The 60,386-nt window shown below is 45.7% G+C and overlaps 5 protein-coding genes across 8 annotated transcripts; 2 read left to right on the top strand and 3 right to left on the bottom strand.

Moving 5' to 3' along the window:
• The first annotated feature begins 2,738 nt into the window (after positions 1–2,738).
• On the top strand, positions 2,739–8,257 carry TOR2A (torsin family 2 member A). Its single transcript, XM_023494266.2, has 5 exons — positions 2,739–3,246; positions 5,067–5,332; positions 6,345–6,520; positions 7,193–7,320; positions 7,628–8,257. Exons 1-5 carry the CDS (start codon positions 3,093–3,095, stop codon positions 7,876–7,878), a joined length of 975 nt encoding a protein of 324 aa, XP_023350034.2. The 5' UTR covers positions 2,739–3,092; the 3' UTR covers positions 7,879–8,257.
• Positions 8,258–8,362: 105 nt separating this feature from the next.
• Positions 8,363–24,794, bottom strand: TTC16 (tetratricopeptide repeat domain 16). Of its 2 annotated transcripts, none has more exons than XM_031954683.1 (14): positions 24,574–24,794; positions 23,159–23,311; positions 22,684–22,774; positions 22,115–22,258; positions 21,593–21,693; positions 21,338–21,464; positions 19,519–19,733; positions 16,513–16,763; positions 14,828–14,969; positions 12,024–12,189; positions 11,401–11,537; positions 11,009–11,117; positions 9,938–10,262; positions 8,363–8,980 (listed from the first exon to the last, which is right to left on the bottom strand). In XM_031954683.1, exons 1-14 carry the CDS (start codon positions 24,726–24,728, stop codon positions 8,904–8,906), a joined length of 2,193 nt encoding a protein of 730 aa, XP_031810543.1. In that variant the 5' UTR covers positions 24,729–24,794; the 3' UTR covers positions 8,363–8,903. The 2 variants fall into 2 exon arrangements, with proteins under 2 accessions (XP_031810543.1, XP_031810542.1); XM_031954682.1 differs by lacking the exon at positions 24,574–24,794 and adding an exon at positions 23,524–23,723.
• A 76-nt stretch (positions 24,795–24,870) lies between these two features.
• Positions 24,871–31,146, top strand: PTRH1 (peptidyl-tRNA hydrolase 1 homolog). Of its 3 annotated transcripts, none has more exons than XR_002769072.2 (6): positions 24,871–25,046; positions 27,092–27,311; positions 27,541–27,640; positions 27,947–27,992; positions 28,583–28,826; positions 29,110–31,146. XR_002769072.2 is itself a non-coding variant. In XM_003757366.4 (5 exons), the coding sequence occupies exons 1-5, from the start codon at positions 24,957–24,959 to the stop codon at positions 28,772–28,774; spliced, it is 648 nt and encodes a 215-aa protein (XP_003757414.2). In that variant the 5' UTR covers positions 24,871–24,956; the 3' UTR covers positions 28,775–31,146. The 3 variants fall into 3 exon arrangements, 1 of the variants encoding a protein (XP_003757414.2); XR_002769071.2 differs by having other exon boundaries at positions 28,583–28,907; XM_003757366.4 differs by having other exon boundaries at positions 28,583–31,146.
• On the bottom strand, positions 29,008–38,064 carry LOC100918849 (cilia- and flagella-associated protein 157-like). Its single transcript, XM_031954684.1, has 9 exons — positions 37,686–38,064; positions 36,491–36,762; positions 33,118–33,271; positions 32,459–32,726; positions 31,928–32,058; positions 31,339–31,489; positions 29,920–30,101; positions 29,351–29,501; positions 29,008–29,203 (listed from the first exon to the last, which is right to left on the bottom strand). The coding sequence occupies exons 1-9, from the start codon at positions 37,829–37,831 to the stop codon at positions 29,027–29,029; spliced, it is 1,632 nt and encodes a 543-aa protein (XP_031810544.1). The 5' UTR covers positions 37,832–38,064; the 3' UTR covers positions 29,008–29,026.
• A 5,582-nt stretch (positions 38,065–43,646) lies between these two features.
• LOC100918595 (cilia- and flagella-associated protein 157-like) lies at positions 43,647–53,965 on the bottom strand. Its single transcript, XM_023494264.2, has 9 exons — positions 53,001–53,965; positions 51,714–51,985; positions 50,200–50,353; positions 49,453–49,720; positions 47,686–47,816; positions 46,480–46,630; positions 45,570–45,757; positions 45,281–45,449; positions 43,647–44,688 (listed from the first exon to the last, which is right to left on the bottom strand). Exons 1-9 carry the CDS (start codon positions 53,144–53,146, stop codon positions 44,599–44,601), a joined length of 1,569 nt encoding a protein of 522 aa, XP_023350032.1. The 5' UTR covers positions 53,147–53,965; the 3' UTR covers positions 43,647–44,598.
• Positions 53,966–60,386: the final 6,421 nt, after the last annotated feature.

Below are 60,386 nucleotides of genomic sequence, written 5' to 3'. Positions count from 1 at the left end.
AGTCACACAGGAATTAAGTAGTAGGATTCAAAACCAGGTTTTCTGCCCCTGAACTCAGTGCTTCTTTTTTTTTTTTTTTTTTTTTTTTTTTTTTTTAAGACACCATGGCTTGTTTTCTCTTTATTAGTTACTTCACACTTTCCAACTGAAATTTTATTCTGGTCAAGCAACAGCTTAGATCATTTTTCTGGTCCTCTCAGGGCAATATATGCTCTGCCTCATTATACTAAGTCCTGAGGACCTTGAGAAGGAAGAAGATGACTGACTGCTCAGGACTCAGTCACCAATGGGACTGAGAAACACCCATGGGACCTATTGGCAGGCCCATGACCTAAGCAAAGGACAAGGAAAAATGAAGAAAAAGAAGTGGACAGAAGGCATTTTGGAGATCACCTAAGTACAATCCACTCATCTTACAGATAAGGAAATTAATCAACAAACAAGAAACATGGAAGCATTAAATGTCAGGACTGTGGTAAGGGCTGGGAATTCAGACAAAAAAGTAATATGGTCTCTGATCTCAAGATGCTTACATTCTAATGGGAAGACAACATCAATTTATGTAGGTATATATGAGACAAAGCAAATATGAGGTAACTTGGATAGGAAGGTACTAGCAGAGACATAAAGTAAGGTTTTCAACAGAAGCTGCTTCAAAGGAAAGTAGGAATTCCAAGAAGTTCAGGTGAGAAGAGCATTTCAGGCATGGGGAATGGGCAGTGTCAAGCCACAGAGATGTGCTCCTCACACACAAGGCAACATTGCCTAAGTAGGTCAGCATGGCTGGAGTATGGAAGGTGGTAAAGAACGAAAGGACCATCTTGGGAAGAGCTTGGAATGCCCAAGAAAGGAGTTGACATTAGATTCTAAAGCTAATAGGGAGGTGCTGGAATTGAGTGAGTTGGGATTGTCAAAGGAGGGAACAGAAAAATCACTTTGGTGGATGTGTGAAAGATGAAGTGGAGTTGGAGAGAGACTGGGGACAAGGAAACCAAACAGGAAGATCTCACGATAGTCGACTACGCGGAAAGTGATAAGGGCCTGAAGAGTGCAGCAGGCTTGTGAGTAGGAAGAATGGTATACATGCAATAGATGTGGAGATAGAAACAAGATCAGATACTGGTAAGGGAGAGTGAGGAGTCAAAAATGACAGCAAATTTGTGAACCTCGATGGGAAGTGTTCTTGAAATAGGGGAATGTGAAAGAGCAATGGATTTGGGTAGAAAGATAATGGGCTCTGTTTTGGCTATCTTGAAGTTTCAACCCCACCAGACGTCTGCTTTGAAATGTCCGGCAGGTTATTAGTGGTGTGGCTTTGAAGCTTAGGAGAGAATGAGGCAGGATACATAGATTTAGTAATCCTTTACAAAGACATGATCTTTGTGGAACCTGATAAGGATAAATGAAAAAATGTATCAAAAAAAGGGAAAAGGGCCCAGAATAGAGCCTTGGGGAAGCTAAGTGACTGATACAGATGCAGAGTAGTAGAAAGAGGATTTGAATTCTGTATCCTTTCCCTCTGCTCCATTCTGTATCTACCAAGGTGATCAGTTAGACTCTGAATTTTAGAATTCTACATATGGCTAGAGAAGCAGGTGGGAAGGAGTTAGTAGACAGACTAAGGACAGCATCGAAGGCAGTCTGAAGAGTCCCTGGGGAAGCGGTTGAAACTGACCAGTCCCCAGAGGTTTGTGGTTGCTTCTAAATTGATATTTTTGACATTGTTCAATTTAAAGAATGCGAACCAGAGTCAGAGCATCTTAGCCGTGGAAGGAATCTCAGCAGCCTTCAAAACTATCCCATATTAGAAAGAAACTGTAACTCACCTCTTGGAAGAACTTTAACAGGCCCCTACCACCTCCCGAGGAGCCCATCGGACTCTGGGTCAGTTCTAATAACTAGGTCTTTCATGACGCCAAGTCTCGGCCACTTCCAGGGACTGCTTCTGACCCTGTTCGCCTCCTCCTGATGCCCGGGAGGGGTGGGGACGAGGTAAGGGAATAAGCACTTTTTTGGAGACCATCCCACTCTGACCGACTCATCCGCCTGCCCTCTCTTGGGAACCCCTCCAACCGCCCTGATAACCATGAAGTTCTCAGGAGGCATCTGGGTCACGTTCCCATGGAGGGCTGCAAGCGGCGGCACCTTTCTGAGTCCCTTAGGAGTTCCCCCTTTTTTCTTTGTCTTTTCACGCTTTTGGGGGTTTTGTAAAAGGCCGGAATTTGTTAAAATGGAACTGGGTGTTTCCACCAGGAATGCTTGGAAGTCCTGCTTCCATTAAACACGCATCCCTCCCTCCCGAAGGGCTCACGTCTGGTTTGCCAGGGAGGAGGCTTTCCCTTCCGTGACGCCTCGCTCCAAGCCCTCTGCTGCTGTAACGGGGAGCCGGCGCGCCCTGCGTGATCCTGGCGCGGCTCCGGGTCATCTGGGCCGCTTTCAAAATCAGCTACGCAAGGGGTAAACGGCTCGTTGGGCGCGCAGACCAGGGCTGGAAGGGCAACGATCACCCCCGCTTTGCAGCTGAGGAAACACGCGGGGTGAGATTGAGAGACCTGCTGGGAAACGCAGGAGCAGGATCGGGTCTCCCGGCCTCCAGGACGGCCCTTTGCCGGAGAGCCGTCTCACCGCCCCCCCCCCCCCCCCCCCCCGACCCCCCCCCCTCCCCCTCCGCGCGCTCCCCGGGCGTTCGGGCAGCCCGGGTAGTGAACTCCCCCTCCGCGCGCTCCCCGGGAGTTCGGGCAGATCGGGTAGTGAAACAGCGCTCCCTGGCGGCCCTTTCTCGGCTCTGCCTGCGGGCCGCGACGTCCCAGACGCTTAGAAGAACCCGTCCGGTTCTTCTTCCTCACGTGACCCTCAGACGATGCCTGATCCCCAGACTCGCCCTAGGACTCTCCCCCACAGGGGCACCCTGGTTTCTGTCCCACTCCTAGGGAAAAGGTTGCAGGGGGTGGGCCTGAGCTTGAACCCCGGCGAGCGAGCAGCCCCGCCCTCCCCGCGGTGCACGCTGGGGGTTGTAGTCCGCGATCAGAGCGACGGGGCGGGGAGGTTTGGATCGTTGGTGCTGTCCTGGCTCGAGCTGCTGCCGGTCCGGCATGGCTGCAGGAGCCGACCCGGCTTGGGGCCGGGTGTTCTGGTGCCTGGGACTGCTGAGGCTGGTGTCTGCCGCGGCCGCCGCTTGGGACCTAAGCTCCCTGAGCTGCGGTTTCCGCGCCTTGTGCGAGTGCGACTTCCGACCCGACCTCCGGGGTAAGCGCGGGGCGGAGCTGCGGGGCCGGGGGCCGGGGCTGCGGGCCCGGGAGGCTGGGGGCTTCAGGACCCGGGGCTGCTGAGACCGGGCTGCGGCCAGGCTCGCGGGGCTCGGGGGCTTGGAGCTGGGCCCCGGCTCAGGGAAAGAGCATCAGCCAGGGGCAAGAGTTGGTAGATTGGACCTGGGACCAGGGCCAGGGAAGCCGTAGGCTACACTTGGAGCGAGATTTGGAGTCCCCGGCGGCGGGCTCGAGTTCTGATTTCGGCTAAGGATGCCCCGGGCCATTAGGGCGAATCTCTTCCCCTCTCTGGGCCGCCGGGGCCATTGGAATAGATGCCCTGCGGGGTCCCTTCTCATTCTAAATGCCCAGGCTGGGGAAGGCCAGAGGCGGCTCCTCCCCCATAACCGGCAGTGAATGGTCCTTGTTGATTTTGCTTCCACCACATCTCTTGCATCCGTCCCCTTCCATTCACGCGGTCGCTCCGTCTTTAAGTCCGGCCTCCTTCACCTCTGGCCTAGGCTATCCCACGGGTTCCTAATTGGACTCCCAGCTTGTAAGCATCCTCTCCGTCCAGCTGCCAGAGGGATCTTTGTGAAGTACAAGGCGAGCCTGTTACTCCCCCATTCGGGAAGTTCCAGGAACTCCCTCTTGTGCTGGGAAAAGTGCGGACCCCAGGCTAGCACTTAAGGCCCACCTGGCTCCTGTTCACCTTTCCGGATTTATTGCGTGCTACTGGTTCCCTCATGTGCTTTAAATTACAAAGGGATGCATTTCCTCTCTCCAATCTATTATCCTGGGAGCCTAGAATCCCTCCCTTCTTTCATGGTTAAGCCGCTGTGCCATCTCATGTCTTTCCAAATTCCTGTAGTTGTTAGAACACTCTTCCTCCTCAGGTTAGTCTGTATATATTTATGTTTCAGCTGCCTTCCCTCCCCCCAACTGTAATGTCCTGACTAGCTTTCTGGAGGATCTCTGGATGGGTCTTGGTCTTTAGGGGGAGAAGTGATGAGGCAGGAGGGCCACCAGGAGGCTGGTCAAAGATGAAGTGTCAAGTGCTTTGCAAATTTTGAAGCACATCATAAATGTAATTCCTTCACATTTAGGGTTATTGGGAACTGGGATTGAGTCACAGAAATTAGGGGGATGAGAGGCCCCTTCTCTGGGTGTTGAGAAGGAGGAAGTTGATCTGTGAATTTCTGGCAGGAAGCTGAAGGAAGAGGATCTTTGTGTGTTTGAATGGCAGTACCATAAAGGTGGTAATAAACATGGAGTATAAGGCCTACGCCTTAAAGAGAAAATATGCCAGCCAACTGGTTAATTGATACAAGCTAGTATCTAATAACCTATGCAAGACTTTTCTTCAACATTGCTTATCATCTACTCAAATGTAGTTAATTTGTGCATTACATGAATGGGAGAGGATAGCTAATTGTTGGATGACAGAATCAAGATCTAAAAGGAATGTGGATTAATTAAAAATGTTTTATTTAAATCTTATGCTTGATTCCAAAAAGTAAGTTATAAAGTACAAATTGGGATATTTGACTTAGAATAGTTCATATGAAAAAGATTTGGGGGAAGAGATTTGGTGTTAATTGACCAAAGTCTGGGCAGGCTGAGGTGTATTATCCATGGGCTTTGTTTTTAGGTAGATGGAGGAGCCAGAGTGACCAGTGGGGTCCCAGTGGGGATGGAGGAACTAGGTCTTTAGATCCCCTTTCGGGGATTGAGACCCTTCCTCCCCTTAACCAGATTTTCCCATGGGGACCAAGTGTTCCCTTGCCAGCCTGCCTGGATCCTCTTCTTCCTCTTCTCCAGGCCTAGAGTGTGATTTAGCCCAGCACTTGGCTGGGCAGCATCTGGTAAGACAACTGGTAATGAAGGGGCTGAAGGCTTTTGTGGAGAATCCTGCACCAGCCAAACCCTTAGTGATGTCCTTCCACGGCTGGACTGGCACAGGCAAATCCTATGTCAGCTCCATGCTGGTCCAGTACCTGTTCCAAGATGGGATGGCCAGTCCCCACGTGCATCACTTTTCTCCTGTCATCCACTTTCCCCACGCAGACCAGATAGAGCGATATCAGGTAAGCCGGCTAGATGCTGGGGCCCAAAGCACAGAATGGGAAATCGGCTGGCCACAGACCAAGTTGGGAGTTTATTAAGAGCAGGTAGAAGCTGTGCCTCCCTCTCTGCCTCCAAATTGGCCTAATTTGAACCAGGGTGACATGCTGTATATTTGACTGGCATTTTTGAATACTATTAAACAGTCCCAGGGGCTTGGTGTTGAGTGCAACTGTAGCGTAATATATAATGGGGGAAAAAAAGACTCTGGAGTCAGAGGATTTCATTTGAATCCCAGGCCTGCTATTTACTCCCTTTGTGACTGGGGCAACTCATCTTTCCTGGACTACATCCTTATAGAGACTGGGATTGGACCTATGGACTCCCTTCTTGCCCTAAAGCTATGATCTCATGTGACCTATGAACTCCCTTCTTGCTCTAAAGCTGTGATCTCATCTGTGGCCTATTGCTTCAGAACACAGTGTCCATGAGTTCAAGGACAAAATCTGGGCTTTAGGTTTTGCTCCTAAGCACAACCTGCACTGCTACCCCTGGCCAGCTGTCTTGTTCACGTGGTCAAGTGGCTCTCTGAACAAGTCTCTGCACATCTACCTCAGTTTCACCATCTATAAAATGGAGAGAATTAGAGTCAAGTGAAAGAATGTACATGAAAAAGCTTTGAGAAGTAAAAATCACTATTAAATTGGTAAGAGGTTGTAGTATATTGGTAGAAAAGTGTGAGTCGATAGAAATGCACTACCAACTGTGGGAAATCATTGAAAAGGGCATGTCCAAGTGAAGGCAGCTCTTCCTTGGATGCAAGTTGGTTCCTGCTCTGGGGAGCTTCCATCCTTTGGGGTTGGGGCATGTTTGTCTCATATTGGATGGACTGAAGGGTCATTACTTTCTGGCTTTTTCTCACTCTCCTGCCCCCCCCCCCCCCCCCCCCCCCCCCCCCCCCCCCCAGTTTTTGACCTTTTTTTGTCCTGGATTCCCATGCTATGTTGCTTTGCCCCCTCATGTTTCCCTTAACAGAGTGACCTGAAGCAGTGGATCTTGGGGAACCTCACAGCTTGTGGTCGTTCCCTTTTCCTCTTTGATGAGGTAGACAAGATGCACCCAGGACTGTTAGGGGTACTCCGTCCTTTCCTGGGACCTTCCTGGGTGGTCTATGGTACCAACTACCGAAAAGCCATCTTCATCTTCCTCAGGTAGGGGGAAAGGACTTTCTTGGGCTGGGGCTGGAAGGGTTGAGTTCTGTTCTCCCAGGTATCAGTGCTGGTCATCCCACCAATCTGAACTAGCCAGAACCAATTACATGAGCCTTATAAAAAGGGAAGTCCTCAGGATCTTTGAATCCTGGTTATAGATAGTATCCTTTGAAGATCTCCAAGAACCCTACTGGCCTAATCTGTTTCATTCTCAGATACTAGGAAATGAGGGAGCAGGTTAAGAATTCCCTTTTATAGAAGGCAGCACCGACCACCTGGAGTCTGGTCCTAGGCCTGCTTTGAAATTGATGTGTGACTGGCCATTTCCTATGACCTCCTCACCCATAAATGGCAATCACAGTCCCCTCTCCTTGCCCTGTAAGGTGATTATGAGGATCCAGTGAGACTAGGGGTGAACATGTGCTTGGTCTACTCTAAAGGACTGAGACATCTGATGATTATTACATTTAAGGCTAAAGAGAAGCCTTAAGTGACAAGATGCTTCCTCTTAATTTTCAGTGTATCTGGGGCAGAGCTAGATTTCAGACCCACATATCCTGCCTCCTAGTCCTAGCTTGTGTCCATGCTCAGGTAGATGAGAGCCAGACCTCCCTCCTCCTACCTGTCTGATCTGTGACCACCTGCCTTCCTTGCTTTGGTTTTGGATTTCAGCAATGCTGGTGGAGAACAAATCAATCAGGTGGCACTGGATGCCTGGCGTGCCCGCAGAGACCGAGAGGAGCTCCAGCTTCGGGATCTAGAACCTGCCATCTCTAAGGCCATCACAGACAACCCCCATCGTGAGTCTTTTGCCCATCTATCTATTCACCCCAGTTCCCTGAGTTCCCATCCATAATGGGAGTCAGAGCTTGGAACTGGAAAAATTCCAGGCACTTGGGCCTCAGATCTTCCCTGTCCCCTCTCCCCTCTATTTCCTTGAAGGGTTGTAGGATGGACCACCCAGGCCTGAAAACCATTTCTCTCCATTAACTTTAAACTCAAAGCCTGGGATCCCCTTGTTCAGTCCCCACAGTTCAGTCCCTACCTCTGCCTGGCTTCTCAGCTGGTGCCCTGATCCAGCCTCTCTCCACTTCTCCCTCCCCCCAGATGGTTTCTGGCAGTCAGGAATTGTAGAAGACCAGCTCTTGGACTTGCTGGTCCCCTTCCTGCCCCTCCAGCGCCACCACGTCCGGCACTGTGTGACCAATGAACTAGCCCAGCTGGGCCTGGCCCAGCAGCAGGAAGAGGAGGTGGCCCAGGCTGTGGTGGACGGAACTGCCTTCTTCCCTGAAGAGGAACAGCTTTTTTCTTCCAATGGCTGCAAGACTGTTGCTTCTCGAATCACCCTCTTCCTATGAGTGAGCAGGGGCAACTCCTTTCCCACTGACCCACCCCCTGACCTACTCTTCGTATCATCAGGGGAGTCTGCCCAGGAGTTTTGGTCTAGACTTGCTGCTGGCAGAATGACCTTTGCCCTAGGGCTTCTGGAAAGTGTAAACAGGGCTGGCCTGGTAGCCCAAGGAGCAGAGGACTAAGGGAGGTGGACAGTTCTGAGTTCTGCCACATGGAGTACTTTCCCCACTGTTAGTGGCAGAGGTGGGTGAAGATTTGGATTCTGGTCTCCATTGCCTTTCTGCCCTCCCCCACCCTGGGCCCAAAGCTCCTAGCCAAAACACAACTTCATCTGAGCCAAGTCCAATTCCCTTTTCCCCAACCTAATTCTGAGCCTTATTTAAATTGATGCTGTGACAGTGACTCAGGGATCACATCTGTCAGTCATCTTCCCCAGCCCTGACTAGAGGCTTTGCAGTATTCCCAGTATCCCCCTTTTTGAGGCTCACCTTTTCCTCTCCAGTCTCCTGAAGAGATCAACTTCCCCCACCTACACTCAAACCCCTTTCCACCTTTTCCCCTTCCAGTCTTCCTAGCTTCTCATCCCAGCAAGCACAAAGATTCTAGGGCTGCCTCAGTCCAGCAAACTGCTCTTTAACAGGGCCTGCTTTAAATGATTTTAATTACAAAATTACAAAATGAAAATTTAAAAAATTACAAAATTACAAAAAATTAAGAGGGGAAGATACAAAATAAATTTATTTAAGGGACCAAAGAAAGCCATGTGTAGGCATTTTTGTTCTAAAGAAACCTTGGCTCTATTGAGAAAGGAGGTTAAGGGCCAAGGACTGATGGGGTATGGAGATGGGCTGGAAACCCAGGGCAGGTGGAGGCCGGCTCAGGGCAAAAGGAGCAGAGGGATGGATTTCATTCAGTGTCAAGAGGTCTATCTCATAGATAGACCCTTTCCTTCCAAACTGCAAAGGTGGATATGGATGGAGCCTCCCGTTAGGGTTGGGGAAGAGAAAAGCCAGGGCTGTCACCTACTAGTTCAGGAAAAACCCACTGTGGTTTTGCTTTCACTTTGGTCTGGGTCATCAATCTTGGCCTCCAAGGAAGATGTCTGCCCTAGGAAGACATTAAAGTACATTCAAGTGAAAGAGGCCTGCATCTTCTTGGTGGTCCACTAAGTCCCTGAGAGGGAGAGGATTCTGTTTGGTGCTAAGGCTCATTCAAACCTGATTTTCCCTGCTTGACTGAAAAGATGACTTCCAGGAATTCCCACCATAAGTTGAGGAGGAGGGCTCGGAGGAAGACCCAGGAGAGTCCCTGCTGCCAGCTCAAAATCTGGATAGTGCCCCAGGCCAGCCTCCCACAGAGCGCTCTCTGGCTTTGGAGTCAGGAGGCTTGCTGGGTTCTAATTCTCCTTCTGAAACTTGACCAGCCCTTCACTACTCTGAGGATGTTTCCACCAAGGTCAGGCAAAGGACGTTGGTAACACTTACCTTAGAGGGATGTAGATTGAGTTGGAAGAGCTCTTGGACACCATTTAGTCCTATGGTCACATTTTCTAGATGAGGAAATGGGGGCCCAGGGAGCCTGGTTCCCCTGGACCTGGGATTATCTTCCTTCTCTGGACCTAAATTTCTTAATCTGTAGAATGGGGTAAGAACCTCTTCCTGGCCTCCCACAAAATGATTGTGAGGACAAATGAGGCAGCACGTGTCAAAAAGCCTCACCACCTGCAGTGCGCCATGCATAGAGCCAATCAGGTTCTACTAATCTCCATTTCTTGCCCCACTATGGTCTGGGAGTGTCCCTGGGGACTCGAGATTGTGCCAAGAGTCCACTGACCACATGCTTTGGTGGGTCAAGTACAAGCCTGGTTACAGGCAGAAAGGCCCGTGGTGATGGAAGGGCTCCATCCACCTTTCAGAGCTATCCATGCACATAAGTGCAGTTGTTACAAATAGGGAAACAGGTCTGGAAAGAGCTAGTGACTCATCTGGAATTTGTAAAGGCTGCAGGGGCAGCCAGAGCACATTGTCCCCCTCCTAGTGAGGAAGACTTCAGTTCAGGGCTTACCTAGAGAAGCTTGGTCCATTGGGGAGCTTCCAGATTCCTCCTCTTGACTCACTTCTTGACTCATTTTTTGGCTCACTTCTTGACTCACTTTTTGGTTCACTTTTTGACTCACTTCTTGGCTCCCTTCTTGACGCACTTCTTGGCTCACTTCTTGGCTCACTTCTTGGCTCCCTTCTTGACGTACTTCTTGGCGCACTTCTTGGCTCACTTCTTGGCTCCCTTCTTGGCTCCCTTCTTGATGCACTTCTTGGCGCACTTCTTGGCTCACTTGACTCACTTGTTGACTCACTGCTTGCTTTAGGCTGTCCTCCATCAAATTTTCATCCTTAAGAAACCACAGAGTCTTAGCTGGAAGACCAGCTAGTCCCACAACCCTCTTCCCCAAGGCAGGGAGGAATCCAGCCTCTGCCACACAGCAGGCCCTCATTCCCCACTGTTAGCATCTGTGGTTTGAAAGTTCTTCCTTAGCTTCTCATACTCCCATGTGACAACCCTCAGATATTTGAAGGTCTCCCCACTACATCCCCAGCCAAGTCCTCTCTTTTTCCATCAATCCCAGATGGTGGATTTTTGTCTGTTTTTAGGCCTTCCCTATTCTGGTCACCCTCCTCTCAATGTGTCTTGTCAAGATCTCCAGTTCTGCAACCGTGTGTGCTTAATGTCTCCCCAAGCAGGTGGAGTTTAAACTAACGGCATAAAATTGTGACTTGACAATCCACTGTGACTTATAGATGCAGTGATTTTGAAAATGCCCTATATATTAGCTGGTAGTTGAGCTGTTAGAAATGTAACTAGACCAGTCCTTGGATGACAGGCAGACAGGCTGCTGCTGGGCCTCTACTGAAATCTTTCCAGCTTGGCAGATCCTGCTAGAGTCAGCCTCAGAGAGCCCATTGTCACTTCCACACCATGACTAGGTAAGAGAGTGGGATGTTAGTGGAGTGTTATCAACACCCTTACCAACCCAATCCTAGATGAATGATGGAGCTGGGAAACAAAGGTCATCCTCTCTTCCAAGGCCTGAAATCTGTAAGGTGTGAGGTCCCAGAGAGCAAAATCTTCCACCTCTACCTGAGTCTTTGCTATGGAAGTCCTAGAAACATCCTCCTGGAGCTCTGCTTCTTCAGTGTTAGGACACGGCCCCGTAGCTTCCTCCTTGGAAGGACTCTGGATCAGGAGTCTGAAGGAAGGAAAAGGTGACATTCACAGAATTTACTGGCCACCTCTTGCCCACTCAAGATTAGCCTGGGCATGTATTTGGACCAGATTTTACCTAGATAAACATGGACGATGTTGGGATTGCCCTGCTATTCAGTTTATAGATGTCCCCAAAATGTCTAATTGTGAGCTCAAGACCCCATTTTCTCCCCCAGGAAACCTAATTCCTGCCCTCCTCCACTTTTACACCATCTCCTTCCGCTCTAGCCTTGCCCTTTGGGTAACTCCCCAGGATTGAAGCTAACCCCAGGACATCCTGGGCCCTCTGGAACTGGTTCTGCATCGCCCGTTCCAGGACAGTTTTGGCCATCACCATCGTCTTGCTGTTCAGCACGGACTCTGTAGACTGCCCAGGGAAGAGGTTTGCCATCATAGGAACCAGCTATGAGGAAGAGGGGAAGGGTGAACTGAGAGATTCAGATTTGGGTTCTCCCAAGTTTGGCCTAAGGAAATCAGACTCTTCCTGCACAATTTGTGAACTTGAAAGAACAATCCTTTTTCATCAAGTGTTACTAGAACAGTTATAGCTAACATTTAAAATCTATAGGAAATGCACATTGTTCTAGCAGCTAATCTCCACCTTTGTTCTCCTCCACTAATCACAATTGCTATGAAGGAATAAAATGTTTTCCCCCTTCAAACTTTCATAAAACATTTTCCTACATCTTTTCCTTTCCTGATCACTCATACTCATTTACATTTACTATGGTCATGTGTAAGCACCTTAAGGATAGGATTTATATAATTTTTTTAAAAACCTTTGTATTCCCAGTACCAACTACAGTGCCTTGCACAGATTAAGTGCTTTAAGTGGTTGAATGCCACTGAATTAGGCCAGGTTGGAGGCAGGCAGGTGTGTACAGCCCACCTGAGGATGTTTGGGGTTGAGGAGCAGCATGGTGACAACATCCTGGCGAGCCCCAAAGATATCCTGCAGCATCAGACGGCTCCTTGCTCGGAGGAGGTATAAGTTTGCCCTCTCTGGGTTGTACTCAATGGCTGAAGTGAAGTGTTTTTCGGCCTTGTCATATTGTCTAGAAATAGTGGGAAGAATCAATCTTTGTGAGAGCCAGTAGAGGCATGTTTGAATGCAAGCATAAACACTAACCCTCGTCTGTGTGCTTCAGGCTTGAGAGAGGTCTAATGTAAGAAATTGTTAGGCCTAGCAGGAGGCTCCTCAGTGCCCCGGTCCTAGAATCATCATCAGTAGCAAAGAAATTAATTTCATCCTCTATTTTGTTAATATTTTCTTTCCTCTGAGAAATGCTTTAGCCAAATCCCAGAAATTGTGGTTTTAATATTATTCCTTCTCACATTATAAATCATTTCTATGATTTGATCTTTTTTTCCTTAAGACAGAAGGGATGATAGTGGCCAACAGTCCACTCCTCTCTTATTTTTTAATAGCTTCTTATTTTTCAAAATATATGCAGAGATAGTTTTCGACATTCACCCTTGCAAAACCTTGTGTTCTTTTTTTCTCTCTCCCTCCTCTTTTCCCCCCTCTCCTAGACAGCAATTCAATATTAAGTTAAATGTGCAATTCCTCTAAACATTTATCATGCTGCACAAGAAAAATTTGATTTGTTCTTTTACACACTTATTAGGACGTCATTCCCAAGTCTCCTTTAGGTCTAAATCTTTTTGATCTCTATGTTGAATGCTATTTTTTTTTTTATCATACTATAATCTGTAAAGAATATGTTTAATATTTTTTCTTAATTTATAAATTCTCTCTGCCTTAGCACATGGTCTACTTTTGTAAGAGTACCATGTAATACTGCGAATTCTTTAATGTTCCCATTAAGTTAACACCTTAAACATTAGTTTTTGTAAGGGTCAATGTTGAAAAATTACCTATGCATATGTTTTGTCAATAAAAAGCTATAATAATTTAAAAAAAAAAGGAAAAAAAAGTTAACACCTTAATTTTAGCTCCAATTTCCCCAAGTTTGTTCAGTTCTATATTTTTCCCCTTTTGTTTATCTTTCTGTTAGGTCTGTGCACAGCTCTGAGAGAGAAACATTAAAATGGCAGCATAGACAATGAAATTAAAGACAATAGCTACAGAATGAGACATTTTCAGATTTGATCAATGTGTTGATCAATATGCTGATCTTTGACTGTCTTATCTGTTATAAGACTATTGAGACTACTGGTCAGGGAAGAGACATGTGGGACTGAAGAAATAAAGTAAAAAAAAACTATGGGGGGGAGAGAGAAAAGGGGCAGCTAGATAGTCCAGTGGATAGAGCACCAGGCCTGAAGTCAAGAGGACCTGATTTCAAATCAGGATTCAGACACTTACTTAACACTTTTAGCTGTGTGATCCTGGGCAAGTCACTTAACTCCAATTGCCTCAGCAAAAAAAAAAAAAAAAGTGGGGGGGGAGAGAAGAAAATGTATGGGAGTGACAGATGGGAGATGGGATTCTATTCAAGGCTCTGTCCATAATTCTGAGCAAATCTCTCCCCTTCTTTAAACCCATTTCCTTTCTGAAATAAATGGATTGAATGGGATAATCTCTAGGATTGCTTTCAACTCAATGGTCCCCAAGTTTTTTTATAGCACCTTTTGCCTCAGGAGCTCAGAAGCCTTTCTCAAATATTCTCTCAACCTTACATTTGACTGTAGTGGGAAGAGAAAGAGTTAATGAGCACTACTCCAGTTTGTGATTTTTTGTTTTATTCCCCCTATTAATTCAATTCAAATCAAATATTAAAATTCTGCCTACTGATATTGCAAAGCATTATTCTAGCACATGCATCGTGCTAGACATTGAAGGTATAAAGACAGGAATGACATTCTCTGCTCTTGAGAAACTTGGAATCCAATGATAGTAGTGGGTAAGGATGGGGGTAGGAAAAACATACATACATAAACTGTAATATAAGGGAGTTAATGAAATGTCAAGAGAAATCAAGATAAAGTACTAAGAGAAATTTTAGGGTAGTTTCAATGAAGATTTCATGAAGACACCTTGAAGAAAAGGAGAAGGGAACAGATGGAAATTTGGAAGGGGGAAAAAGGGGAAGAAGCTGTCATCCTGCAGAGGAACAAATAGATGATAAACTCCTTGAGGGCAAGGATTATCTCACTTTTCATCTTTTTCTCTCAACTTCCAGCATGTATACTTTGCTTAATTAGATGACCACAGATTTATTAGAGTTGAAAGGGACCTTAGAAGTCTTCAAGTCCAGCCCTCTTTTTATAGATGAGGAACAGGCTTAAGCAGAGATTATAAATGACTTGTCCATATTCACCCATAAATTCTAACTCATAAATTCATCCCATAAATTCATTCACTCATAAATATGAGGCAGGATTTGAACCCAAGGCCTCCTGACTTCAAGTCCTGCACACTATCCCGAATTAATTTAACTAGAAAGCTGAAGTTCAGGCTTCCCATGCAGGTGCTGAGCACCTTTGCCAGAGTGGGTATAGGATGAGAAAGGGACACAAAAGGGACACAGCAAGCTCTTGGGCTGTCATGCCTTAAGCAGTTACTGGAAGCCACTAAAAGTTGGCAGGTGACTTGGCCCCCTGCAAAGGCTGCCCAAGTATTTGCCTGGCTAGCTCAGTACCAGGCTGAATCATTCTGGAGAGAGGGCTTGTGAAGATCCTTTGGACAATGGCTCTTCCTTGAGCATCATCACAGATGCTGTCACACACCTCAGTTGCTGCTTGCGAAGCCCCAGCTTCTCCTGAACCATTCCCATGCGGTACCGAGCACCCTGGTCCCCAGGACACAGTGCCAGTGCCTCCAGGTAATCAGCTTCAGCAAAGGTCAGTTCTCCAAGCTTGAAGAAACAATCTAGGAGGGAAGGCAGAGAGGAGGAAGGGAAACACTTGTTCTCTTCATCTGACCCACGTTCCACATCTTTCTCCTTCACATACCTGTCAGGTCATCTCAGCCCTTCAGCATAATCCACTCACCTCCCAATTGGGATTCTGCTTCTCTCTTCCTAGTGCCTCATTTGCCCACCCCTCCATCCACTTGAACTTGGCCCACAGGAATCAATCGTGAGGGACTTTGTCAACCCTCTTTTACCCCCTCCCCCCCACCCCGATTCCATCAAGCTGTGGGGTCTTGGGCAGGTCAGCTAGGGAAGAAGTTAAATGTAGGCTGAGAGCTTGTGATATCTGAGCCTAATTCCACTGGACTAAATGTGGTATGAGTCCCAAACAACATAAATAAGAAAATGACCTTTGATCCCATGATAGCATTTGATAATTGCACCAACTTTTATGTTTTTATGTTTCAAAAGGAATACATGTTCTGAAAATTAAGACATATTAGAAATATTGCCATTTATATCGGCAAAGATAGATGAATGTCCCACAATTGCTTCCATATCCACTTATTGTTTCCTCCATTAGTGAAACTGGAGGCTGACTTTTTTTGATCATCTGTTGTTTTGTACTGTGGTGTCTCTTCCTTCTATTAAGGCAAATAATGAAAAGTTGTACGTATTAAAGGCAATTGACAAAGAGCTGGCCTTGGGAGGCAGAGAGATCCTGGCTGAGTGACCTCTCAATTTTAATTTAGTTTTATAAAATTATAAATTAGAGAGCAAATATCAATCCTTATTATTAGAGAGAATTTTCTCCTTGAGAAGGCTCTGGGTGTGGGCACCCTCTTCCCCTCTAAATACCTATCCCCAAAGATGGATGTTTTTGATAAGGAAAGGCAAATTACTTGCACTCTTGGGATCTGTGATTTCATTATCCAGGCCATTTCCATGGATGCAAATTGCAACACCTCTGCATCTTTTAGGGGGCCCACCCAGGGCTGGTTTCCAGGTGACAGGCACAGTCTGTTCACTACAACGGGGAGCCCCACAGTGATGAGGGGGACACTAGCAGGTAAAGCCCCCAGTAATGTGCCACTTAGTGCTATAATTCTGAAGGGGGAGAATTAGGAGGTTCCTTGGAGAGGGCTTGCTAGATGAAGTAGACTGTGAGCTGGACCCTGTAGGACTTAAAGAAGCAGAAGAGAGAAGGAAGGGCATTCTAGGAGAGGAGGAAGTCAGGAACCAAGGCAGAAGTAAGAGTGAACTCCTCCCAGGGATGAGAGATGAGGGGATGGGCCTGGCTAGGAAGGACAAGGACAAGAATTGGGGGAAGACAGCTAGCTCCTGGAGGCCAAGGAGCTGGGCCTTTACAAAGGCGAGAGCTGCCCGTTCAGTCAGCAACACACAAGAGGCTTGGATTTGGGTCTAGCAGAACTGCATCTGGAGCCCCTTCTGTTTATCTGGTCACTCAGGGACTCAGATATGCCTGAGATTTGCAACAAGGGAGTCCCTTCAAATTCTACATCTTCAAGCCTGCTTCCCCCCCAAGGGTCCTCAGCTCACCCCCTCTGTTGATATAGATCCCCTTCTCTTTTTTTTCGCCCCGTAGGGCCTTGTTGAGGAGCAACACGCCTTCTTCATAGGCGCACTTGGTATAGCAGAAGACTGCAAAGTCGTTGTACGTGAGCAGCAGCTGGCGCTGGGCCTGCCTAGCAACCTCGGTATCCTCATCACTCTCTGGGCTTAACTCCAGGGCCTTGACAAAGTCTTCAATGGCTGCATCAAAGTCCTTGAGCCTCCGAAATAGAGTGCCCCTGGCGGGAAAGGAGGCAAGGGGCCGATTCACCTCCTGTCGGGCAGCAGGCCTCTCTGCACTCCCCCCTCCCGCAGGCCCTCAGACTCGCGCTCATCTTTCCATCCAAAGGCACCACGTCCGGCCTGGCCCAGAGTCACGTCCCTCCTGTCGCCTTCTCCCCCTCTATCCCATCTTATTCTCTCTGTGGATGGAATGTGTCCTCCACCCTGCTGTGAGCTCTAGGACCTGGGATGGAGGTGCACTATCAGATTTCATCTTGGTAGGCCCAAGAGCAGAATGTTTGTTTGTCTCTGAGCCCAACCTGCTCATTTTATACAGGAGTAAAGGGGCCATCAATGATGTGATCTTTGGCCCCGGGTCACACAGGACATCAGTGGCAAAGGCACAGACTTTGTAAACTCCTGAGGGGCCAGGGGCTCTACCATGACTCCCTGAGTTGTGTTCCTCTCCTTCCCTCCAGCCCCAGCCAGGGGATCATCAGACAATATATCCCAGAGACTCCTCCCTGGCACAAATGCGCTGGGGTCTTTGGGAGCTCTGCTCCCCCTTCCTCCCCATTTGATAGCTGCTCCTATGACACAAAATCTCCTCTTAGGTCTGCACTTGGGCTCACTGTGGCCCAGTGGGCAGTCAGGCTGACTCCTGCCTCGATACAGACTAGCTGGGTGGTCCTGAACAAGCCACTTGGTCATGTTCAGCCCCATTTCCTCATCTGTAAAAAGTGGATAAGGATGGGATTTTTTGTCAGACTGTGTAAACCTGGCACCCTTGTCAGCCAATCCACAAGCAGTCATTTAGCCAGTTTCTACTATATTCCTGGTTGGGCACTGGGAATACAAGACTAAAACACTCAGTGCCCTCAAGATGTTTATATTCTGGGATGACCAGCTCTGAATGACTTTGCTATTCTCAGTAATACAATGATCCAAACTACTCTGAAGGACTTAGGATGAAAAATCCTGTCCATACCCACAGAAATCACTGTGTCTGAATACAGATTGAAGCATTCTCTCTTTTTTAAACTTTATTTTTCTTGAGGGTTTTTTAAATTAGGGTGGGAGATCTATGTTTTCTTTTACAACATAATTCTTAAGGAAATATTTTATCTAACTTCACATGTGGTTTCTTAATGAGGGTTTATGTGGAGATAAGGGAGAGAATCTGGAACTCAAAAGTTTTAAAAGAAATGTAAAAATATTATTTTAAATGTAACTGGGGGAAAATATTAAATAAATTTAAATTAGAAAAAAATGTTTATATTTTATGGAGGTAGGGGTGAAGGAGGTAGTAGTGGGTTGTGTGTGTATGTGTGTGCGTGTGTGTGTCATCTATCTAAAACTAGGGGAAAAATAACACATTCAAATATACGTAAATGCAAGTGTATATATGGTATTAGGAAAGACTTCATATAAAGCACTAGATAAATGCCAGCAATTGTTATTGGCAGTGGGATGACACAATGGAGTGGGGACCTGGAGTCAGCGACCCTTGAATTCAAATTCTACCTTAGATCCTTACTAGCCATATATATAGTCTCTAGACAATTCACTTGAGCATTGTCTGCCTCAATTGATTAATTTTAAAATGGGAATAATATTCATCTCATGGGATTATTATGAAGATAAAGTGAAAAAATACTTGTACAGGGCTTTACATAAGTTAAAGCGCTATACCCAAGAGCCAGCTACCTATCAATCATTCTTTCAATCATTATTTGTTGTTGGAATCTTTACAAACTGTTAAGCCATTAGAGTTGATAGAGACAATAATTATCTAATTTAGCATGGTTCAATATGATTGATTTGATCTTAGAAGGAGATATTTTGGGCCAGAACTTGAAACAAGGTACTAAGTACAACTGAAAAGAAATGATGCTTGTGTTCACACCTTTAGAGAGCTCATAGAAGCAAGAAATATTTAAGTACTCATTGGAGTTCACATGTTTGGGAGATTTCAGGGTTTAGAAAGAGATATCTGAATTCACACCTCCCTTAATCCCTGCCTCCAGAAAGCAGAGTCAGCCTTTTACACTCAGCATAAATACAGCTCCAGTGAGCCACTCCAGGGAGTTACTTGGGAACATTCCCAGGGGTCAGAGAGGAGCACTCTGGGAGGAAGCCTATAAGCCCTCTCTCCAAGGCAAGAGAGATTGCATTGCATCTTCCATCTTGGTGCTGGCTGGAGTCTGAAGGACAAACCTTTGGATTTGGAGACATTCAGAGGGATCTCTTGGAACCAAGCAGAGATAGGCCTCAACTAACCGGGCTATTTTGGAAGGAGAAAATAAATGTTTGCATTTTTACCAGCTGGTTGCATTTTGGCGTAATTATTGATTGTAACTGAAACTAAAGCTGCCTCCAGAAAACCTCCCGAGAAACCTTCTCTCCCAGAGAGAACTATTATTATTTTAAAGAAGAAAAAACACCAACAATTTGTCATTCAGTTGTTTTCAATCATACCTGACTCTTCATAACCATTTCTTGGTGGGGAAGATTTTCTTGGCAAAGACACTCAAGTGACTTGCTATTTTCTTTTCCAGCTCATTTTACAGAGGAGAAAATTGAAATAAACATGATTAAGTGATTTGCCCAGTCACACAGCTAGGAAGTGCCTCTGACCAGATTTGAACTCATCTTCCTGACTCTTGGCCCAGCATACTATCCATTGTACCACCTAGCTACCCCCTTTATTATTTATTATAAATTATCATTTATTATTAATTTGTACTACTATCATCACTACTGTAATTATACCTGAATAAGTAGTAGGCAGGGTCCATCGGGTTGTTCTCAATGGCACAGTTGATTCGGATCAAAGAATCCTCCAAGTTCCCCTTCAAGGCAGCAATCATTGCTTCTTCCTGGACCTTCCTGGCCTGAACCAACAATTTTTCCAGCAATGTGTTGGCCTCGGGGTGCTCAGGCTGCATGCTGAGAGCTCGATGCAGATCCTGGTAACACTGATTCGGCTGGCAGCAGGGGTGGGGAGTGGAGCAAAAATTACTCTCCTGAATGGTCAGGGATGCTTTCTCTATACCCCAGTTTTGTATCCTGTACTCTGACCCAAGTGCCAGCTGGGCTGAGCTATAGGCATGGCTTTATGCTTGACGTGTGTGTGTGTGTGTGTGTGTGTGTATGTATAGAATATTGATATAGCTCTTTGTTATAAAGTATTGTTGTCGTTTTTCAGCTGTGTCCAACTTTGTGACCTCATTTGGAGTTTTCTGGTAAAGATACTAAAGTGTTTGCCATTTCTTTCTCCATCTCATTTTACAAATGAGGAAATGGAGGCAAACAACCCTCTAAGATAAGTGCTTTTATAATTCCCAATGTACAGATTAGGTAATTTGGGTAGAAAGAGACTGACTCAAGCTGGCACAAGTAGTATCTGAGGGGGTTCTGGAGCTTCTGATCTGTCTAGCACTTTAGTCAGTCACCGCACCACCTTGTGTTGCTGCCTCAGAATGAGGCAAATCAGAATCACAATGAGCTGATTCATCAGAATGTTGGGGAAGGACGGCACCTCGGAGACCACCTAGTAGCAGCATCTTGATTTTATAAAGAAGGAAATGGGGAACAGCAGCTTGCCCAAAAGTCATGCTGAGTTCAGGGTGGAGGCAGGATTACATTCAGGATTCCTGATCCCTGGTCCAGCAAATCTTCTGCATCTTAGACCATAGCCCAATCCACTTAATTTAGAAATAACTCACTAGAGGCAGTGGAAAGATCACTGAACTTGTCAGAAATCTGGAGGATCAAGGATGAATCCAATTGTATGATTCAGCAAGTCAACACATTTCTATCTTAGTTTCCTCCCCTATAAAGTGAGGATCATTGTTGTTTAAAGTGATTTGTAAACCTCGAAAGGGTAAGCTATAACCTTGGAGTCATTCCTGACTCACTTTTCCTTCACATTTCAAATTCATTCAGTTGCCAAATCTTGTCACTTTTATCACCAAAATACCTTTCAAATCTGTCCCTTTCCATTTGCTTAAAGGGCTTCCCACTCTAATTCAGACCTCACCATTTTTTAGACCTACTCTGGATCTACTGCAACAACTTCCTAATCAGACTCTAAGTTTCAGTTTCTTCCCTTTTTCATCTCTTATTAGACTGTGAGATCCAATTTTGCTTTTTTGCCTTTCTTTTTATCCACAGTGCTTAGCACATAGTACATTCTTGATAACTGCTTACTGATTTGAATTCCTCTACATAGTTGCTAAATTTTTATTTACAAAGCAGAGGTCTGAGTATATGTCATTCCCCTTCTTAAAAGCCTTCAATGACTCCCTACTGCCTTTAGGACAAACTACAACTCATCGTGGCATTCAAAGCTTAATCTCACTTGATACTACTTTTCAAGATGACTGCATTCTAAACTGGCTGGGGTAGGGGCTGAGAGTAAAGCTGTGGTCCTGGGGATTGATTTCCTTGATTTTTCCAGAAAGATTTGGGAGTAGCAGAGTCCCTGAACTCTCTGTCCACTCTGATCTTAGAGGACTGAGGGCCATTCTCATCCAATCCGAATCCAATTCATCCTACCTATGGAGGAGAGGGTTGGTTTAGATTCTACCTTTAGGAAGTAGTTATAGAGTCGAGCTCGGAAGATGAAGGCATCAGGATTGGGATTCTGCTTCAACTCTTTTGTGATCATCTGCAAGCATTCCTGATGTTGTTTCATGGCCAAAAGGCAAGCAATGCTAGAAAATAAGGTGAAGGGAGGCTTCCACGGTGAAGGGAGGCTTCCACAGTGAGGGAGGCTTCGAAGTTTCCCAGCCCTATTCCCTGCCTCCCTCCTCCCTTAAGGCCTGAAGAACCCCAGGGTCACCTGCGGAAGCGGTAGGAGGAGTTATGAGGCTGCAGCTCCGAAGCCTGGGTGAACAGGTCTAAGGCTTTCATGTATGAATGATGTTCAAAGAGACACTGGCCCTGGTGAAGAGACAGGCAACCACATGTGCTTTGTTCTCCTCCCAGACTGTTAAGACAGCTGAATATATACTGAGAAATGTGTGATGGAAAAGGAGAGATGAAGAAGCAAGGAGACACAGACAGAGACCGAAAGGAACAAAAACTCAAGATGGGGAGAGACGAGGAGGTGACCAGGAAGAGTCAGAGAGAGAAAAATGAGAAGAGATTGAGAAACGGAGAAAAAGAAACATATTGGTACAGAAGAAAGAGAGACTAGGAGAGAATGAGTGGTGGAACAGGGTGATAAGCACAGGACAGAGTGAGACAGAAACAGACAGATGATTAGAGAGACAAGCCAGGAAGCCTGAAGTCCCCAGCACACCTGCCTCTCAGGAAGGAGACAGAAAAGGTGGTTCCCTAGCAGGACTGGGCAACCCTGTACCTGCAGATACAGGACAAAGCACAATCGATCCATAAACTCCTGTTGGTGTGGGGCTAACAAGGTAGCCTTTCGAAGATTCTGGGCAGCTGAAGCGAAGTCACATAGCTGGAGAAAGGCCTCAGCCCGAAACACATAGGATTCCACCTGTGAGGGAGGAGGGAAGACACCCAGGGAAAGCTGATTTTTACTTAGTTCAGTACTTAGTTTAATCTAGTACAGCCCACATTGCAGAATTTGCACCAGGCTCATTGAATCCCAGATAAAGGAAGAACCTCTGAGATCCTCTGGTCTAACAAGGTCTAGAGGATTTATTAGGAGATGAAACAAAGTCCAATACGGGAAAGTGACTTTCAAGTTAAGAGGATGGGTGACCAGTGTCGAAGGTAGCAAGGAATCCATGGGCCCAAAAGGAGTAGCACCAAGAAAGGGATTGGCAGAAAATTTTCTTATCCTTTGGATGCTGGGGAGGCCCATGGTCAGCCCCAATCCTTAGCTGGAAGGGGAGGACAAAAGGGGATTTTGTGGGGGAGGAAAGAGTTTTTGCCCTCTCCATTTTCTCCCATTCTCACCAGGTGGGGATTAAGGTTGATCGATTTGGAGAAAGAGATTACAGCCTTTTCCCATTCCCCTTTGGCTATGGCATCCTGCCCATGTTGAAAGCTGTGGACAGATAATTAGGCAGACAGGTAGGTTGGGGGTAAGAGAAAGATTAAAATGCAAAAGGCAAAGTGGACAGCGTTCCTCAATCTAACACAACGGGCATTCAGGGAAGGAAGAGCTGCACTCTGAAGGGCAAATGGCTTCTTGGAGGAAATCACAACATCATGGAACTTGGGATGAGAAGAGTCTTCTGGCAGGTAAGATATCCCCATTAACAGATAAAGAAACAGGTACAGAAAAGTGTCTAAAGTCACACAGCAAAAGGTAAATTTTGGACTGGAACCTCCTGACTGCCAGAGATCCCAGGGTTTTCAAGAGAACTGGAGCCCCAGGAGACATGAGCCGGGCAAGGAGGAAATGGGGGTAGCCCAGGTCCACACTTACTGCTCTTTGACTTTATTTGGCAAGAGTAGGCCCTTGACTGACACTTTCGGCCGATCAAGTCCCCGGAAAACTTTGCTCGTTCCAAAAATCCTTGTCAGGGTTGGATCCTCTACACCTTCCTCATATAACTTCTCCAGGGCCATAATGTTGTACCTGAGAACCAGAGAATCTGAGAGTTTGAGACCATCCGAACTCTAGCTTGGCGTTCAAGGCCTTGCGTCATCATCCACCTTCAGGCGCCCGCCTTTCCACACTGAGAATCACAGACTGTTAGCGCTGGAACAGAGCGGACGGCTAGTCACCTCGGCGGTGACCGAGGCAGAGGGGCGAGGGAGCTTCCAAAGGGATCGTAAAGGGAAACAAACCTGAATTCGGGTTCCTGACTCTCAGACCCGGACACCTTGCTTGGTCCCCGCACTGTCCTCCCCGCTGCTCACTTCCCAGGCAATTCTCGCCGGTCTGAGCTCTCAGCCTGCGGACAGCTAACTAACTACCCGTCCCCCCAAAAGCTTCACTCCCGAGTTCCAAGCCCGCCTCCCCAACGTCGGGCAGTTAGTTACTAAGCGCCCGACACAGAAGGCCACGCCCCGCTGGCCACGCCCCCGCTGGCCACGCCCCCGCTGGCCACGCCCCCGCTGGCCCCGCACGTCTAGACGTAATAGCGTCTACTGCGGCTTGCGAGGTTATCCGGGGAAACGCTTTAGAAACGCTTTTTGGAGCTTACTTTTTTCCTATCTCACCGCACTCTTTATAACATTCGGGATTTAGTCTTCCTCTGTGGTGCGCAAGCACATGCACCCCCCCCTTCCCTTCGCCATCCATTATATGGTCACGAAATATTAAAGAGTCACGAAAGCCCATTCCAGTCGGGGTTGCCCATGAGGCCTTGTACCACTTAACCTCTTAAAGCGCCGACTAAGCACAAGCTTCCGTTGGGCGCCGTCGGTACTGGGTCAAAAAAGAAAACCTGGTACCCGCCCCCGAGGAGCGTATAATCCTACAGGGGAGGTTCCTCAGCAAACACACGCCTCGGCTGGCAGAGTTCAGAGGCGCCGCGGGGAGGGACCAGGAAGGAGCCAAAGGGCGAGGCTGGGAAGAGGGTCCCGGATTTTGTGCCTATGTGACCACTTAAAGAAAGAAAAGCCTGCGGTCTCAGCCTTAAACTGTGAAATGGGATAATGGAAGCGTTTCCCCGGGCCCGCCCCCAGCTTGCTGCTGAGGTGGAGGGGGCCTTTAGGAAAAGGCTCCCGCCCGGGGGACGGGCAGACGCCAGAGCTGGGGAAGGATCTCCCACGAGGGAGGAGGGGATGCCCGAGGGCGCGCGCTGCCCGGGCCCCGCCGCGAGAGGACCAGGGCACGTGGGCTGGCCGCGCACCCTGGAGCATCCCGGGGCAGAGTTCGAGTCGGCTCTTCACCTTTGACTGGTAATTTGCTTCTTGAGCCTCTTGGGGTGGCCCTTACGCTGGCCCCAGGCCAGCTGGCTCTTGGAGGCGACATCGGGCAGTAGGGACGGCCACACAAACGGTTTCGGACCGTCCACCGCTCCAGCCTCCCCCAAATCCTCGCTCATGAGCAGGGTAGCCTCCGCGCGCCCGGCCCGCCTAGGACAGCGCGCAGGCGCCGCCCTCGCCTCCTCCGCACTGTTCCGGGAGGGGGGGCGGACGGGCGAGGTCGTCCGGGGCAGGAGCAATGGGAGGAGGCCGTCATTGGTTGGGCGCCGCACTGACGTCGAGGGGCGGGACCCTCATGGGGAATGGGAGCCGCCAGAGAGTAAAAGCGGGAGGTGCAGAAGGCAGTCATGACTCGCTGGGGACTCCTGTGGACCCGGCTGGGCCGGGGAATGAGCCGAGCCGGCCCCGAGCCGCGGCCTCCTGGGAAGAGGTGGCTGGTAGGTGTACGGAGGAGGGAGATGGGGCCGCGGGGTGGAGCCGGCGGGACCCAAAACCCGGTGCCGGAGGACGCGGGAGACTGGCCGCGACTCCGGAGCGCACGCTACAGCTCAGCAAACCGAGGCCCCTAAGGCCAGAGGCGGGATTCGATCCCGATCCTCCGCCTCCACTTTTACCTACTGCCCCGCCCGAAGCATGGGACGGGAAAGAGGGGACCTTCCCTTTAGGAAGTGGACAGAAAAAGGCTCCAGACCCCCACAGGCCAGGGCTGTTGCAATTGCCCCAGAGCGGGGGTTCCAGGGGATCCGCGGATTTGGATGGGAAAAGACAGCTTCATTATCCCTAGTTTCCAAACGAAATTTGGCATTTATTTCAGTTATGGATTTTTAAAGCGATAAGCATCAGAGCTCATAACAGCAAAAAAAAGTCAAGGACCTGTGCCCGAAAGGAATTGAGAGCAGCCCATTAGGATAGAATGGAGCTGACGTTCACGTGACAGTGCGGGTTGTAGCTGTGATCCAATAACGCGTTATTAAAGAGTAAGACGGCGCTTTGTGACGTCAGAGGCCTTGTCGGCTTCCGGAAGGCTTCCTTTAAGTTCGAAAAGGAGTTCCCAGTAGGTGAAGAGGGGGAGGGATGATGCTACAGGAAAGAAGGCCGGGTCAGCCAAGACAGAGGCTTGAGAAATGGTGGGCAGAGTATTACTTCTTAAGCACATGTGAAGAGGGGGGGAGGAAAATGAAAGAGAAGGCACCGCCAGGTTGGGAGAGTTCTTGAGGACTGAGGGTTTAAATGTTACCAGCTTGTAGAAACCCACAGACAAATTCTGAGCAGAAAATTGATCAAATGTAATCTGACAGAATGATTTGGGCCGTGTCAAACAGGGCGGATTGGAGCAGGGAGGAGACCGGAAGCGGCAGGGGTGGTAAGGGCCTGCAGGCGCTTCCAGAACAGAGCCTGCTAACTGATCATGCGAGGCCAGAATCAGAGGACCCAGGCGTTACAGTCGCCCGGCCGCGCGGCCACTGCTGCGCCAAGGAGATCTGGGGGAAGGATATCGGAGAGGGGCCACTGGGGCATCCAGGTGGAGATGGGCTAGAGGGGTTCAGCCCTGCCCGGAACGTGAGAAGTCAGGGCTGGAGGTGCACGCACATCTGGGGATTCTCTGCACAGGGGTGGCGCTTGTCACCAGAGAAAATTGTGAATGGAGCATAGAGACAGAGGGTTTCCCGCCTTGGGGGGTATTCGTGTTAGGAACATAGAGCATGAGAAAGCTTCTGGGAGGAGGAAGAGCCGGTAAAGAAAATGAGATTCCCGAAGCAGGCAGTCGCAAGCATTTAGTAAGCACCAGGAGCTGGGCTAAGTGCCCGATGAAGAGACGGGAAGAGAGAGCCCTTGATTTCGGGGAACTCAACCATCCAGTATGGGAGCCAACGTGAAAACGGCTATATACAGGATATATACAGCACGTATAAGGGGGATCAGGAAGGGCTTCTCAGACCTGTTCAAGTTAAAAAAGCCGGGAAACCGAGGTGAGACTGCCTTCCATCCCAAGGAGGGGGGCTGGCCTGTGGGAGGATGGCAAGAGGGCTGGTATCGTGGTATCACCAGCAGACTTTGAGGGGGAGGCAAGAATAAGAAAACTAGAAAGGTGGGAAGGGGCTGGATTGTGAAAGGCTCTGGATTCTAGAAGTGAGACCGAGCCACTACAGTTCTTCAGGAAGGTTAACTTGACAGCTAAATGGAGGGCGGATGGGAGTAAGGAGACACTGAAACAAGGTCAACAAGAAGGCTCTTGCAGTAGTACAGGTGAGAGATGATGAGGGAGGGGGGTTGGAGAAAGGGGGACATAAATGTAAAATCAACAAGCAGGACTAGTCAGCAGTGTCAGAATAGGGAAAATTCTAGAAAAGGCTCTGGGGGAAAAATCAGCTTTGGGATTTGGTGGTAGATCAGTGAAACTTAACAGTTTCAGTAGAGGTGTGGGAGGAAACAGGTGAGTAGTGAAGCAGCAGGTGGCAGCCAGTTCTTCTTTGACCCACAGGTGGCTGGTCTAGGCAACTACGGGTTCCAGGGCACACGGCACAGCGTGGGTATGGCTGTGCTGAACCAGCTGGCCAAGCACCTGAATGTAGCTGACCAGTGGAAGAGGCAGCGTCAGTGCTGTGCAGATGTGGCCGTCGCCTGCCTTGGAGAGGCTGAGCTGGTGCTTCTCAAACCGCGCCAGTTTATGAATGTCAATGGGCACAGTGTGGCCCAGGCTGGTGAGAGGTTTCCCCTTCCCTGCCTGGGGGGAGGAGGGACTGCTGGCACTTGGTTCTGGTTCTGTAGCTTCTGGCCCATGATATTCATTAGATGCTGGGTTTTCCCCTAGAGATAACTTCATGGCAGAGGTTCCTGAGGTTTGTTTTAACTTGGTGGGGAAGGAGTATAGGGCCAATCCTGATTCTCTGTGCCCACCCTCATCCATCCTACTCTTGTTTCTGTGGGAAGCCAAGATGTATCAGCTGGCAGCCGAAGACATCTACTTGGTGCATGATGAGCTGGACAAGCCACTGGGAAAACTAGCCATGAAGCTGGGGGGCAGTGCAAGGTGAGGAAGGTCCTCAGGTCCCTTATCGCCCCAAAAGATTCTCACCTTGGGGCCAAGACAGGAAATCCTTTGTCCCTTAGTGTTAATTCTACTTTTCCCATTTGTAAAGTAAGCTAATCACTCTCCTTATTTCCCTTTTGGAAATGTTGGAAAGAGATAGTATGAGTCTTACACGTCCTTTGTAATGTCATGGAAAGAGTTATGCTGTCATTGCGTCTCCTCATCTTCCCCCCTTTGTCATTTCTGTCATTTTGGGATTTCTCTAATGAATTTGACATTTGTTTTTTCTGGGTTTTGTCTTGAAAGGGGTCACAATGGGGTTCGATCTTGCATCAGCTGTCTCAACTCAAATGTAAGTCTTCCGCACTAGGGTGCTGTAGCATTCCCTGGGTCTAATGGTCTCTGCTGGAACTCCTGTGCCCCATCAATCCCTATTCTGTCCTGATCTTGCTGTCCTCCCGTAGTCCCTTTCTGTCGTCCTTGATTCACCAGCCCCTGCCACATGGGACCCTGGAGGAAAAGAGTCACTCCTACATTACTCCCTACGCATCAGAGGGCTGCTCTTCTGTTTGCTTCACCCTAAAGCAGTACTTCTTCCTTTTCTTCTGTGTCCATTCCTCACATTGCCTTGAGGGGCTCTTGGCAGAGTGGTACCTGGGTAGGGGCTTGAAGGTACAGAGAAAGCTGAGGGTTAGACTGGCCGCCATCATAAGCAAAGCTTCTGCTCCAGCTGAGAGGGTCTCTTCCTGATGTGACATATGCCCCCTACTGGCCAGGGCTCATGTGGGACTGTTCCCCCACCATGGGCATGGGCAGCCTCTCCTTGCCTGGAGCGGCGCAGGGCAGAGCCTTGGCATTCCAGCTGCACTGGGGAGAGCCACGGTCCAAGCTTGAGGTAGCATATAGCTGTAGTGCTCTGGCACTCACCCCTGCACTTCACAGGTCATGCCCCGGCTCCGAGTGGGCATTGGGCGACCTACCCACCCAGGGGCTGTGGAGCAGTACGTGTTGGACAGGTTCACAGCAGCCGAGCAGGAACGGCTGCCCCAGGTTCTGGAGCAGGCCACGGAGCTGCTTCTGAGCCACATCCACCAGCGGAGCCTGGCAGGGACCGCACAACCAAGCCCCTCCTGACGTATGCACCACGCTGGCCACGACTCACGAAGGACTGTTCCCCAACGTGAGGGTGAGGACAGCCTCTCCTTGCCTTGTTGGGTAGCGCGCAGGGCAGAGCCTTGGCATTCCAGCCCCACGGTCCAAGCTTGAGGTAACGTGCACCCAGCAAGATGGGCCTGGGTTCTCCTGACCCACATTGTTGTGCTCTTCCCACCCTCCCACATGAGATCTACCACACCTGTGTAATCACTTAATTTATGAGCCATTTAATTACTCCTGTCCCTGCCCAAGAAATAAAGGTTTCTCTTCCGAGAATGAAGTTTGCTCTTCCTCCTCTGTTTCCTTCTCCATAGGTTCTGAGTGCACAGAGGAGACAGAAGAGAGTTGTCTCTTCTTCAAGGTGATAGCAGGCAATGTCAAGTGTTTGAAAGAGTTTGGAAGGGAAACCTGAAAAAAAGACAATTGGGGGAAAGAGCTGTCTGAGCTGCCTTCTCCTTTGTTCCGTCCTTTTCTGCCCTCCCCACTGCCACTGCCACAGACAGGGCTGTCTCCATCGTTCCCTCCCCACCTTGGCACTTCAGGGGTGGTAAATACCTTGAAATTTCTGAGGCGAGTGGTTTGGGAGAGCATTTGAATGTCTTTAGGGTTGAAGGGGATGTGGTCTGATCGGAATGTGGTGGTCAGGCCTGTCAGCTTGTATGGCATTCTGTTGCACAGCTGATGGATGGGCTTGAGGTTCTCATACCTGAGAGGGCGACAAGTCAGGGCCGTGACTGCTAGCAAAGGAAGAGAGGCTGTAGTGGGGACAGCTCCTGCCCTCACCTGCCCTTTGGCATCTTTTCACGGCCCTCGAGAATCCCTCTCCAATGAAGATTTCCCAGCACCACTCCATCCCCAAGTGATCTCTTTTTAGACAAGGCTGACTTGTAGTGCAGTAGTTATAACTAGGACTTGGAATCAGGTGATTAGGCTGGATTTAGATCCTGCTTCAGACACTTACTAGATATGTGACCATAAGTAAGTCACTCAGTTTTTTAGGTCTCAGTTTCCTCTTTTGTAAAATGGGGATGATAATACTTAGACTACCCACCTCTGAATTTTGGGCAAATCTCATCACAAAATACGAATTTGAATTAATAATAATGCTATTAGTCATTGCTCACTTGTCCTGCAGTGTCTTAATGGGAAATCGGGGAGTTTTTTGTTGGATTTTGATGAATTCATCCACATGTGGCCCCAGGACTACAGCATGGCTTAGCATGGACATCAGCTGTTTCAATATCTCCTTCTGCTCCATCTGGAAGAGCACGTTAAACTGGCCATCCTCAAAGCGCTCAGGTTGCATCTAGGGGAAACAAGCAAGCAAGACAAATGGTCAGACTTGTTTGCATGCACGTGCATGTGTGCACGTACACTCCAGTTGTGTTGTGTGGGGGTTAATCAGACCCTGAAATTATTCAGCTCGTTTAATGTAAGCCCATTGACCACTCTGCCACCCTGGCCAAGGGGTAGCAGGCAGGAAGAGAATAAAAGCCAGAGAGAAAGCAACTTGTCCAACATGACATAGCAGAACTAGGACTAGAACCCCAGAGTCCTGATTCCCAGGTTGGACTTTCAAAAAAAAAAAAAAAAAAAACAAGCAAACACATTTTTGGTAAAGAAGTCCTATACTGGAAAGAAAATTTGTAGTGAATACTTTATGAAGTGAAAATTCCTAAATTCAGAAAAGCACCTTGATATAGACAGAATTATTGTGCGAAAGGGTCTAGCCTAGAACATCACTTTCTTTCTCTGAAGCTTATAAACTTGACATTTCCTCCAGGGAATCCTGCCAAGGGACCATGTTTACTGGAAATGGAAGCTATAGGGAACGTGGGCCCTTGCTTATGTAAAGATCTATATGCATAGCCTAGGTGCCCCAAGTCTTCCCCACTGTGCTCATCCTTGATGGGGCTGTGTACAGTTCGTGAGCTGGTGAAGCATTAGGAGCTGATTTACTACTTTGCCAAAAATAAAAAGCTTTATTATGATGAACTTTCTAAATATCTGCAAATATGACAGTTCCCCATAGGGGGAACAGAAAAAGAGGCTAGCATATGAAACTATGAAACTACAGGTCTCCAATATGAGAAAAAAATTTATTTAATTCATGTTTCAGATTTAACATGTTTCACCTCTGCCATAATTTTCTGAAGTTCCTTTAAATTTCCTTCTCTTAGTATGTTTTTTTTAAGTTCCATTGATACTCTTTGTGTATAAAAGCATTCTCTTGTACAAATAAGTACAATCAAGCAAAACATCTGTTGGTTAACTGTATCATCCTGAACCCTAGAACTGTGAAACAGAATGTAACTGGGAAATGTTTAATAAAATAAACATACAATATGGCATATCAATTTGTATTTTTCTAAGTAGATCTGAGGCCATGGGGGATTTTTTTCTATTTTAGTTTGACACTATTGCTATAGTTCTTCACCCCTGCCAAGAGACAGGAAGCATGATTTTCTCAATTCCCTCAGAAGACCACCCCTTGCAGCCATTGGCTTGTGGTGACTTCACAGTCCCTTGTAGAAAAACCTCACCGAAAGCAGGTCCCGGAGCAGGAACCTGGCTTGGTCCAACACCTGTTCCACATCTTGCTTTCGCTTCTGCTCATTCTCCAGCTCCTCTGTCAGTTTCTTTGCTTCCAGCTGGTTGAACTTGACCTTCATTGTTAGTTCCTCCACATCATTCCTGGGGAGGGTCTGATCATGGGGTTCTGCTCACCCTCTTCCCCAACCCCCTCCTCCCCATCAATCCAAAAGTGAAGGAGGGAGGCCTAGAGCAGGACTATTATCCTAGAATTGGTTGGATTGCTCCCCAAAGAACCAGATTCTACCACATTAACCAAGATTCTAAAATCTCTGATCTTCCAAACAAGAGGACCCCCAATAGACCATTTGTTCCTGCTCCCAGAGGCTGAGGACTAGAGAGGTGACATTAGAGAACCAGGGCTAGGGCCACAGGCCATCTAATCCCACATGTGGATTAGGACATGTACTTCCACGGTGACGTGCAGAGTCCCGACTTGGTCAGTGTCTTTGGTGGGCAGAGCTGGAACTCTGGCCTGAGGCTGAGGGCTGAACTCTCCGAGCTGAGTTTTCCCTGGACCAGGCCTTGAGGACAGCCTACCTGAGGTCGTGGTTGTCCTGTTGTATCTGCTGGAAAGCCATCTCTACCTGATCCAACATGGCCCTTCTCTTTTCCACTTCTTCCATTCTCTGCTGCTGTTCCTCACATTTCTCAGCTAGAAACCATATCATCTGGGGTGACAATAACGATAGCATTTCCACAGCACTTTAAGGCCTACAACTCTCTTTACATAGAGAGATACATTAAGATGAGGAAATAGGCAGAGGTGAAGCGCTTTGCCCATGATTACACAGTAAGTATTTAGGGTGGGATTGGAACTTGGATCTTCCCGACCCCCATGCTCTAGCCACTTTCCCACCATTTTCAGAAACAAGTCATGAGGGAGTAGGAGGAGAAGAATGATGTTTTATTTACCAAAAATGTTTCCACTCTCCACAGTCTCTCCATTTCTACAAGGGGTGAATTCCAATCTCAGGATATATGACACCTCCCTTGGGAAAGGCACCGTACCTATTAGGGCCCTGGCTCCCCAGCCCCCAAGGCAGGGCAGCCTCAGATGGGCTCAGTTACCTTAAGGCGATTCAGTCTATCCTTAGACATCATCTTCTTGTTGTTCTTCAGCACGTCCAGCTGCTTGCTCATCTGCCTTGTATCCTCTACCAGCTCCTCATTCTCACTGAACAGCCCTACACTTTGGTTGGACACTTTGGCCAACTCTTGAGTCATATCCATATTCTCTTGGATTACCTTCCTAGTTGTCTCCGACATCTGGAGAGCGGACATCTTGCGAAACTCGATTGCCACCTTGTTCACTCGCTGGACTATTTCTTTTTTCATTCTGGGGTTTGGATGGGGGGAATTTTCCTAGGGGTCAGAGTTCTAGCTCCCCCCAGAAGGCAATTTCCCAAACCCTCCTGCTCCTAAATCACATTCCCTGATAGTGGGTCAGATTTATTCCCTCCCCCCAACCCTTTCAGCTTTATAAACTAGACATCAGCAGAGTTGGAGGGGGGTTTAGAGATCTAATCCCACAACATTCTTATACAGAATCAGAAACAGAACATGAGAGGGGAAGTGACATGGGCAATGTTAAACAGCTAATAGATCCCTCCAATCGCTTCTAAGTGAATGATTCTTGCATCCCCGGGAGATCCTGTGATCCCTTACACCACTGGCCTTCCTAGCCCTGACCAGATTGGGGAATGGACTTGATATTAAGGAGCTTAGACCTGTCTTTTTCTAACACAGCCTTCTTCTCCAGGGAGTAAATCCAGTCCTTGTACTCGTCCTGTTCCTTCTTCAGTTGTTCTTCCAGCAATGTGAATTTGGCCATGAGTTCTTCCTTCTGGATCCGGTACTCATCAAGGGCAGCTAGCCTTCCCCCTGCCCAGAGAAATCCTAGTGAGCCAGCAGACCCCCCAATACTCCCAGAGGACTTCAGCAGGCCTGGGGGGGGGGTGGCATGAGAGGGATGTTCAGTACTCTAGCTCTAGCCATATGTTTCTAAGGCCCCCATCTGTTGGAACTACCTCCAATCCCTCCCCCCCTTCCATCAAGTTCTATTGTGACTTGCAACTTATGGATCCAAGCTTATTTTCCACAGCTCTATTCCCCTAGGTCATCATTCTCTTTCTTAACAATAACTCACATTTATAGAGCACTTCAAGGGTTACACAGTGCTCTACCCACAAGAATCTTGTAGTGTAGGAAATTTAAGTCACATTATCCCCATTTTGCCTGTGAGGAAACTTAACCGATAGAGAATCTAAGTGAATTATCTGTGGACACAACTAGTATCAGAAACAGTATTTGAAGTCATGTATGTGGATACTAAGACCAAGGTGCTTGTCTCTGATCTAGGCTGCTCGCTTCTAGTGTTCCTTACATGGAACAATGGTTCTCTCCGTGTAAGAACCTTTCTGGGCCCTTGCTCAGTAAGAGCTCTCCTCCTAGACCACCCTCCCTCCCTCCTTCCATTTATTTCAATTTTATTCATTTTTCAGGACCCACTTCAAATCCCACCTCTTCCTGCTTAAGGCCTCTCTGTCTGTCCCATTGCACACTGATATCTTCCTTGTAAGAAATCCTAGAACATTTATGTAAAGCAAAACTACAACATCATAGGAATGACTATTTAACAAACAGACCATAATTTAGATATCCAAATGAGGACTATTTCCCTTTAAAGCAGTTCAAGGCATTTGGGGAAACTTCTCTTTGGAAATGATCTTTAAAGCCTGTGACCCATTCTTTTTAAATAACCTCATCCTTTCAACAATCAAATCAATAAATACATATCAAATTCCTTCTGTGGGCAAAATGAGTGATACTTCAGCCTAATAGAAGGCTAGCCTCGGAGCCAGGAATATCCTAGCTCAAGTCCTCCTGTGCTCATACTGGCTATTCCACTGTGAGCAGCTCAGTGCTCCCAGGCCACCTTCATAATGCCATTAAGTTACAAATGAGTTGTAGGCAGAGGAAGTTTCCATACAAATTGTTTCTCCATCTCCAGTGCCATCTTCTGCTTGAAATCTTTCCTCATCCTGGTAATTAGTACCTCCCTCTTGAAATGACCTTATGGTTGTTCTGTACATATTCTGAATTATGTTGTTGATCCTTCATTCTCAAAGAAAAGGGTAATATCAGGGAGGGGAGGCTATGACATGCAAATGAGTGGGATTTAAGTGAGGGAAGGCTGGACAAAGTCACCAAGCTCACTTTCTTGTCTGGAGCCGTCTGGGTCCTAGTGGCCAGATGTAGATCAGGATGCCTGGAGATGGCCTATATTATGTATGTACACACTATCTTCCTTGTTAAGATTGTAAGCTCCTTGAAGTCAGGAACTATCTAATTTCTGTCTTTATATCCCCTAGTACCTGGCACATAATAGGTGATTAATGTTTATTGACTGAATGTCCCCTTGACATGTACTCAAGAAAAAAAATAGGCAGGGCATTGATCTTAGGAATTGGAAAATAAAGGTTAAATTTTGTAAATGGTTCCTTCCTTTAAAGAGTTAGCTGTCTGAGAGGAGTTTACACAAAGTGGCATGAGACAAGATAAAGTTATTGAGGCAGAAAGCATAAGGAGATATAGAAGTACTATGGGAACATTTGAAGAGTTCCCTCCTGGATGGCTCAGTGGATAGAGAACTGGTCCTGAAATCAGGAGGATGACCCGAGTTCAAATCCAGCCTCATATACTTAATACTTCCTAGCTGTGTGATCCTGGGCAACCCGCCTGTCTAATAATTGATGTTTTCCTAATACATTATCTTATTTGAGCCTTGCAATATTCCTGTAGGGAATTTCATCGATGAGGAAGCTGAGCCTCTGAGACACTAGTTGTCAGAGGTTACATTTGAGCTTAGGTCTTCTTGCCTCCAAACTCTACCACTCCCTCCAATACACCATATCACCTTCCCTTCCAAACAAAGCTTCATATAACATTTTTACTGAAATGATCTGTAGTTAGATTAAAAAACATTCTAATTTGGTTATCACATCTTTATTTAGGACAGGTACTACCATACTAGAGGTTGTATCAGAAGAACCCTATTCTGCCTCTGCTTTCTTGACTTTTTAGCAAAAAGGGAATATAATGAGCTTCCTTGGATGGTAGATTAGATTTTTGGAATCAGCCACAAGTCATTCACAGCCAAGTCTGATGATGAATGTGGGTGACTGAGCTGGATCACAAATAGGGTGTGACTCTCAAATCATTAAAGCTCATTTTCTGACTCATAAACTGGCTCTTGATGGCAGTTCCCAAACAGGAATCTGGAAATGTTTTGCACAAAGGCTGCCTTTTTGGAATGCCTATGGGTCTTATCATACACTCCTTAATTCAAATGCTTTCATGGACTACCCACTGCCTACTGAGTCTATAATCTGGCAGTAAAGGTCCAACACACTATCTCTCTGGCTCTACCTTATGCTCCAAACAGAGTGACAATTGCTGGCCCATAAACATGTCTTCCTGTCTTTCATCTTTATTCACTTTATTCACTTATACTTTCCTTATACAAAATATGGCTTCATTCAACCTCATTCTCCCTTGTTGACATTTTAACCTTCTTTCAAGGTTCTGTCAGACACCACCTTGGTGAAAATGTCTCATCCCTCCCAGCCGGAAGTGCCTTTTCTTTCATCTGATTTCAGAACTCTGTATTTGTCTTATTTGTCTTACAGCTCTACTAGAGCTAGGAAGAAAGGAAGGAAGGAGAAAAGACAGGAAGGGAGAGAAGAGAGGAAGTAGAGAAAGGAGGAAGGAAGGAAAGAAGGAAGAAGGGAGTGAAAAAGGGAGGTAGGGAGAGAAGAGGAAGGAAGGAAGAGATGAAGAGAAGAATGAAGGAAAGGAAAAAAACACACTCTGTGATGTCTAGGTTCTGGTTAGTTTGTTAAATAATCATCAGTTCCATTATCTTCTTGCCTAGTCAGTACAATACAGCTACATCTTATCTCCCACCTCAACTATTAAGCTCACCAAAGGTAGGCACCGACATGTTCCTTCTTCCTCCTGTCTCCTAGCCAGAGTTGGGCACATAGATGGTGCTCAGTAAAGATGTGTTGATGTACTGAATGATTTGGGCCCTTCCCTTACCCAGCAAGACATTCTCCGAGACGAGCTGGTCTTTAGTCTCCTGGAACTCATGGCGCACCTGGGCCAGCTGGGACTCAAAGGCATCCTTCTCTATCTCCTTGGACATCTGTAATCCCTGCAGCTGTTCATTGAGGTCTGTGATCTCAAACACTCGCTGGTTGAGGGAACATTTGAGGAAGGCGACAATCTCCTTTTTATTTTGAGCCAGCTGTTCAAACTTAGCCCGGAAGAGTTTATCATTCGCCACCAACTCATCCCACTTCTTTTGATAGCTAGAGTAGTAAAGGGTCAGAAGTTTCAGGGGGCTGGATTGGACGACCCACCCAGAGCTGGCTAAGAAAAGGGTTTAAGATTTCAGCAGAAAGTCTAAGGACTGGAACTACCACCTACTACCTTTCTGGGGAAAATTGCAAATCAGCTTACTCTGATTCCTGCTTTAGGGGCATTCAAAATCCAGGTTATGATTAATGACAAAACAGATACTAATGATGCATGGGAGCACTTCAGGGACAGATTTTAGAAGCGTGTTTGGAAAGAACTGAGCTAAATCAGATTTACATCAATATCAAACAGCCACTTGGGTGACGGTATTTGAGGACAGCACCAAGAAGTCCATCCTTCCCCCAGATTATCTTGAGAGGCCCTTTTAGCTCTTTTGGTTAAGTATCCACACCCCACTTACACCCCACCCTTTCAATTCCAATCCTTCATTGGAGGCCCCTTACACTCCAGTTCCCATTACTTCTATATGATCCAAGCTTTTCAGAAAGCTGAGGTAACTCAAAGACCCTAGGCAGAGGAGAGAGAGAGGGACTGAGAGGTAGGAAAGAGCTAAACAAGAGCCTTCCAAGCCAATGACCGTGGACTCCAGCTTCCTGGTGCTCAGAGCTATCCTTCAGACTGTTAGACCTGAAAAGACCCAGAGGTGCCATCTATCCCACCCCCCTAAGTTTTACAGATGGGGAAGCTGAGGTCTGGGGTGGGAGTGGGGGTAGATTTGCTGAGGATCACAGAGCTGATTGGAGGCAGAGCTAGGCTTAACACCCAGGCCTCTCGGCTCCATATCCAGAGTCCTTCCCACCAGAACCACTGGGGATCCAGAGCACTCCCTCCCTCCCAGGGTCTGTTGCCCCCTGTGCCCTAACACATTGTGGATCCCTGGCTGCTTGTTGTCTGGGCCTCCCAGCTCACTGACTGAATGATCCTCTTCTCCAGGTCCTGGATCTGGTTTTGATAAAAGTTTCGGATCTCCTCCGTGATGACTTCTTCCACTTTAGGTGATAGTAGATCACCCTTCTTGCTTTTCTTTTTCCCACCTTCCCCACCTTTTTTGGGCCCCATGGCAGCTAGGGCCTTGAAGCTTTGGCTACTGCTGCCCCTTTAAAAGGCCAAGCTGTTGCTAAGGAAGCTGCTCCCCACCCCCACCGAGTTCTATACATAGCAACGGGGAGAGTGAGGAGATGGATTTAAAGGAGCCCTGCCCCTTCCCAGAGCCATGCCTGGATTTGGCCTTGGCTCTCCTCCCTCTTCCTTTCCTGACCTCACAGGATTGTAGGGAAGAAAGGACTTGGAGAGCCTTCAAGTGCTACATAAATGTCTGTCTTTCTTTTTCAGTTCTGATACGTGATTTCATTGGTGTGAGGGAAGTCCCAGAGAGAACGTTTGGCAGCCACAGGTCAGTACCTGCTCTGCAGTGGGCAGTCTCAGAGAGCTCCCTGGTCAGTGCCGGGCCTGGACCTGGCCCACACAGCCCGGATATGTTACAAGTGGGCCCGGAATAGCAGCTTCCTCTCCCAGGAATGGGAATAAGTGTGGCCCGACCAGCCCACCTCCTAGAGAGGGACAGGTGCAGAGGCTAGAACGCCCACTTGGTTCTCCTTCTGCGCATTATTTCAGAGACCACAGACCGTGATGCTTTCCAAGCTTCCACTGAAGGAAGAAAGCTATGGGATCAGTGCGTTACCTCTCACAATCTAAAGCAGGAAAAGCCAGCTGTAACTGGGTGTTCCTTGGTGGAGAGGCGGTGTCAAGGTGAAGAGATCTGGGGGAGAGCACAGAACTTTGCACAGGAGCAGACCAGAGTCAAGTGGTGGCGCTGGGGGGCAGATCAGGTCCAACTAGCAGCTTTGGTCAGTGTGAGTTAATGATCTCCGGTCTTTGGCTTCTTTCTCCCCACTCCTTCCCAGGGTTCTGAACTAAGAAATTCTGGACTTCCTTTATCCAGCGACCACCTTTCATTCCCTTCTGATGAATGGGGAAGAAGGGTGCTGGAGGAAAGGGAAACAAAGAAATTGTCAGGGATGCTTGCTATACATTGCTTTAATGCCTACTTTTCAATACTATTTTAAACTGCTCATCAATTACATGGCCATTAACAGTGTCTTGTGTAATCCAAGAGTTGGGGGGGGGGGTTGGAGATGGTGGGGAGGAGGGAGCCAGCCCATGAGGAAAAATGGGAGTTCAAGTGTAGAGAATTTTAAATATTTTTATATTAATTTCTGAGATTATTTTAGAGCATGCCTGCTAGACTGCCATTGAACCCAGAAAGTTAACAAGGAGCTCAGTTTAGGGTTTAGGGGTGGGAGGAGGGACAAAGTTGACAGTCACCAAGTTGTACCTTTTAATGCTACTTCTCCCCTACCATCCTTGCATCAACTCCCACACCCTGCTGCATTTTTGTTATTACTATTCATCTGGACAGACAAAAATGCATTCCCTATCCACATTCACCTTCGCTAATTTGTAGACCTATTTTATTTCACTCCTGGACTATGCAATATTCCAGCTATTCTCCTTATCTTCTCTCTCTAAACCATCCTGTCTAAGATGGCAGTTTGTCTTCCTGAGGCATACGGTCCCACAAGATGATTCTTAATCCAGGCCTTGTTCTCTTATAGATAGGTGATTGTCCCTTTAAATTCTTCCTGTCACACAAAATTGAGTCCTTGATCATATGCCATCTTGTCTTTTACATTCTTGTTTTTTAGAGACCTCTGAACACTTAACGTTTTTCTTAATCAAAGATGGGGAGCATCTACTTCACAGACTTATTGTGAGAGCATATGAAAGGTACTTTGTAAATCTTAAAATAATATATAAATGCTGTTACTTTCTAAGTCTTTTTCTTCAAATCATGCTGCTTGAACTTTCACTCTCTTTCCCCCTCCCCCTTATAGAACTTAGCCTTCCATACCTGGAACCTTCACTCTAATTAAAGGCTGGGACTGATATATTTATATTTGGAACCCACTACTCTTAGCACAATGCTTAATACATAGTGAGTGCTCAAATATTCATTTTTTCCTTCATTCATATGTACCCAGATAAAGAACTGCTTAAGGGTAAATTTCATATCTTTTCCTCCATTTATCTTATAGTGCCTGGGACAGGACTGGCTTATGTGAAGTTATCTGGAATGACTTTTTTTTTTTATTAAAGCTTTTTATTTTCAAAATATGTGCATAATTGTTGGTGGAGTTGTGAACGAATCCAACCATTCTGGAGAGTAGTTTGGAGCTATGCTCAAAAAGTTATCAAACTGTGCATACCCTTTGATCCAGCAGTGTTACTACTGAGCTTATATCCCAAAGAGATTATAAAGAAGGGAAAGGGACCTGTATATGCACAAATGTTTGTGGCAGCCCTCTTTGTAATGGCTAGAAACTGGAAACTGAGTGGATGCCCATCAGTTGGAGAATGGTTGAATAAATTGTGGTATATGAATATTATGGAATATTATTGTTCTGTAAGAAATGACCAACAGGATGATTTCAGAAAGGCCTGGAGAGACTTACACGAACTGATGCTGAGTGAAATGAGCAGGACCAGGAGATCATTATATACTTCAACAACAATACTATATGATGACCAGTTCTGATGGACCTGGCCATCCTCAGCAACGAGATTAACCAAATCATTTCCAATGGAGCAGTAATGAACTGAACCAGCTACGCCCAGAGAAAGAACTTTGGGAGATGACTAAAAACCATTACATTGAATTCCCAATCCCTATATTTATGCCTACCTGCATTTTTGATTTCCTTCACAAGCTAATTGTACAATATTTAGAGTCTGATTCTTTTTGTACAGCAAAATAACGGTTTGGTCATGAATACTTATTGTGTATCTAATTTATATTTTAATATATTTAACATCTACTGGTCATCCTGCCATCTGGGGGAGAGGGTGGGGGGTAAGAGGGGAAAAATTGGAACAAGAGGTTTGGCAATTGTTAATGCTGTAAAGTTACCCATACATATAACCTGTAAATAAAAGGCTATTAAATAAAAAAAAATAAAGAACAAAAAAAATGTGCATAATTTTCAACATTCACCCTTACAAAACCTTGTGTCCCAAATTTTTTCCATCCATTCCCCCCATCCCCTCCCCTAAACGGCAAGTAATCTGTGTTAAATAAGTGCAATTCTTCTACATACATTTCTACAATTATCATGCTGCACAAGAAAAATCAGATCAAAAAGGAAAAAAATGAGAAAGAAAATGCAAGCCAACAACAAAGTGAAAGTGCTATGTTGTGATCCACACTCAGTCCCCACAGAACTCTCTCTGGGTACAGATGGCTCTTTCCATCACAAGTGCATTGGAACTGGTCCGAATCACCTCATTGTTGAAAAGAGCCACATCCATCAGAATTGATCATTGTATAATATTGATGTACCATGTATAATGATCTCCTGGTTCTCCTCATTACATTTAGCATTAGTTCATGTAAGTCTCTCCAGGCCTCTCTGAAATCATCCTGTTGATTGTTTCTTATAGAATAATAATAGGAATGATTTTTTGATAAGGATGAAAGAACTTTAAAAGAGCAAAACTAATCCTTACATGTCACCCAACATATTTGGGAAAGGAGCAGGGAAAGATCTGTGTATAGAAATTCCTGAGGGACAACAGGGTAGGAATCTCCATACTTATTCCTCATTTATGTAAGTGTCTTATGCCTCCTTCACCCAGTAAATTGTAAGGTCCTTGAAGACATAGTCATAATAATAGTAATTGTGTCTTGTGGCCCCATTGGGGTTTTCTTGGCAGAGATTCTGGAGTGTTTTGCTGTTTTCTTCAACTCATTTTACAGATAAAGTTCTTTCAGCATGCTGGGGTAAGATGCCTGAACTGAGAGTTGGGGGTCCTGAGTGCTAGACCCAACTTGGTTTGAGCACTCCTGGGACTCAATAATAAATGTTTATTAATTGACAATACACTACCATAATAGGAATAATAATTCCTATCCATATTCTAAGGTCACTGAGGATCAGGTCTTCATCATTACTCACTTGACTATTGGCAACAGACTCCTGCTGGGTCTTCCTGTGCTTTTGTCCTCATGACCCAGGTTCCATAGAGCTGCCAAACCAGCAATCCTAAAACAGGACTCATTCCCTTGTTCAAAAAGGCTTCCTCCTGCTTTAAAAAAGGTAAGATTCTTCCACTGAGTATTTGGAATCCTTCACAGTCTGGTTTCAGCACTTTGGAGGCTGGGAGCACATTTTCCACCATGCTCCAGTCAAACTGATTTACTTGGGGTTTTTTATACATGATGGTCCATCTCTCAGCTCTGGGTTTTTGATCACTCCATCCTCTGTGCCTAGGAATGAATGCCTTTCCTGCTCATCCCTGCCTCTTGGAATCTTTATCTCCTTTCAGTTCAGGTGCCCCTTTCAATAAGAGATCTTTCTTGATCCCTCATTAATGCAACACTTCCCCCACCAAATCCTTCCCTCTAGAAATTACTTTTTATTTACTCTTTTATGTATGTGTTGCATGCCCCCTTCCCCCAGTCCTTGAAGACATAATAATAGTTATTCAGTCAAACCTGACTCTTCATGACCCCATTTTGAGGTTTTCTTGGCAGAGATACTAGAGTGGTTTGCCATTTCCTTCTGACTTATTTTACAGATTAGGAAACTGAAGTAAAGAGGATTAAGTGACTTGCCCAGGATCACAAACTAGTAAATATCTAATGTAATCTCAGGTTTTCCTGACTTCAGGCCTGGCAAGCCACTTAGTGGTCCCCCAAAATAGGAATAGCTAGCATTTATATTGTGCTTTAAAGTTTATAATGTGCTTTACAAATATGATTTCATCTGATCCTCACAAATACCCTGGGAGGTAGAGGCTGTTATTATCCCCAATTTACAGATGAGGGAACTGAGGCAGACTGTGGTGAAGTGACTTGCCCAGAATCAGACAGCTAGGAAGTGTCTGAGGCAGGACTTGAATTCAAGTCTTCCTACCTCCAAAGCTACCCAGCTGTCACTAGATATGGAACTGAAATGAGACAGTGAATGTGAAGCTCTCGACCTAGCCTGAGGTGGCTGTTCAAGGGGCTTCTATGAAGATTTCTCGCAGCCCTGATTCCCTGTGGCCAGTTCCTTCCTGGGTTGTTCTGAGTGTCAGAGCAGCAGCCTGGATAACTCCAGGCAGCCACAGGGTACAATGGGTGGCAGCTACCACTGGTGTGACTTGCATAGGTTCTGAACCTCGATCCTCCAACTCAAAATCCAGCTTTCTTTCTGCCGCATCACACTGCCTCCAAGTGGGACTCCCCGGGAAGCAGCAGCACCAGGGCTGCACCGATGGGGCTTCTCCGCACCTGAGGAAGGCCCAGCTGAGGCAGTTCCTCAAACCCTACCACAGTTCATAGATGGCTATGTTGCAGCCCAGGCTGGTAGGGGTGCAGGAAGTGGGAGAGGCTCCTTGTCCTGCCGGGGAAGGGAAGCTACTGTCTTCCCCAGCCCCCAAGGAAAGGTCGCAGATAAAGGGACATAGAGTACATGGCTTTCAGTGTGGGAGATGGGAGGTGGATGGTTAGGGGCAAAATTTCACCTGAGTTCTCTGTTACCATCATTCTCCTCAGCCCTTCTCTCTGAGAAGAGAAGATGTATGAGCTAGGGCCAAGCACATCCATCCATTAGGGTGCCTTGTAGAATGGGCAAGTAATCCCAAAGCAAAAACGATTTAGGAAGTCAGAGAAGACATTAGGGGAAGGTCCCACCCCCACCCTGAGAGGCAGTGCCCCTCCTGGAGCTCCTTCCCTAAGTGGCCGGCTTCGAGCCCTCTCCCAAAGTGGACCTCACTTTTGCCACCAATAACCATCTCTAGAAGCCAGCAGGTGTACAGTTTCCCAGCAACACCATCCTTTAGAATGGAAGTTCTTGTGAGGAGAGATTGCTCCATCCTTGCACCCTCAGTGTTTGGCCCACAGGAGGCACTGAACAAATACTTGTGGACTGGGTAGGGCAGTTCCAGGGAAGGTAGACAATAAGGCACCTCTCCTCCCCCTTTCTCATGTACGCTCTGATGTCAAACACTCAGTTTTTCTGGATTTGCTTGGAAAGGAATCATAGCAGAGTCATAGTCCATCAGTTGATTCAACTCAGGCGTCTGCTTTTGTTCTCCCAGAGACCTGTCCTGATGTTTCTGGATACTGCACCTTTACCTAGAGAGCACCTCCATGTGGAGGACTAAGTCTTGAGATAAGGGGCTGAAAGAAGGGACCTCTCTCCTAGCCCTGACATTTGTAATGGGGAAGTATTCTACAAAGGGACTTTTCCTTGCTTGGATCCATCTAACATGGCCTGACTCTTCCTGGTTGGCACTGCCAACATTCTAAGAAGCACTCACAGTTCTGTTTCCTCACTCCCTCGTGGAAGGTCTCTCTAAACTTTCTACTCTGCCAGAACTTCCTGAAATGTTCCTTTCACCTTTTTGGCCCGAGAAACTTATTTGGAGCCTCATCAGTCTCTCAGGGTTGACCCAATGGGATGGGTTGGCGGAGGGGTGACTCATGAAGCAGTCTTGCCTTGGGAGGGTTCTCTCTGACACCATACCATAGGGCAGGTACCAGGGCTTCTATCTTAAGGGGCACGGAGCTCAATAGCAGAGGAGGGGAGGGCTCAGTCACCAGCACAAATTCTCTTCCATTTCTGTGTAATAACCATTTTATAAAACATTTACCTTCTCTCCCACCCTTGCCCAGGAAATAAAGATGAGCCCACCAAATTCAAGCCTACATTTCTTCTTCATGCATTTCTTCTTTTACTTCCCCCTTTGCTAGAGCTGAGGGCCAAAGAATGGAGAAGGGGAAACTATTCCTGCTGTCCTCCCCAATTGGGGTTCAGGTGGAATGCTGGCAAGCTGCCCCGCTTAACCCCGCTCAATATTCGAGGGCTTGGAATCTGGAAAAGAAAAATTCAGGGAAAGGAAAGGTCTGAGCTCCATCCTCTGCCCTCTTTATCCCATCCCTTCCATATATCAGAAGAGAGATGATCCTGGGAGAGTCCTCCCTTTTTGTCCTTGCACACACTCAGGCCAAACCCCATTTGATCATTGTTGGGTCCTGACTGACTCAGATTGCATATAAATAGCAATCATTTGGCCAGAAATTCTGAGGGTCTTCCCCTCTCAGATTTATTTATTTATTTAGATTGGATTTTTTTTTTGACTGAGTGAAAGAGAAGATTCTTTGCCTCAACTGCTACCTAGTCTTAAACACTAAATGGGTAGTTGTCTCAGTCAGACTGAGACCTGTTGAAGACCTTAGCTCTTCTACTGCATCCAGGGCCATCTCCAGTCGTCCTGATCTACATCTGACCACTGGACCCAGATGGCTTTGCGGGGAGAAGGCAGGTGACCTTGCCCAGCCTCCCTCACCTAAATCCAATTCACTTGCATGTCATGGCATCCCCTCCCGGATGTCAAGGTATCTTCAAGAGCCAAGGACCACCAGCAACAATAACAGCCCGCACCCTGACTCCCTCATGTCCTCACCTCAGGGTTGCTGTAGGCCTTAACAAGCCTATGTTTTTTGAATGTTTCAGCACTTTGGCTATCCTCTGCAGCGGAGGGTGGACGGGGCACCAGGCCCAAGTCCCCAAGTCTATAAGGCTGAATCTCCGCCAGTTGCTCCAACAGAGGGGAGGGCTCAGGCTGCTGAGAACTGAGAGGAAAGAGAGGGTTGAGGGGACCCACCTAAAGGCCTCTTTTCTTCCCCAATTTTCCAAACCCAAACTAAATCTCTCCTCCTAGAAGATGACTCCCAGGTCAGATCACCACTCACCTCTCCTCGATACTTGTCAGGAGGGACTGAAGAGAGGGAGACTTAACTGGGGGAGGCACAAATTCAGGGATACTGGGCTCCACAACCAGAACCTTGTTCAGCATAGTCAGCAGCTGCCGCAGCATCTCCTTCTTCCCTAGCTGGAATAACAGGTCTACCTCGCCAGCCTCAGTTTTATCAGGGCGTGCCTGGGGGCGAGGAGCAGGAGGAGGATAAATGTCTGGAAGCCTGATGAGCTCCCTCCAACTCCCTTTTTCCACCTCCTCCACCTGCACAGGTCTTGGTGAGTGAGTATCACAGCAAACTTAGTACCTAGCCATCTCACACACAGCAATTTACTATTTTGAGTGCTTGGATTAACATCCCCCCAGTCCTGTATGGACAAAGGCTATTTCTTTGTGGCTCGTGGGGAAACTGAGGCCAAAAGGTGGGGCATGATATGCTTTGTGACATGGGCTGAATCCCTCCCTGTTTCTGGGACTCAGTTTCTCAATCTGCAGAATGGGGAGGCTATACTTGATAGTCCCTAAGCCTCCTTCCACTTCTGTGGCATTCAGTGATTCTAGATATGAAATAACTTGTTCAGAGCCGTACAGAGAGTTAATGGCAAAGATGAGAATAGAATTCAGATCTTGCTGAGCTTCTGTTTCTACCATTATTATGGTGAGAGTTAAATGAGTTCAAGGATGTGGGAGCACTTTGTCCATGGCAGAGTGCTGGGAGAAGCTGTGGTTGTAAATTGATTTTGTTTAAAGGACAGCTTCGCCTCATATTCTTTAGGTCTCCTGCCCATTACTTAGTATCCCATTTCTTACTCATTGATTATCTATAGTCTATGGACAGGTAACTATCCACTTCTGATTGAACATTTCCCCTCCTCTGGATCTTGAACAAGGGTGTGTATACTCACCTTTAGCAAGTCTTGAAGGTGGCAAGTGACTTTGGTCAGCAAAACCTCTAGACTTTGCCGATTTTCCTTCTCCTTTTCCAGCTCCCTCAGCAGTCTCTTCTCCTCTGTATTCTGGCTACTCAATTGCCTCTTCAAGATCTTTATCCTGTTCCTGGGGATCCAGAAACAGAGTACTATGAGGGACTGGCTTTCTATCCATTGTATCCCTTCCCCTTACACTAATAAAATGCTGAACTTGGAAGTAACAAGATCCCAAGTTCTAATCTTGTCTCAGAAACTTCCTAGCTGTGTGACCCTTGGCAAGTCATTTAAACTCTTTCAAACTCAGTTTCTGTACCTGTAAACTGAGGCTAATAAAACACCTATTTTCTAGGGTTGTTGTGAGGATCAAGTAAGATATCATTTGCAAATAACTTTGCAAAGCTTAAAATTCTATGTAAACACTAGCTATTATAATTATCATATTGCTATTATTGTTATTCCCATTTTATTACTATTACCATCATCATTATTATCATTATCATAATTATTACAATTATAATCATCATTTTTATGTGAGGAAGAGGAGGAAGAGAAAGGAAAAGGAGGAAGAAGAGGATGGTGGGCTGTAAAGTAAGAAAGAGCTGTATTACAATTACCATAATTATTATCATTATTATAATTATCATCATCATTCTTATGTGAGGAAGAAGAGGAAGAGAAAGAAGAAAAGGAGGAGGAAGAAGAGGATAGTGGGCTTGAAAATAAGAAAGAATTGTACTCAAGAGTGGCTGTATTAGCTAGAATCAGCACCTCTTCCTGCTACTTCTCAATATATATATGAATGGCTTGTTCACTCCCTGTGTTCTGCAGCTGCCGCTAAATCATTTTTCTTAGAGCTAGAAATGACATCAAAAGATCATGTTTCTGTATCCTACCTCCAACAAAAGGAAACAGAAGCTCGCAGATTGGAGTGCTTATTTCCAAGCTATGCGAAGTTTGTAACATAGTTAAGGCTGGGAGCCAACACTCTTCACTCCCAGGTTAGTGGTCTTTCTGTGGCCCCATCCTAATATTCTCCCTCCAAATACTTGGGGATTCAGTGGTTGATTATTCTGGGTAAGCAGAGCTCTGGCTTCTTATGCTGAGTACTAGGCTTACTGGGGTGAATTTTCTGTCCACTTCTACTCTTCTTCACTCCTCTGGAAGTAGATAAAGTTATCTTACTTTAACTCCTTGTTGTCTTCCTCCATCTTCTGAAAAGCAATCTCTGCCTGATTCAATATTATTCGAAGCTGGTCAGCTTCAATTTCTGCGTGCTGCTGCTGCTGGTACTTTTCAGAAAGAAGTTGGATTATCTAAGGGAAAAGACAGAGGCTTACAGGTAGTGATTACGGGAACAACATGTATGACTTGCTCCCCTTCCAGATTAGGTTGGGATATTCTCATAGCAGTTTATGGAGTTGAGATAAATCATATTGTGCTTTCTCCATGTCCCCAGTGTGTAAATTTATATACATATGTATGTATGTCTATACACATAGGTGTGTGTGCATACATATATTTAACAGATGAACTGTTGTTTTCCTTGCTTAAAATGAGCTCCCTCCTCCATATACCCAAATCTTCCCTTTAAGTTCCACTTCATTGAAGCCTTTCTTGATGGTTTTAGGCCACACTGATTTTCTCCTTCTTCTCCCTTTGCATTTGTCTGCAAATTATATAATTATAATTTAGCACCTAGCTATCTCATTATGTCCTTTGTATTACCTTATCAAGTTGTCTTTTGTACTTTCTAACATTTAATTCATATGAATCTTTCTCCCCAACTAGGTTTTATATGGAGATAGTTCTATTACCAGAATGAATTGCAATGAGATACATACAATCATAGGCCATTTGGGACCAGAATAGTCACATGATGTCTCTTTGAGTGTAAGAGATGGTTTTGAAATGTAGGAGGACAAAGGAAAGTCATGCTGTCCTACTACCTGCCTTGTGAAGAAGAAAAAATTTTAAAAAGCCCCATACCTCTCCTCTCCAAATAATTGTGATTAAAATCCTTGTTCCCAGAAGTGGAAATAATACACAAAACATAAGAATGAGTTCCAGAACTTTAAATAAGAGAAGTTATGGCCTGAAAACATCACAAAATAGGAAATGAGACTGAAATGTAACTGCTGGGAAGGTTCCCATCTCCCTTCCCTTTTAGATAGATCTCAATGACCAATCATTAGGTTACTACAACTTATCCTCTAGGCCAGAATGGGCTTGTTTGAGCCTTCAAAATTTAACAAAAATTTTCTGTAATATACCAAGGACTATTTACACAGATTCTAGAGTTTGTTTTCTGGAGAAAAACCTTACTATCCCACTTACTTTTCCAGGCCAAGAAGATTCCAACTCATTAGTTCTTCCAAAAAACAGAAGGGATGGGGGGAGCAGAGAGAGGTAACAAGCAGGTTGGGGGCCTTTTTTATGTTTCTTGAGGCCAGTCTGACTATTATGATTTGAACTCTGTCAGCACCTCCATAGTGGACAGCTCCCTGACAGCCACCAAAACCTTGTATGTACATTTTAGTTTTTAAAGATGCTTGATTTTTGTCTACTTTTGTTAGCTGTCTACTCTGTGTCAAACACTCTGTCACCACCTGGGCAGATTAAAAAAAAACCCATTATGTAGGTTTTTTGGATCCCTAATTTCATCCATTTAAGTAGAACTGTATTTCCTGTAATCTTTATCCTGATTCTCTGTCTTCATCCTGTTTCTCCTATGGCATCCCTTCTCCACCTCTACTTCTATTTCATTGCTACTAGGAGGAAAAAAAAATTAGTTCTAAAGAAAAAAAATCTCTAATATCTTCACTCTATCCTCAGCCCAGCTTCCTTAGCTTCATCAAGGATTCAGGTCTCTGATAAACCCTCTTTCTAGGACAGGGCATCAGTAAACAGGCAGGTCAGAACCTTTCTCACTTCTGACATGGCAGGTCTTACCTTGATGTGAGTGAGGCTGTTCTTCATCATGGTCTTCTCATTTCTCTCCATAAGGGCCAACTGGTTGCACATTTCCACCTTGGACTCCTTCAGAGCATCATTCTCCTTTACCTGCTCCGAGTTTCCCATGTTTATTCTGGCCAGATCCAGGGCCACTGCCATGTTCTCCCGGATAGCTCTCTTTGTTGTCTCTGCCATTTGGGAGCTAGAAACTTCACGAAACTCAGCCGCCACCGTGCTTATACGATGGATTATATCCTTCCGAAGTCTTTGTAGAATAGAAAAAAGCTCGTATGATGCCCAGAACCTTAGGTATTCTTGGAATTCAATTTCACATCCCTCTTCCCTTAAGCCAAAAAGACCCTGGTCTTCCTCAGAACCTGGGATTTTCTGCCAATGTTCTCCAATTCCATGCTTTATAAATTGGTCATGGATTTACAGAATCATAGATCATCAGAGCTAGAAGGCATCCCAAAGAACATTTAGGTCAATATCAATCCTTTATAGATGAGGAAAGTGGGACCTAACAAACACACAGGCTTATACAAGGTTATTCAACTAGGAACTAACAGGTAGATTCTCTAGATTCCTATTTTAGTTGCCTAAGCTTAGATGACTAGATTTACTTTTATTTGGGTGAATGACCTTTAGATACCAGGAAAAGGGCCCTAAGTCCTTTATTTCACTTCATCCTGTACCCTCACCATTCCTGTCCCCCAACCTACCCTTACCAAGAAAGGCTCAAACCTCTCTTTATCTGTCAAAGCCTTCATTTCCATGTGGTAAACATAAGACTTGTAGTCATCTTGCTGCTTCTTCAGCTGCTCTTCCAAAAGGGAAAACTTGGACATGAGATCACTTTTCTGGAATTGGAATTCCTCTAGCGCAGCCAACTTAGCTCCTGCCCAGAAAAGATTTTGTGAGCAAGTGGCCCCAGGGCCCTCAAAAATCTTCAGCTGGCCTAAAGGTGACCTGGACTGTGTGGAATGATTTGCCCCTGGCCATATGCTCCTCAGGCAAAATTCTGCTTCCACTACTTCCCAGTCTTTCAGTGATCTGATTCAGCATCACTGATCCATTTGTGTTTATAACAGCTTCCTAATTCACACCCTGTGCTTCATGAAGTCTTCCTAGTCTTCTCTGTGCCTAGTATTCTCTGCACCTTTCTGGATCTTGCCCAATCAAAACCTCCCTCTTGATAAGCCCCCTCGCCTTTATTTTTTCCATTTACTTAGACATCTTTCAAGACAGCTCAAATGTTATCATCTCCTTTCTTGACCAGTCCACCCTTACTTCCCTCTTTTCAGAAATCTACAACACTTAGGCAAGGTTTGGCTGATTGACTTTAATACACAGATGAGTCCCCCAAAATGGTTCCCTTGGGAAACCCTATAGTTATTTGAATGATCTTCAATCCAATTCTCATAGCTATTCTCCTGGGAAGCCATCCTTCTGTAGATGTGGTCTGTAACTGTTTCTGTGGGTGATGCAAACACAGCTGCTGAAGACTCAGAAAAGAAAGTTGCTACTCATATTCTTGGCAACAAGAATTAAAAAAAAAAGTTCATTTGTCCAAGGTAATTCAGGGTAAGTAGAACTTTTATATGAACCCACATCCTCTGGCTCCAAATTAAATTCCATAGTGGTCTACCATGCCGTGATGACCTTTGGACATCATAGGACTCTTACCAGTTCACTGGTGGCAAATCATCATCTTTTGACATTCATAATTTATAATGTATTTAATACTTTATTATTTAATTCAATAATTAATTTATAATCATGATTGATGAAAAAAGTGGTAACTGGACTAGATCATGTTTTGAGACAACAAACAAGAGTTGGCTCAACACTATTAAAAATTTTATTCATTAAATGGTTCTGAAGGCAATCCTTAAAGAGGATTCCAGAAATGATTTATGCATCAGTATCTTTTTTGCAATAAACTCACAGCTTCTCAGAGGGAACTACTTTAACAGGGTAATGCCCCTTGAAATGTCTAAGTTCTGCTATACCTATTAAATAATCACATTCATTATTTTGTAGTCCTACTTCTTTGAATAAGAGTTTAATCTTTAATGTTTTGTGGTCTATAATGTATTTCTTAAGTCCTTACCTAAATAAGAAATCTCTCTTGAGGGCATAGATCTGCCTTTTCCTCCTATCTCATCCGTGATATAGCCAAAGTCACTGGTTGAATGCCTTGGAATCACTCAGTGAAGATGTTATAATGGCCTGGCTGATTTGAACCCTTCCCTTACCTAACGTGATATTCTCCATGGTGAGCTGGTCTTTGGTCTCCTGGAATTCATGGCGTACCTGGGCCAGCTGGGCCTCAAAGGCATCCTTCTCCATCTCTTTGGAGATCTGGAGCCCCTGAAGCTGAGAATTAAGTTCAGCGATCTCATCCACACGTTGATTAAGAGTTCGTTTCAGGAAAGAAACAACCTCCTTTTTGTTGTGGGCCAGCTGGTCGAACTCCTCCTGGAAAGCTTTCTCCTGCTGCGACAACTCATCCCACTTCTTTCTGTACCTGGGGTAAGAGACAGGCAAGGGTTGGACACAGTCTTTTCCTACTATATGGTTGGAAGAGCTGGAACAAGATGCTTAAGGGGATAAGGCTTCAAGATAAGGCTCCTTCCTGAGGAAGGAGACCATAAGCAAATGTTCAGGAAGTAGGGCCATTGATACTGTCTTCCTACTTCTTGGGAGAAAAGTACAAGAAGAAAATTGCAGGTCCAAAGAAGCAGAAAGATGCCATAAGTATAACAGAGATCAACATGTGACTTTAATATTATCAGCCTTATAGAACTATGAGGAAAATGGAGTTCTTCAAATCCAAGATCAAACTAATTTGGAAAAAGTCAGAGATTTATGCGCATGTAAAAGATAGAGCAGTTGTCCATCTGCTGTGATGCAGGACTGCACCACACTTTCCAAAAACTCTCCACTGGCCTGTGATTGATGCCTGACATGCCCTCAATCATAATCTATCCTTGTGGACTGCCCTTCCCATCCCTAGTACAATTCAAACCCCTCATTGGAGGGCTAACCCACCAAGTCCCCCTTTCTTCTATATGAATGAGCTTTTCAAAAAATTGAGTTTACTCACTGACCCTGGGAAAAGGAGAGAAAGGAGCCAAGTGGTAGTAAAGGGCTAAATAAATCCAAAATCAATTTCCCACAATTGCTCCCCCAAGAGCCAAGTACAGTGACCATCCACCCCTGAGCTTCTTGGTGCTCAGAGCAGTTCATCAGACTGTTAGAGCTGAAAGGGCACAGAAGTGTCATTTATTCCAAACCCTTCACTTTTACAGATGGGGCAGCCTAGGGTGGGTGAGTAGGGCAGAGACTTTTTTGAGATCACAGATCTGATTCGTGGTAAAGCTAGGATTAATACCCAGGCCTCAAGGCTCCATATCCAGAGCCTTTCCCATCAGAGCCAAGACAGGGAATCTGGCAAGTCCCTCCCAGCATCTGTTGCCACAATTAGCCCCAACAAAGTGCAGAACCCTTCCTGACTTGTCTGGGCCTCCTGAGTTGCTGACCTCTCAAGTTGATTCTCCAGCTCCTGGATTTGCCTGTGGTAGAACTCCTGAGTCTCTGTTAAGACTTCCTCGATGGCTTTAGTAGCTATCTGGATATCTATCTTCTTCTTTTTCTTCTTAGTCTCTGGTTTTTTCTTAGGAGCCATCACTAACTTTTAGCTGCTGCCCCTTTAAAAGGTCAAGCTGTTGCTAAGGAAGCTCCCCTCTCTATACATAGTAACAGGCAGAGAAGGAGTTTAAAGAAAAACTGACCTCCTCCAAGTTGGGACTGTATTTAATTAGTTTTTCCTATCCTTTCTTGCCTCACTTAAATATGCAAAAATCTCTCCTTTGCCCACATCTTACAATCCTCTGCATTTCTGCAGATACTTCCTAAAAATTGGGCTTTTATTTTAAAAGATTTTTACCTTATTTGTATTTATGCCCTTTGTTTCTATTAGCACATTGATTTTTGAATACATCTCTTGCCATCTCATACCCAGTGAACCAACTCATATAACAAAGATTTTAAAGGAAAATTGGGTGCAGTGGGAGTAGGGAGAACATAAAAATTAACCAATACTTCAGGTGTGTCCAATAGTGTGTGCAATATTCTCTACCCATAGCCCTGCACATTTTCAATGAAGGGAATAGTTTGATCAGCTTTTCTCCAGAGCCCAGCTTGGTGGTTATAATTACACAGAATTCAGTTTCTCCTTCATTGTTGTTATTTCCATTTCCATTGTTGTAGTCATTGTATATATATCTTTTTCCTGATCCTCTTAAGTTTACTTTGCATCAGTTTGTAGATCACAGGGTCATAGACTCAGAAATTCACTAGTGATCTAACCATTTTCCTTATTTTGAAGGCGAGAAACTGAGGCCTGAAAAGGTAAATGACTTCTCCAAGATCACACAGGTGATTAATGTCTGAATTGGGAACCCCGGGTGACTCCAGATAAAGCACTTTTCCTACTGAGTCATATAAGCCTTGTTAGGGGTTGATCAGGGAAGTCTCACTCACTCACCTCTCGACACCCATCTCTCTTATGGCTCCAAGAAGCTGTTGTATGCCTTCTGGCACATCCCAGTAAAACCTTCCTGGCACATGAACTAAGCCAAGGTGAGGGTACCTGACAGGCCTCAAACCCATCAGTGAGTTAGGGGAATGTCTATCCCAAGCGTATGAAGACTCCTCCCAGTGGAACAGTCTGATGAAAACAATTTGTTACATTGGCCACAGAGGCAGTTAAAACAGGTACTGTGGCGCAATTAGAGTTTGGTCAGACACGAAAGATGAGTAGGTCATTCACTGCATCCCAGGCCATCACTGGTCATGTAAGTGTCTGAGTATCGATTTTATGGAGATGATTGAATCCATGAAATCTGAAAAGATCAAGCAAACATGTATGGAGGGAGAAGAGAAGGGGGTCCAGGACAGAGCCTTGGGACACCCAAGGTTATAGATTGTGACCAGGATCAAGATGACCACCTGATAAGGCACCAACCCCCTCATTTTATAGATGGGGAAATTGATGTTGAAGAGTTAACACAGGTCACATAGATAGTAAGTGCCAGAACTCGGGTCACACACAGCTTCTGCCAGCTCTTTTCCTCTTGCTCAAGGACCCCCAAGAGATAATGGAGCTAAGGTTCAGCTGCTTTCCTAAGTGGAGTCTATTCCTGACCCATCTCATCACCAAGGTTGCCCACTGCTCCTTCCCTTACCCCACATTCTTAGAGAAGTATAAGACCCTTGTCAGAATTTGAACTTGAGTTTTCCTGACCCCAAGTCTAACACTATATTTATTGTGACACCCACCTGCCTCTAGGTATGATCTAGTCCAACCCTTTCATGTTATAGATTGAGGAAACTGAGGCTCAGGGGGATTGAGTTGCCTAAGAACACACAAGTGGTAGGGGGAAGAAATCAGAGTCTTATGTAAGTTCTCTGATTGCAACTCCATGGTCCTTACCACTCATTACTGTCTCAGACAGAGCTGCTGAATCTTCACTCTGACCCTTCCCAAAGGGAAGTCAGTGACTTAGATTTTTTTTAAGAGCTGGAATGACCCTTAGAAATCACCTACTTCAATTCCATTATTTTATACATGAAGCGAGATGTCTCCAAGGAGGGAAAATATCTGAGATTATACAGCAAGTTAGTGGTAAAACCTTAACTTTAGATCTTAACTTAGATCTCCTAGTTCATTGCACTAAAGGTAAGCTGCCTTCCATCTACTAAATAAATAAACAAACAAATAAATAAATAAGAATAAAAATAAATTATTGACTAGGTAGAAGTTTACAGCCCTCCTCCAAATACAGGATACCAGTTGTAATTGGGGTTTGGTATTATCTTGCCCCCTTGTGGCCAGCAGTAGACATTGATAACTCACTAGATTCACAGGTGTAAGAATGCCTTCATTAAACTTATCAGAATTTAGAAATTCAAAGTAGCCCTCAAGACACCCTGCTCCATTCCTGGAAGAATTGTACTTATTCCAGCTCATTGGAAAAATGAATTGAGAGTCCCTTTTGGAAGTTCTACCCACAATAATGGCTTCCCAGTTTTTCCATTAATGCGTTGAGATGGTAAGTCAGACAATCAGGCAATAAATATTTATTAAGCATCTCTGCATGCCAGGTATTGTGTTGAAAACTGGAGATACAAAAAAAGGTAAAAAAGAGCCCTTTTGTCCTGAAGAACTCACAGTCCAATAGAGTTCCAACTAACTAAAAAAGAGAGGAAAAGGGGTGTCATAAACATTTTTGCACATGCGGGTCCCTTTCCCTTCTTTGAGTATCTTTGGGATATAAGCCCAGTAGAAACACTGCTGGATCAAAGGGTATGCACTGTTTGATAACTTTTGGGGCATAATTCCAGATTGCTCTCCAGAATGGTTGGATTCATTCACAACTCCACCACTAGTTGGGGATTATTAAACCTATTCAATAAACATTGTCTAAAGATTATTGTGAATTCATAGATTTGCACTTACCTCAGAGTTGTGAGATCAAAGAGATAACAAATGTATTTGCAAACCTTAAGGTGTTATGTAAATGCTAGGTATCCTTATTATTGTTATTGTTGTTATGGGCTGAAAGGGACCTCAAAGATCATCTAATTGATTGCCACATTTAATAGGAGGGAAAAATGAGGCCCAAAGCCAAAGTGTTTTGCCCAAGGTCATACAGGTAGTAACAGAGCTGAGATTCAAACCTGGGTCCCCTGATTCAATCACCCTCGGACTCTTTCCTATGGGTACTTTGCTAGTTAATACCTGATGATTCTCCAAGCAACTGAACTATCATGTCTGAAGAGATGATGAGGATTGCCCAAGGTCACATAGCTAGTTAATAGCAGAGCTGGAACCAGAGACAAGCAGCACAAATGGTACATTCAATTGGAAGAAGGGGTAGGGAGCAGTAAATACTTCCCTATGGAGGAGAAAGAGACCCTTAAACATCATGAAGCCATGGTTATGGAGAAAGTTGTCCTTCAAGAATAATCAGCTCATTAGGTATTGGGTAGTTATTTTAAACTAATTATTTTTGATAAATGTGAGTGTTCAAAGTAAAGTTCTTTCTAGATACACGGCATTTCTGGGGAGCAGGGACAGAGTGCTAACTTTTACACAGATAATAGATGGTGTGGAGGAAGGGATCACAGTGTCATAGCACTTGAATTGGAAGTGATCTTAAAAACCATCTCTTCTTATTTGACAAAGCAACATAGGCCCAAGGAGATTGACTTGCCCAAGTTAACAAGGTGATAAAAGTAGGATTTGAATCCAGGTCACTCTAACTTGAGAGCCAGTGCTCTTTGTTCTGTTTGGAACAACCGACTTGAAGTAACCTCCCCAAACTCTCAGCATCATATGATTGGTTGTTCAGTCATGTCCGATTCTCTATGACCCCATTTGGGGTTTTCTTGGCAGAGATATTAGAGTGGTTGGACATTTCCTTCTTTAGCTCACTTTACAGATGAGGCATTCAAGGTTAAGTGACTTGCTTGGAGTCACACAGTGAGGAAGTGTCTGAGACTGGATTTGAACTCAGAGAGATGAATCTTAGCTGGACCACCTACCTGCTCTGATCTTGGAAATAATCTTGTCCAATTCCAATTTTACTGAGGAGGAAACTGAAGCCCCAAAGAGGGAAAGTGACTTGGTCACAGAGAAGGCTCATTCAATTCAAGAGAACTGTGGCAGGGTCCAATGAAGCACAAATATCAGACTCACTTACTATTAGAGCTGGAAGAGTTCTAGCGACTGCCTTGTCCAACTCTTCAATTTACCAAGAAGGAAAGAGAAATCCAGAGTTAGGCCCAGAGCAGGGACTAGTATGAATGTCTTCTGTCTCCTGTTTTCAGTCAAGTGGTTGAAATTTGGCTTCCCTCAGAAGGACAGAAGTTATGGCCCCCGGTCTCATGATACAGAACAAACAGCTAAGCTGGCAGGGGATATCCCAAGGTTCTTCTATATGAACCCTGCCCCCAGATCCTTGCTTCAGAAATGTTGTAGTATTTTGTAGGAAAAACTTCGAAGGAAAGAAAAGGTGTCCTTGGTGGACATGGAGGAATCCCAAGGATGTTTGTTCTTTTCATGGGGACAGAGGATCTGGCTCTACCTTCTGTTTTGCCCGATGAGCCCACCCTTTTCTCAGGGAGGCCAGAAAGAATTTTTACATCTGGATTTAAATCTGGAATTTTTACATTTCCCTCTTCCCAAGGAAGTCTGTCCCTTGTCTCTCACAGGACCAAGGATTCCTGAAGTGACCCTGTCACCTGGAAAAATGACTCAACAAATTTTCAATTTAGTCCACTTGCCCTCCCTCTCAATTTCAGGAAATTTTGAGAAGTCAGGGATGACAAAATTTTGAAAGAAATTTGAAAGAATTTGAAAGAAAAAGGCCTAGAACTTGGAACTGCAGAGAGGAGGGAAAGAAGAAGGGGAGACAAAGAGGAAAAGACATCCTTCAGAAGGCAAAGCCCTCCATCTTGTCCCCACTACAGAGCTTTCCTCTCTGAGGATTGGTCATAAATAATGAGGGGCATGAGGAAAGCTCAGGCTGCCCCCTTTTCCTGCAGTGAAGGAATGCTACTTTAGAGTAGCATTGGAGTCACTCTTGGAGTCACTAAGGGTGGTGACTGGAAGATCCTGTCATCTCCTGATTGGTCTTGCTTTCAGAAAGGATCAGATACAGGTATGCTAGCTACTCCAGCTCCTGGGATACACTGCAACTCTCATTATCCAAATACATCCCTAGGGTAGGGCCAGCCTTCAAGTTCCTCATAATTTCCTTCCCACTTTCAACTAAATATGCTTATTTATCCAGGTGAAAAGAATCTCAGGTGCGCTTTTGCCTTGCTGTGTTGGGAAGCGGACTGTGTGGACTGCTGTGTCTCTTAGTCTCAGAGCTCTTCTAGGACAGCAGGCAGAGTACTTGGGTCTTGGTGACATGCTGCCTCCCTGGGTAAGTGCCCGGGGTCAGAAGACAGAGGCCCACAATCTTTTGTCCTTCATTACTGGCGATCACCTGGCTGTCTTTGTTCCCCTGAAGCCAACTTAAGAATTGTTTTTCCCATTTCTTATAGTATCTTCTAAAACAAGGCAGCCAACATGAATACAAAGTAATCCCAATCAGCTTTGCATACTAAGGTTGTAAGCCTGCCTTTAAGAGAAGAACAAAGAATCCGAGTTTATGGAAATATGTGCTTGATTTTGTCTCATCATAAGATTTTTTCAGCACCATATCAGTGCAAATGGCTGAATAACGTGGGTTGCATATCTTTACCAACACATTTTTTTACAAAGAAAATTTTTAAAGAATTGCTGTTGAATATGCCGTTTAATCTAATTGCAGAGCCATGCCCATCTCCTCCCATAAAGGCTTCTCTGAACGTCCCAGCGCACATTGATTTCTTCTTTCTCTGGGCTTCCAGTATTGTTGTAGTACTGTGAGAGATTATGTGGTTTCTCATAAAATCATTAACTAAGGTAGGTTGAAATTAAAACCTAAATTTTAGTTTATGAAGGTTTGATGGGAAAAATGAAATTCTACAACAGAGCGCTCATATAAGCTCAAGCAAGCATTGAGCAGCAGTGAAATTTAACCCGATAAGGGGGAAGAGGGGAGGCGGTCATGAGTTCTTAATTGCTTCAAACTCTGTAATCTCTCATTGAGCACTCAGGGAAGGGACCGCCCGCTTCCACTTCTCCCAAGATTCTAATAAAACTTCTAATCTTCACTTTGAGAAATCTCTGAGTAGTCTTTTTGAGCCAGGGGTCATACTGTCCCACACAGTTTTGGGGGCTTGTCTGGGATGAATGCTTGGTAAGGGAACCATCCTTGCTTGCCTTTGGAGCCTGAAAAGGTGCCTAGGTTTTGTCCCCAAGTCTCCAGGGTTTGGCGGCATTCTCCTCCCTGCTAGGCAGAGGCCCAAGGCAGAGACACTCAATGAAGAGAGAAGCAGAGTGGAACCTGGTGTTCTGTTTGTGTGAGCTCGCAATTTGGAAAATCTACACCTGTAACACAAAGTAAGCCTTTGGGAGTCTGAGGGTCGATTGGCTGGGTCGAGGGACTGGAGAGATTAGCTCTCACTAAATTGGGGTGTGTGTGTTGTCAGCCTGCAGAGAACCCCAAGGGAAAGGATTCACCAAACCTGCTCTTGGTTGATTGCTGGAAAGAGTGATCTTTGCCAAAAAGGATTGGAACAGGAGTACAGTCCTGTCCAATCATGGGGAAAGTTCAGTCAAAGTCCCCAAGCCAGGAACCAGGTCAGGGAGTACCAGCTGATAGTTCATAAGGGAATCAGCTGCAGAATTGGGATGAATTGCCAAAGTACAAAGGGATAGAGTAAAAAGAAATGATAAATTATTGCTGTTTTGTTTGGGTTGAAAAAGACTTGGGCAGAGGAATAATTTGACCAAAATATAGTTCCTTTGATGATTGGACATGTCAAGAACTAAATTTGTATGTTAATGGGAAAAGTCCCTTCAACCCAGAGGAATCAGTGTATGCAAACCTCTAGCTTCCAGGGACAAAAGACCAGCTGTTTTTAAGCCAGATGAAAGAGGTGGAGAAAAAGGTAGAAAAAGAGCCTGACATTGAGAAAATCCCATCTCACTCCTGAGATCCTTTCATTGCAGCCCCTCCACCTTATGTGCCCACTCCTCAGCCATTGGTCCCACAGGTCAGGAGGCAAGAATTAATAGAGCAGCCTCCCTAGTAAACTGAAAGACCAAGGGGCAGCAGCAGCCCACAAGCAATCAGTATATAAGCATTTAGAAAGAGAATTAAAACAATTGAGGAAATATGTAGATAATCTCCCTTTCAAAACACAAGCAGAGAAAGCAGAAAAAATGAGAGAAGAGCGAATGCACCCACTTAGAGAAGTGCCAT

Source organism: Sarcophilus harrisii, chromosome 2 (genome assembly GCF_902635505.1).
Source record: "Sarcophilus harrisii chromosome 2, mSarHar1.11, whole genome shotgun sequence".
Lineage (NCBI taxonomy): Eukaryota > Metazoa > Chordata > Mammalia > Dasyuromorphia > Dasyuridae > Sarcophilus > Sarcophilus harrisii.
Note: the sequence above shows the minus strand (reverse complement) of the source record. Positions and strands in the feature narration are given on the sequence as shown.

Coding starts and splice junctions, on each gene's coding strand:
- PTRH1 (XM_003757366.4), top strand. CDS start 24,957: ATGACTCGCTGGGGACTCCTGTGGACCCGGCTGGGCCGGGGAATGAGC. Junction 27,312..27,540: donor GCACAGTGTGGCCCAGGCTG/GTGAGAGGTTTC, acceptor TTCTGTGGGAAG/CCAAGATGTATCAGCTGGCA. Junction 27,993..28,582: donor TCAGCTGTCTCAACTCAAAT/GTAAGTCTTCCG, acceptor TGCACTTCACAG/GTCATGCCCCGGCTCCGAGT.
- LOC100918849 (XM_031954684.1), bottom strand. CDS start 37,831: ATGGGGCCCAAAAAAGGTGGGGAAGGTGGGAAAAAGAAAAGCAAGAAG. Junction 36,763..37,685: donor CTGGAGAAGAGGATCATTCA/GTCAGTGAGCTG, acceptor TTACTACTCTAG/CTATCAAAAGAAGTGGGATG. Junction 29,204..29,350: donor CTCGCCTCAGAAATTTCAAG/GTATTTACCACC, acceptor TCTTTTTTTCAG/GTTTCCCTTCCAAACTCTTT.
- LOC100918595 (XM_023494264.2), bottom strand. CDS start 53,146: ATGGCTCCTAAGAAAAAACCAGAGACTAAGAAGAAAAAGAAGAAGATA. Junction 51,986..53,000: donor CTGGAGAATCAACTTGAGAG/GTCAGCAACTCA, acceptor CTCTTACCCCAG/GTACAGAAAGAAGTGGGATG. Junction 50,354..51,713: donor CATGGAGAATATCACGTTAG/GTAAGGGAAGGG, acceptor TTTTCTGGGCAG/GAGCTAAGTTGGCTGCGCTA.
- TOR2A (XM_023494266.2), top strand. CDS start 3,093: ATGGCTGCAGGAGCCGACCCGGCTTGGGGCCGGGTGTTCTGGTGCCTG. Junction 6,521..7,192: donor GCCATCTTCATCTTCCTCAG/GTAGGGGGAAAG, acceptor TTTGGATTTCAG/CAATGCTGGTGGAGAACAAA. Junction 7,321..7,627: donor CATCACAGACAACCCCCATC/GTGAGTCTTTTG, acceptor CCCTCCCCCCAG/ATGGTTTCTGGCAGTCAGGA.
- TTC16 (XM_031954683.1), bottom strand. CDS start 24,728: ATGAGCGAGGATTTGGGGGAGGCTGGAGCGGTGGACGGTCCGAAACCG. Junction 10,263..11,008: donor CTTCCATAGCAAAGACTCAG/GTAGAGGTGGAA, acceptor TGGTTTCTTAAG/GATGAAAATTTGATGGAGGA. Junction 8,981..9,937: donor AATGGACCAAGCTTCTCTAG/GTAAGCCCTGAA, acceptor ATGTCTTCCTAG/GGCAGACATCTTCCTTGGAG.